Source organism: Dendropsophus ebraccatus, chromosome 1 (assembly GCF_027789765.1).
Source record: "Dendropsophus ebraccatus isolate aDenEbr1 chromosome 1, aDenEbr1.pat, whole genome shotgun sequence".
NCBI classification, from domain to species: Eukaryota; Metazoa; Chordata; class Amphibia; order Anura; family Hylidae; genus Dendropsophus; species Dendropsophus ebraccatus.
The window spans coordinates 75524279-75588551 of NC_091454.1; the positions used below are offsets into that span (position 1 = coordinate 75524279).

Consider the following 64273-nt stretch of genomic DNA (forward strand, 5'->3'; position numbering starts at 1 on the left):
GAAGGAGCTCGAATACATGCACAATTCCTGGACGCAGGAGCCCAACTGATCCAGTGCGCAGCGCAACCTGTGAGTACGGCACACTATTCTCAGCAGAGAACCTGTCCCCAGGACCTCTCTGCCAACAGAGGAATGGTGTTCTCAGTTCATGGCTCCACCACTGTTACTATCCATTAACAAGTCTCCATTAACACATGGCTAGATAAAAGTGAGTGCCCCTTGTTTAGACTAAGGACCCTTTTACACCACCCGATGTGACACAGCAAACAAGCACTTATGAATAAGAGCCTTTACAAGTCTTAATTAATCATATGACTGGGCCTTACAAATGATTGCTGGATTGTTATTGTGCATTGTTATCAGCTGCACATTCCCTATTTAGACAGGGAGACGTGCGGCCAATAACAATAATATATATATATACATGTAGTAACGTAACGAAAAAGCAATGTGAGTGCATTATTTAATTGCAGCAATTGATCACTTCATTGCAAAGCAGCAATAATCATTTCACTGTCAGCTAGCAGTCCTTTATTACATTAGCACAATGAAACTGTAATGTGTGCGAACATACTCTTTACACAGGGCAATTATTTGGAAAATAAGCATTCTGAGGCTATGTTAACACATAGCGTTCAATTAGCGTTAATTAGTGCTATTTTGCTGTGGATTGTGCAATCATGGCAAAATAGTGCTAATTAAATGCTAATTAAACGCTATGTGTAAACATAGCCTAGAACACTAGTAGTGATAATCTGCCTGTGTAAAAGGGCCAGAACAGTTAGGGTGCTATAACACAGGCCAACTACGGCCCGATCATTTTAGTAAACGGCGCCCGTTTACCGTACCTATTGCACGGCCCGATAATTGGGCAGCAAGTTAGTGATGTCTATGCAGCCCTGGCCTAAACATCTGACACCTTTCCTCTCCTGTGTTTCGCAGCTTACTGACGCAGCTTGTGATTGGCTGAGTGGCCTGTCAGCTGACAGGCCACTCAGACCTTTCTTCAACTGGGAATGGAAAGCTGCAGAGCACAGTTAAGAAGAACGGGAGTGTGGAGAAGTAAGGTGTCACATGTTTGGGCAATCGTTAGCCTTGCTATTACATGTAGTGATGCGCAATTTGTGCCAGACAATTTTAGGTCCAAAACTATATCAATGATCGGCTGATGATAGTTTTCATCAGTTGATTGTTGTCTCTATTACACGGACTGATAAACGGCTGAATCAGCCGATTATCTCTCCGTGTAATAGGGTCCTTAGTCTGCAAAATGGAATGCACTTTGTAAAGATTGTGACCCAGATTTATAAACGATGAAAACTATAAGCTGGTATAAAATGCCCACAGCAACCAATCACAGCTCAGCTCAGAGTAGGAAGCTGACCTATAATTGGTTGCTGGTGGCAGCTTATACCAGTGTATATTTTACATCCTTTGATAAACCTCCCCCTATATTGCTATAAATGTTTCCAAAATTATAAGCCATTATATTCCAAATGAGGTAACTCAGGATGGGATGCAATCAGTAGCAGTGCCAATTTTCCTAAAAAGCTAAAATTATAAAAAAACAAAACAACAAAAGGTTTTTTTTTCCCTTGAAAAAAGCGAGAGCACTAAGCTGGGTTTACAATCCACACATCTTTTTTCTTTATTTGCCCTAATTTGTCATCATTTTATACCCGTTCTTTTCTTTCCTTTTAACTGTTGCAATGTTTGCAAATGTTTCAGTAGAGTGGACAAAGAGTGAAATTGTATGTACACCTGTGTTCATTTTTAATACCACAACACTAGACTGTATTATTTTTATTAAGTGCATTTATATGTTACTGTTGGCCGGTGGTGCTAGAAAGTGACCTTTATGTGGTATGACACATGATCTTTTCTTAAAAATCTTAATTATTTGCAAATCATGTACCTGACTATTTGTTTAAAAGGATAACTTTGTATACTTGTCTAGGTTCCCATGGTCATATGTTGGACACAATGATTCATCCTTTTTTTAACTATTCTAGAAACAAAATGATCTGTTGAACTAATTGTAAGCTAGTAAGGCCTCAATGTTGGCAGGGATGGATCAAGGTTGTTTCCAGATTGTCACCTCCTATTTCTGAAGTTTAGCATGGTAATTGTAACACTGAGCAAATGGGGCAGAATTCCGCGGCGGAACTTTCAACCGCGGCATTCTGCCTGCTTTAGGGTCAGACCGCATCTCTATGGGAGGGCACGCTCGCCTCCGCTCTCCTCTGCTCTCCGCTTGGCTTCTCATTAAGTGAATGAGTCAATAAATCCAGTCAAGCAACAGATTAATAAATAAATTAATACAAATAAATAAATACAGTCAAACCTTGGATTACAAGCGTAATTCGCTCTGAGAATGTGCTTTCAATCTTAATCACTCATATCAAACCAAAGTTTTTCCAAAAATAAATAAAGTGCAGACGATTTGTTCGAGAACCCAAATAAGGTGAGGTGTTCTGTATCTATAAAAAACACTGCATTGGTAAAGAAGAGGTTAATCAGTTAAATCTCCCCCCACACGCAACTCCCCAGATGGCTGCAAACCTGCGAGTGCTGGTACCTGCTGCTATTAGTGCCAGCTGCCTGGAGAAGCTATCAGCAAAGGGGTTAATTCAGGGATCAAAGGGAAGCAACAGTGAGGCTGCAATCGGCAACAACGGCCATACTTTGTACACATAGCTACTTTGCCGATGCACCCGCATCAGAACTCTACGGCCATAAAGATCATCCGGCCGGTACTGCAGTACCGGCCGGGATGATCTTTGCAAAGACCGGCTGTTCCGTCACGGAACGGCCGGTACAATACGCCATGTGAACATGGCCTTAGGATGGGGACACAGGGGAGCTCATATTAAGATATCTTGTTAATTTACTAAGTTACAATTTTTAAAAATTGTTAGCTTGTCGTTTCTGGGGTATGCCTCCATCTCTGTAACTCACATTTAAAGGTTTATAATAACAAATCTTGTTAGATCATAGAATTTTCCATTGTCCTTAGGGAACCATGAGATAAGACAAACAAACAAACAAAAAAAAAACATTAAACTACCTTAGGCTAATTTTAGCTTTACAAGATGGAAAATTAACTGCAAATCATCAGTTAAACTTTGTGGACTTTCAGGGTGAGTTCACATGCCGCTTATTTGTGACAGAAATGCCAACAAATGAGTCCTTTAAGCCCTGTGGTTGCTGAAATATCTGTAACCAATTTTCTGATGGCTAAATCTAACGAAAAGTATTTTCTATAGATTTTTTTCAGAATCTCTCTGCAGTGTCTGTCACCAACTCTAACGCAATGTACTCCACTCTGATGGGCTCATGGATGTTGCTTTCTCTTGGATTTCTCCCTGTCTTTCTAACTGCTTCTCAATATATATTTTGCTGACAATACTTCTTCTCCTCTTTCACTTGATACAGAAATCAACCCTAGCATCACTTCTTGGCCTTTTGCCTAAGATCAAGTGTATTATCTGTTCTTATCAGTCTAATATCTGATATGCCCCCTATCTGGGGACCGTATATTAAATGGATTTTTAGAACAGGAAAATGGAAAAAGAACTTGCTCTGTCCTCCCCAGGCATTGACCTGATATTGCAGTGCTTCCAGGTTCAGTGCATAAAAATAAAGAAAACAACCCTAGGTCCTTTCCTCTTTTCTTTTTACACAACACCTATAGGATAAAATCCGTTGATTTGACTGTCAGTACAATGGTTTTACTGCTAATACCTAATTCTATACCTCCTTCTGTGACATCACCCCCCCCCCCCCCCCACACACACTACTACATGATACCAGTGATTGTCTGTCTACTTCCTCTAACACGGTGTTTCTCAATTGCAGCCCTCAGGCCTCACCAACAGGTCAGGTTTTGAGGATTTCCTTAGTATTTCACAGGTGATATAATTATACTCAGTGCATCAGGTGTTATCACAGGTGTTCTTTGTATGGGATATTCTTAAAACATGACCTGTTGGTGACAGGGCCGCTTTAACCAGAGGGCACATGGAGCACGGGCCCACTGGTTAAAGGGACCCACCCTGAGCAGGGCCAGCCTTTGCTCTGTGTGACCAGTGTGGTCGAACAGGGCTCTAGCCACCAGCCTGCCAGGGGGGCGCCATCGGGATGGGTAAATTACCCATTCATGGCGCCCCCTGCCGCAGACATGCCGCGCGCAGGCACCTCTTCCAGGCCCCCAGTGGTGACGTCACTTCCCTGGTGCGCCGCTGAGGATCTGGGAAGAGAGAGAGGAGAGAGGCTGCCGTCGCGCTGCAGCAGGGATAAGAAGCTGCAGACTGAAGATCCGGCCCGAGGAAGAGGCTGCTGGGAGCGAGGTGACAGGTGTGAATGTGTTTTTTTTAACCCCTTCCCATGTGGCCACAGAGCGGGGGGGGGGGGGGGCTGTCTGGGGTTCTAGATGGGGATGCACAGGGGGGACAATTCTATATGGGGGGATGCATGGGAGGCTACTCTATATTGGGGGGATGCACAGGGGGGCTATTCTATATGGGGGTGCACAGGGGGGTATTCTATATAGGGGGATGCACAGGGTGGACAATTCTATATAGGGGATGCATGGGGGCTACTCTATATTGGGGGGATGCACAGGGGGGCTATTCAATATGGGGGATGCACAGGGGGGCTATTCTATATTGGGGATGCACAGGGGGGCTATTCTATATGGGAGGATGCACAGGAGGGCTATTCTATATGGGGGGATGCACAGGGGGGACTATTTTATATGGAGGGGGATGCATAGGGGGCTACTCTATATTGGGGGATGCACAGGGGGGCTATTCTATATGGGGGATGCACATGGGGGCTATTCTATATGGGGGATGTACGGGGGCTATTCTATATGGGGGATGCACAGGGGGGCTATTCTATATGGGGGATGCATGGGGGGCTATTCTATATGGAGGGGGATGTACAGGGGGCTATTCTATATGGGGGGATGCAGGGGGGAGCTATTCTATATGGGGATGCAGGGGGGAGCTATTCTATATGGGGGATGCAGGGGGAGCTATTCTATATGGAGGGGGATGTACAGGGGGGGCTATTCTATATGGAGAGGGGTGCACAGGGGGTTTATATAACTGGGAAAGCGTACTGGGGGTGCACAGGGTATATATACTACTGGGGGGGGGGCACAGGGGGACTATATACTACTTGGGGGAGCACAGGGGATATATATACTACTGGGGGTGCACAGGGGGGTATATATACTCCTCAGGGATGCACAGGGGGGGGTGAATATATAACTGTGGAAGCACAGAGGGGGCTATATACTACTGGGGGCAGCACCTAGTGGTCTATATACTTTTGGGGGCAGTGCTCAGGGGGTCTATATACTACTGGGGGCAGCACAGTGGGGTCTATATACTACTAGGGGCAGCACACAGGGGTCTATATACTACTGGGGGCAGCACCTAGTGATCTATAGTACTGGGGGCAGCACACAGGTGTCTATATACTACTGGGGGCAGCACAATGGGGTCTATATACTACTGGGGACAGCATCTAGTGGTCTATAGTACTGGGGGCAGCACACAGGTGTCTATATACTACTGGGGGCAGCACCTAGTGGTCTATAGTACTGGGGGAAGCACACATGGGTCTATATACTACTGGGGGCAGCACACAGCTTTCTTTACTACTGGGGGCAGCACAAAGGGGGTCTATACTACTGGGGGCAGCACACGGGTCTGTACTAACATTGGGGCTGCACAGAGGTGCCTATATTATATAGGGACCTTACTACTATATTGGGGCACAGAGCATACCTAATTATTAGGTGGGAGCACAGAGGGGTGTAATTACTATATTGGGGTACATAGGGTGGTAACTACTGTATAGGGGTTCAAGGGACCTAACTACTGTATGTGTTGGAGCCTAAAATGTTTCTCCGGCAGATTCTGAAGAGAAGATTCCCAGCCGGGGGAAGACTTAAAGGTGGCCCACGCTAGATGGAGTGAAAGAAAAAGTGAAAGACTCTGATCGAGAAGACGCCCCCTGTGAGTAAATGGATGTAACTGCACTCTGTTATAGGGTCTGTAGTGATAGTGGTCATGGTGTGGCGGTATTATGTAATGGTATCATTGGTGATATCTTTACTAGGTTATAAGGTAACTACTGTATGTATTGGGGCTCTTAATACAGTGTGGGGGCATTTTCAGGGCATTATACTGTGGTTACTTATTCTGGGTTGGGGGGGGGGCACTCTTGAGGGCTGTGCACTGGGCTCACCACTGTATTAAAACAGCCCTGGTTGGTGAGGCCTGAGGACTGGAATTGAGAAGCACTGCTCTAACAATATCCCCTCTCTCAATATGAATCTGAAACTGGTGCCCCTGTAATAGTAATTGCACTGGTTACTAATTCACCTTAGAATACAATTTAAGGCTATGTGCACACTGCGTATCAGACCAGCCCTTCCGTGACCCCGGCTGGGGGTCTTAAGTACCGGCCTGATGATTCGTCCAGCCACAGAGCTCTGATGTGGGCGCATCAGCGCATGCCCGCATCAGAGCTTCCCATGGCACACAGTAAAGCGAGCGGCCGGAGCCTCTCACTTCACTGTGTGAACTGACAGGTCTTTCTGCGATTCAATGAATTCCGGCCGCAGAAAACTGACATGTCATAAACTGACATGACATATACGATGTGTATACGCTCCGTCCGGGATCCCATAAAGAAACAGGCATTGTTCTACCACGCCAAAAGTATGGCCGTTGTTGCAACAAAAGCCGTACTATGACAAAGTGTGAACATAGCCTAAAGGGGTACTGTGACGTTTTACTTTTTATGCTTAATTAACACACATTACAAAGTTATATAACTACATAATGGACTGTATGTTAATAAGCTAACTTGAAGCCATGTGATGCGATCCAGCCAATGAAAAGGCTGTTGGTGTGAATGCGCAACAGTAGCCTTTTCTCTTCCATTCACTTCACTGGAACCCGGAAGTAAGGGAAGTCCGAAGATGCTGACCGGAGCTTTCCGATGGGAAATTTAAACGGTGATCATCTAGGGATAGTTTTTTTTTCCCCCCAGAAAACCAAAGTTCTTTAAACTTATTGTGGGAGATTTATCAAACATGGTGTAAAGTGAAACTGGCTGAGCTGCCCCTAGCAACCAATCAGATTCCACCTTTCATTCCTCACAGACTCTTTGGAAAATGAAAGGTGGAATCTGATTGGTTGCTAGGGGCAACTCAGCCAGTTTCACTTTACACCATGTTTGATAAATCTCCCCCATTTTTCTCACAAAACTCTCCACAGTGCTTCACATCTCTACATCTCCTCCTATGCTACCTATGCTTTACATTCTGTCAATGATCTATATTGTTCCATGATCTAAACCCACACTTTTTAATACATTTCTTGTGCTGCACAAGCCCTCATGAGAAGGGTCCTCTCTCTATGTACCAGTCTGTCATTTAGCTTATTCATGTTGTTTTCTTGATTTTATGTTACCTTCTGTATGTTAACCCTTATCGTATGTACAGCACTGCAAAATGAAAGGCACTTAAAAAAATAAAATAAAAATAATAATAATACTAAATATGTTATCCTGTACATTTAGATAAATTCCCAACAGCCCAGTTTCAATTATGCTTAATGGACACGTCTTCCCTATTCTGTGCCCTTTCCTTTTACCTCCCCCTCTTTCATATTATTTCTCTGCACCTCATTCCTTTATTCAAATCTTTTCCCAACATGCCCTGCATCCTAATGCATCTCACATCTGGGTATAGACAAATACAGGCTGGATGACCAGCTAATGCAGATTTATGTGCATTTCACTATTTTAGAAAGAAGGCTGGACATAGTACAAAGCAAGTTTGTATTACTGCTCCCCCCCCCCCTTTCCCATTACCTCATCGACTGTAAGCTCTTGTGAACAAGGGCCTCAGTCCTCTCGATTAAATAGTTATTTTGGTGCTATGTAGTGTCTGATATTTGTCTGTACATGTACCCTCTTAGGCTAGGTTCACACTGCCTTTTTGCAATCCGTTTTTTGCAAAAAAAACAGATGAAAAAAACAGATGCATTTGTGTGCATCCGTTTTGATCCGTTTTTCCATTGACTTACATTGTAAAAAAAACGGATCAAAACGGATCCGTTTTTTTAACAGACGCAAAAAAAACTGATCCGTCCGTCAAAAAAAACTGATCCGTTTTGATCCGTTTTTTTTTTACAATGGAAGTCAATGGAAAAACTGATCAAAACGGATGAACACAAATGCATCCATTTTTTTTCATCCGTTTTTTGCAAAAAAAAACGTATGAAAAAAAACCCCGGATTGCAAAAGCGCAGCGTGAACCCAGCCTTATTTGTAAAGAGTAATATGTTGGTGCTATATAAAGGTTAGTATTCTTATGTTAAAATACCCTATCTTTTCTCAGACTCAATGAATATGTAACATACAGTTAACAGAGAAGCATGCCACTGTCTTAAATTGAAAAAAAAAAAGTCAGATGAAACAAAAGGTTGAATGTTACATATTTACAAAGTATAATCATTACAGACTTCAAATATTTGCTGAAAAGAATCATTACGGGGGCAGTGAACTTTGCATAGGCCAAGGGAATGGTTACAGGTTTCAGTTCCCATGGGATCAATAGTCTTTCCAGAGTTGAACATGATTCTGCACTTCACAGTCAACACCTCGATGTGTGATTTTAACAGACTGATTTGAAACATGTATTCTTTTCATGGATTATATGAACATAATGATTACATGCCCCTGCAATGTACTACAGGTGGAAATTGTAGGCGCCAACCATTGATGACCTGTGGCATCCCGCTTATCTTATGCAAACATGTCATTGAATTGTTGTCTCTCCTGACTTGAAACACAGTTGCAGTGAGGTGTTCTTTGAACTTTCCTCTCAATGCTGTGTGCATTGTGTGCAAGGAACCGGTCCATCTCATAAACGTAACAGAGATTTTATTCCCCTTATATGCAGATACAATACTGATACGATTTATAACAAAGGAGGTTTAAATATAATGGGGGAGATTTATCAAACATGGTGTAAAGTGAAACTGGCTCAGTTGCCCCTAGCAACCAATCCGATTCCACCTTTCATTTTCCAAAGAGTCTGTGAGCAATGAAAGGTGGAATGTGACTGGTTGCTAGGGGCAACTGAGCCAGTTTTACTTTACACCATGTTTGATAACTCTCCCCCAATGTATATCAATAGTAGCACCAGAAAATCACCTGGTGATGCGGTGGGCCAAAGACAACCATGTGTCAAACACTGCAACATCAGAGATCAGCAATGGCCCTGGTCTCAACAGTTTAATCCTGCAAATGCTGTGATCAGTACAGGGTAGCCCGCTGTCAATCCCACAAGTGATTGCAGGGCTCCCACACCTGCCTTGGCAGAGGCCAAATCATGAACTTCATGCCTGCCATGTATGGAAGCCAGCCACAGGCAGGGTTTTACAGGGTATGGCTCTAGACTGCACTACATAAATATAGTGTAGAATACCCGTGGTCAGATGACCACAGCCTCCCCCTTACCGAGCCCGCCTTAGAAAACGAAAAAAGTAAAAAAAAATAAATGTTTCCCTATAAAGCCCTTTATTATTACTACAAAGTAAAAAAAATATAGAAAGGTCAGATTTGAAAAATTAGGCTATGGCTTTAAGAAAGGCATTAATTTGTGTTACTATCAACACATTTTTGTCTAAGGGTGGGTTCACACGCATTGGAACTGCAGCGGATTTCACACAGTGAAATGCAATTCCCGGTACTGTCATTTTGAATAGGTTTACACACTTCCTGCTCACGTCAGGGAGCCAAGAGCCACAGAAGTAGGCCACAGCATGAGCAGATAAAGTATTCACCAGGCCGCGGTAGATTAAGGGGGATGTCGCTTTACATACTCGTAACAGAATGGAAATTCCACTGCAAGTGTGTAAACCTATTCAAAATGACAGTACCGGGAATTGCAGTGGAACCTGCAGTGTGAAATCATGTAAACCCACCCTAAAGGGTACAAACACACACAGCAGATACGCAGCAGATTTGATACTGTGTTCAGTTATTTAGATCTAATCTGCTGCGTATCTGCTGCGTATCGCAGCAGTAAATACGCAGCGTATAAGCCGTGTGTGTTTGTACCCTAAATGAGGAAGGCTGAGAGGCAATACCACACACAACCTGTGTGCAGGTGTGTCCGTTTTTATTGGGAGCCTCAACACTGTATCCAATTGTGTCCAAAATACTTTGTTTAATGTAAGCACTGAGAGAGCCTCATGTGCCTAATTTGTCAAGGTTTATGCCTGGAAACAGGTGTAAACCAGGCAAAAATCTACATGTAGTTTTTTGCGCAATGGCAGATGGCTTTACTGAGAATATATATATATATATATATATATATATATATATATATATATATACATATACAGGACTGGACACAGTATTCTAGATGTGGTTTCACTAAAGCTCTATACAGGGTGATCACAATATCCCTCTTTCTTGTGGTTATACCTTTAGCTATAAAGTCCAGCATTTGATTAACATTTCGGTATTAGTAACTACCAAATGGGTTACTACATAGCATCTGAATGTTAATTTCCAGGAAAAGTCCACATTCGCAAATCTTCCACAACTTTTGCCATGATAATCATCAGTTGATCATTATTTGACATTGGCAGCATGCGTTGCTGTAATACTTGGCAATTGCCAATATTGACTGGACTAATTTGCCTTTTATTTGGGAGTGTGTGCAAGTATTTCTTAGAATATTAGCTGTTCTTATGTAACATACAATATATAAATCTTCAGTCTTTCATCACTATTTCTTCAAGTGTGCTCTTGAGACATCTTCAATCAAAAGTGCTGAAAGGTACAACAATGTAGGTTAAGTATGCGCTATGGCACCTACATGCCTCTCTTTTTTCTCTTTTTGTTGTGTCTTGTATTGTTCTGTATTTGCTGTCCTTTCTGTCACAATGAGTGAGGGTTTCTTAGTTGCCTAGATAGATATCTTCAGTGTTTGATACTACTGAAAACTGTAGGTCATGCCACAAAAAGCAATTTACAATAAAAATCCAAAATATTCTTTTTAATTGTTATTATTTAACATTACAAAAATAAAGTAAAAGGGATCAAAAAGTCCTATGCCAACATTAAACATTGCAGCAGGTCCAGAAAAAACTGAGCCCTCTTACAGCTCAATTGAAGAAACAAATGTCCGAATACTATGGTTATATAAGACACTTTATAGTAAAAATGTACAGTATTAGTCAGTTCACTCAATGGACTTACTGACAAAAATCGTACTCCCCTCCTTCTGGCTGTGCTGCGTCTGTCCATAAGATGGCTGAGCATGGGGGAGCATGTGACCATGGTGTCCTCCATAGGCATAAACAGGCTCAGTGGTGGACCCTAGGGATGTACTGAGGCTCCATATAGTAATAGGCCCCTTTTGTATAGTATTAGACCCCCATCATCCCAAATAGTATTAGGCCCCTCCTGTGCCCTCATATAGTTTTAGGACTACTGTATGCTGCCACATGGCCACATAAAAAAAACTCACCTGATGCTCCTCTTTCAAACAGCTGTCCTCTCTAAGGTTTTGGAGCAAGCAATGTGGTAAAGAAACATGGTGAAGCCTCTGGATTGTGTTGCTACTTCAACTATGTCTTTGTCTTGAAGGCGAGCAAACTGTTTAAATTTGTGCACACTCTGGAATCGGACTCTGGAGCTGTTCAGGATTCCCAGGAGGGCTCTGCAGCACAGCACACTGCACAGATATTGGGTTCACTAGAAGATCCTTCAATAGTCAAGTCCCTTGTTGGTAAAGTGAACCCCTTTCCCACGCCGGGACACTGGAAAGCTAAACTGGCTATATGTCTACTTAATTCGAACTCTAATAAAAAAAAAAATGACGGAATTACGACACCTAGGGTGCTCTTACATGCTCAGGTTTTCAAGTTGTGTGAGCAATGCACAATGGAAGAAAAATGATGAAAAACAGATACTACGATTTTTTTTTAATTGGAGCTAGAGAGGGAGAGACTGTATATCAGGGAGAGTGAGCTTTTAGGTGAAGTTAGGTAGAAAGGGACCCCCAAAAGCCCTTGTTAGTACTTAAAGTATAGAAAGCAGAGATTTAGAAGGTTTTTTTGAGACAGTGGGGGACATTTACTAACGAGTCTAATGTATTCAACTATTCTAATGAGGATTAGTGTGTATTTTGGTCCAATATTTTGTGACTGATTTATTAACATGTAGCACTGCCATAGTAAATGTATCTAAGTAAAAAGTTGCAAAAAAAAGGCGCAAAAAAGGTGCAAAAAAGGTGCAGAAAAAGGCGCAAAAATTGCACAAGCATATTTACATGGCACTGACCAGACGTAGGCCAGCACCTGTTTGGGCACTAATCCCGAATTATCCGAACATTTGGGTGAATACTCAAAACAGGCAGATTAAATAAAAGGTACATCTAAAAAATATTCGCCCGTCGAATACTGCTTCATAAATAGGACCAAAAATGGGTGAAAAATCCAGTTATTCACTTTAAAATTGGCGCAAAGTCCAGACAGGCAGGCAGTGCAGTTTGAGCAATAGGCTGTAGTGTATCTACTGTAGAGATAGGGTATACAGCTATATACTGCTAGTGTGCCATAACAAAAAAACACGTTTGGTACTAATGATTTGCGCACTGTGCGTTCTATAAAGAATTTGAACATCTTTTTTTTGTTTGGCATTCTAAAAAAATGTATATATCCGGTATACTGCTGTATACAGCAAGTGTGCCATAAAAACTATTATCTTTTAAGCTCATGCATGCGAGTAGGGCCCTCATTTCTCATGTACTGTATGGATAATTATATGAATATCTCTGTAATGTCTGATTTTTGTCTATGTATGTACCCCAGATTTGTAAAGTGCTGCAGAATCTGTTGGCGCTATATAAATAAAAATTCTTCTTCTTCTTCTTCTTCTTCTTCTTCTTCTTCTTCTCTTGGTACTACTAATTTGCACACTGTGCATCCTATAAAGGATTTTTGGAGGGCTCACCATATTTCCCACACACATACACATACAATGACAATTACGATCCAGGAGAGAAAGAAGCGCTGCACCTCACACCTATAGCTGACACTGATGCCTCTCGGCTGCATATAAAAAAAATCAGAAGTTTGTGTGTAAATTGATCAAGCCACACTGCCCCATGTACCAAGGTGCGGGTCTCTGATACACATGGGTCCCTACATTAAGTCCACACTGTGTCGGTCAGTGACCACCACCCCCGCCAGGCGCGCACAGGCAGGGAAGTAGGGCCATGGAACGGCCCTGCAACCCCCATGTCACAGGACCAGACCCAAAAAAGCCCCCCCAAAAACACCCAGCCAGCACCACCGGCGGAGGAGGTTGCCCCCAGACAGCACAAGTCTGCATAAGGTATTACACTCACCATAGCTGCTGCAGACAGAATGGGAAAGACAGTAGGGGTGTTTTTGGGGGGGCTTTTTTGGGTCTGGTCCTGTGACTTGGGGGTTGCAGGGCCGTTCCATGGCTATGCACGCCTGGCGGGGGTGGTGGTCACTGACCGACCCACAGTGTGGACTTAGTGTAGGGACCCATGTGTATCAGAGACCTGCACGTTGGTACATGGGGCAGTGTGGCTTGATCAATTTACACACAAACTTCTGATGTTTTTTTATATGCAGCCGAGAGGCATTAGTGTCAGCCATAGGTGTGAGGTGCAGTGCTTCTTTCTCTCCTGGATCATAGAATGACAATTAAGGGTGGGTGCTGTTTAATTCCCCCCTGGCATAGGCATCTGTGGTTGTCATGGGGTGATTAAACCCTGGGCGTACTTGTACGTCCTAGATCGCATGTTGGGGTACAGAGCAGTGCCGTGTGGCGCCGTGGTCCCGGGTGTTGCATGTAGCCCGGGACCATGGCTATTAGCGGGCACGGTCTGATCGCCGTGCTCGCTAATTAAGTATTCATATGCAGCTGTCAAAGTTGATAGCTGCATCTGAATACTAACTGTCACCCTTCCCTGGCCGCATAATCAGCCGCTCAGCCGCGATTGGCTGAGCATAACTGTGCTCAGCCAATCGCGGCTGAGAACAGTTATGACGCAGTGGAGGGTGGACGGCGGCAACGATTCGGCTGTCTGTCCGAAGGTGATGTTTGGCACAAGATGGCGGACGGGCTCGACACGGATCAGGTAATGTATAATGCACCACACACTTCCGGGTACACGGGTAGGGGTGGTGGGACACGGGGAAGGGGGCGATTCACAGACATAACATACATTACAAAGTTGTATAACTTTGTAATGTGTGTTATTCTGTGAATAATTTTTTAGCGCCGCACTACCCCTTTAATAGCCAAACATTTTGGCTTCATGAAATATAAGTCAAACACATCAAAGGAAATTCTTTTACTTGATGGTTTATGTTTTTGTGGACCTAGTAGCGGAAAAATGATTTTTAGTACATTGTCAAGAGCTTTTACATCTTCCATAAGCTTTTATGATAATCTGAATTTCCTATGACATGGACTTCACTAGCGATGAAAAATATTGTACAATAAACTGGTTCCAGCTTGAAGAGTGATTGATTAACAGATCAGCATTGCACAAACTTACTTATGGAACTTTCCTTAAGGGTGCGTTCACACATACAGGATCTGCAGCAGATCTGATGGTGCAGATTCAAAGCAAATCAAATCTGCCGCGGATTCATACTTAAAGGGGTACTCTGGCCCGGGGGTATTTTTCAGCAATGTCCGGGTATGGGGTGGTTATGGACGGCGAAGGTCACTTACCTCCCCGGTTCCAGCGCCGGGTCCCAGATCGCGCCGCACGGTACACCTGTCCCGCAGCCGTTTCCTGGTGTGAGCTGCCGCATGAGACGTGCCGTCTCAAGGCAGCTCAGCCATTTTGCAAGTCCCGCCTCGCCCGCTGAATGGCTGAGCTGCCTTGAGACGTTGCGTCTCATGCGGCAGCTCACACCAGGAAGCAGCGCTTCCGGCGATGGAACGGGGTAGGTAAGTGACCTTCGCCGCCCATAACCACCCCATCCCTGGCCATAACTAAAAAATACCACAGGGCCGGAGTATCCCTTTAAGAAGGACAACTTGAGAGCTAAAATTTTGCATGGGTAAATAAAGGATCTTCATTTGTAGCACTGCCTGGCTCTACATTTTTTTTCCCACACATATGGGAATGCTGGACCCTGGTCCTGTGAGGCATGCACCAATTTAGTTCAACTCTTCCTGTACTGCTGATTTCTGTGTTTAGGATTGGATTTAGGCTGGTGGGGGCTTCCAGCCTTGACATTTTAGTACCAGTACCAAACAATGTGGGGCTAATTAGGCTTCTCCAGAGATTAAAAGACACTTTGGGCCCCTTTACACACACGGGTTATCTGTCAGATGTTTTTAGGCAAAGCCAGGAACAGACTATAACCAGAACAGCAACAACATAAAGGAAAGACTGAGACGTCTCTTCTTTTCAAATCCATTCCTGGCTTTGGCTACAAAAATCTGCCAGATATATGTGCGTCTTAAAGGACCCTTATACAGAGATAGGAGCTCCTTTTCCTTTGTCTACCATCACTCATTTACAGCTGCGGTGAAATGTGTGAAAATAAATATGCAGGCAAATGCAGCATCAGAACTTTCAACAAAATGGGCTCCAGCACCCAAAGAGTTTATCCAATTTCTAAAACCCATTTTCATATGCTTGTAGGGACACTATATGATCAGCATATTGTCTACTTTGTTTTAAAGTTGCTGCAAAGGGTCATACCAGCAAGTGACCACTGTAGCCCACCAATGGCCTTTGCTCGCACTCCTTTATAAGACCCACATGACCAAAATTAGCAGGATATGCCTGTGCTCACATGTCAGTGCCTTATGTCTTCTCCATTCTGTGTGAGCAGCAGTGGTGAGTGTAATACCTTATTCATACTTGTGTTGTTTGGGGGCAGCCTTCCCTGGCGGTGGTGCTGGCCGGGTTCTAGTGGGAAATTTTGGTTTGGTCCTGGGACATTGGGGTTGCAGGGCCATTCCATGGCCTCCCTTCCCTGCATGTGCACGCTTTGTGGGGTTGGCGGTCACTGACCGTCACGGTGTGGAGTTAGCGTAGGGACCCGTGTGAACCAGGGGACCTGCATGTGGTACACGGGGCTATTATGGTTTGATCAAATTATATCCAGACACCCTGGTGTTGAATTTTAAAATAGGCCTAGCGGCATTAGTATCAGCCATAGATGGGATGTGCAGCCGTTCTTTTCTCTCCATGTCGTGCTTTGCAGTTAAATGCTGTACTTACTGCCATCACCAATCAGCAGTTCAGTATTTTTTAACAGCTGGACAACCCCCTTAAAGCCCCTTTCAAACAACCATTTTCTGGGAAACAGTTGAAGGTGCCGATCCTAAGATGGTGGTCATCATTGGGCAATCTTACTGTTTGTTTCTTTTATAATCTGGTATTGCCTTTAACTCTTGATAAATCTGAAACAACGGACCTATTATTGGGCTTATGCAGTCTTACTAGCAGCCTTAATGTTAGCCTTGTATTTACAGCACCACCAAGTGAAAAAAATCACATATTGCATTGTATTGTACTTCATTTTTCCAGACATGAATGCTTTATTTTTTTTAAAGTCATGACAATTCTCATTTCATTCTGTGAAGTAAACATGTAATATTAACAACATGAACATCTGGCTATGCGATAAAGTCACTGAGAAGTTCAATTGCCAAGTGCTAGAGCCAAGATTGTATAATCACATCCACCCTCCTTACTTCAGTAAATATATAAAATAAGCCATAATACTCAAATAAAAAATGAGTGAATCAATCAACACTGCACATAAAAAGATTACTAAATTTGCAAACATATATACTGCATATTATACAAATCACTAAGAAGTTCCAGCATGATAACATGAAAGAAAGGACAGCTTTCTACACTCTAGCTCTTTTTAACTACATCTCCCATAATGCTTAGCAGTAAGCATCAATGGAGCTCCTAGTATATGTATAATAACTCATAACTCAGACGAGCTGTAATTACATGTTAAACAGATTTTCTAAATGTAACAGAGATGGCTTCCAAAATCTACTTTAGGGCATTAAACCGAATCTGGATCAGGGATGGACGTAGCTACACAGGGTCCTGTATGATGACTAAAAGGAACAGTTGATTCTATTACTTCCCAGATTCCATGTACAGGACTACATTAATGATTCCCATAACACATTATTATCCAGTAGAGAACTGCACAGAAGTTAGGAATTTGCCAGACTGTCATGAGGTAGATGCCCTGTGACAAACTACCACCCTGTCCAGAATAATAATGCAATGGTAGATAGGGAGGAGGTGGAGGAGGTGGAGTACATCTAGTACATCCTGTCAAGTACAGAGCATAGACTGCCAAGTTCATCTTTTATCTGACAGAGGGCAGTCCTAACCTTCTGAAAAGAGTCCAAGATTTCAACACTGCAAGTAATAGGATTGTATCGTAGACAGAACGGCTTCTTCATCTTCACAGCATATTGTCTAGGAATAAGTCAAGAATTTTTGTCAGCACACGACACTTCCCATGTAAAGTATAGCTGATATGGTATTAATACAGCTGAACTGTATTTATATATTTATAGTTTGCACATACAACAGGGAAAACAAGTATTTGATACACTGATGATTTTTACAAATTTTCCCACCTAAAAAGAATGGAGAGGTCTGTAATTTTTATCGTACTTCAACTGTGAAAAACGGAATCTAAAAAAAAAAATCCAGAAAATCACATAGCATAATTTTTAAGTAATTCATTTGCACTTAATTTAATGAAATAAGTATTTAATTACCTACCAACTAACAAGAATCCTTATTACCAGTATAATTGCACCTGTTTGAACTTGTTACCAGTATAAAAAACACCTGTCCACACACTCAATTGATCACGCTCCAACCTCTCTACCATGGTCTAAGGACACCAGGGACAAAATTGTAGACCTGCACAAGGCTGGGATGGACTACAGATCAATAGACAAGCAGCTTGGTGAGAAGGCAACTGTTACATCTGCGATGGTGTCCCTTGCTCTGGGCAGCCGATGCACCTGCTCCCCTGTCTCCTCTGATAATGCGGATGCTGGAGCCCACACACCTTCAGGGCAGGGCCATATTTACCACTAGGCACCCGTGGTCCGGTGCCTAGGGCAGCACCTTGCAGGGGGGCAGCACCATGGAGCAGGGGGACAGAAAAAACTAATTCTTTAGTTTTTATTTTTTTAGTTTCCCTCCTCCCATTTAGACTTGCCAGTAAATCTGGTGTCCTTTCCAGGAGGGTGGGGGGTATGGTGGTATTGGTCAGGTCTGGTATCGCCAATAGGTACGTGAAGATGGGGCGTCTTCAGGTTTAGTGCCTAGGGCAGCAGCAGCTGTTAATACAGCCCTGCTTCAGGGTGCCTCATGGCTCCATGCTCCTGCTCGCTCCTTCTGTCGCCAGCAGGCTCAGTGAAATTTAAAGAGGCAGTAAGCACTTAATTGGTTGTAGCACTAATTCACTCCCCTATAAATGACTGTCCCTGCACTGACCTCCCCTGTTGGAGCCTCCGCATGGTAACCCTTAGCTTGTGGTCCCAGCTCTCCTACCCATGATTTTTGCCTGTGACTTCTGGTTCCTGTATGTGAGTCCTGCTTGAAATTCCTGCTGTGTTCCTGCATGCTGTCCTGCCTATGTGTCTCCAGCTGCACCTCGCCCGCCACCGCTAGCAAGCAAAGCCAGGGGTAGCGACCTGGGGGTCGCCTGCCACAACAAATCCACCCCACCTTGCGGCAGGCTCTGTGAAAACCAGAAGCCCCTTAGATTTTGCTCCCTGGTGCGGCTTACACCATTGCTAGTTCAGTTCATCCACAACACCAGTTGTTACAGTAACAACTGTTGGTGCACTTATTAGTAAGTGAAAGAAACAAATGATGACTGTCAATCTTCATTGATCTGGGGCTCAATGCAAGACCTCACCAAGCAGCACGGTGGCTTAGTGGTTAGCACTGGGGTCCTGGGTTCAAATCCCACCAAGGGCAACATCTGCAAAGAGTTTGTATGTTCTCTCCGTGTTTGCGTGGGTTTCCTCAGGGTACTCTGGTTTCCTCCCACACCCAAAAAAACCCATACAGATAGGTGAAGCGTTGCGGAATCTGTGTGCGCTATACAAACAGGGGCGGTCTTAGCATTTCTGGGGCCCCAAGCAAAGTTATGTCTGGGGCCCCCCCTCGACACGCGTTCCAAAACAATAGACCGCTGTGTGTTGCCCCCAGATATACATACTGTAACTCTTGTGCGCTACCGCCAGTAATATATACTCCTTGCATGCTGCCCCCAATAGTATATACCCCTTGTGTCCTGCCCCCAGTAGTATATACCCCTTGTTTGCATCCCCCAGTAGTATATAGACCCCTGTGTGTTCCCCCAGTTATATATAGCCCCCCCGTGTGCTCCCCCAGAAGTATATAGACCTCCTGTGTGCTGCCCCAGTTGTATATAGACCCCCTGTTTACTGCTCCCAGTTGTATATACCCCCTGTGTGCTCCCCCACTAGTATATAGCCCCCTGTGTGCTGCCCCCAGTTGTATATACCCCTGTGTGCTCCCCCACTAGTATATAGCCCCCTGTGTGCTCCCTCAGGGGTATTTAGCCCCCCTGTGTGCTCCCCACTTGGATATAGACCTCCTGTGTGCTCATAGTTACAGTTCAGATGGCAGCAGCGAGTGGGGCAGCGGCCCTGTCCAGCGGTCTTGAGCACAAGAGCGGAGTGTGGGGGCCCCCCTGGATGTTGGGGGCCCCAAGCGATCGCTTGGGGTGCTTGGTGCCAAAGACCGCCACTGTATACAAATAAACAATTATTATTATATTATTATTGTTGTAGGGTAAGGGTGATTCTAAAAATGGTCCAGAATCAGCTCAGAACTACTATGGAGGACCCGTTCAATGACTTGAAGAAAGCTGGAACCAGAGACTCAAGGATTACTGCTATTAACACTACCCCATCATGGGCTAAAATCCTGAAGGGCACTCAAGTTCCACTTGGTCACACCAGCACAAGTCCAGGCCCATTTGAAGTTCACCAATGACCATCTGGATGACCCAGAGGAGGGATGGGAAAAGGTCATATGGTCAGATGAGACCATAATAGAACTTTATGGTATCAACTTCACTCGCCCTGTTTGGAGGAAGAAGAAGGATAAATACAACCCTAAGAACACAGTCCCAACCATGAAGCATGGAAGGAAGGAGCAAGGGAGCACAGGGGAAAGGAAGACTGCACTGTATTGAAGGGAGAATGGATGGGGCCATGTATTATCAAGATTCTTCCCTCAGTAAGAGCATCAAAGATGGGTCTTGGCTGGGTCTCCCAGCATAACAATGACCAGAAAACACAGCCATGGAAACTAAGGAGTGGCATTTCAAGATCCTGGAGTGGCCTAGCCATTCTCCAGACCTGAACACAATAGAAAATCTTTGGAGGGAGCTGAAACTCAATATTGTCCAGCAACAGCCCCGAAACAGCCCTGAAGCCCCTGAAAGATCTGGAGAAGATCTGTAAGAAGGAGTGGGATAAAACTGCAGGAAACATCTGAATTTGAAAATAAAGGTTTATGTACCAAATATTAAGTTCTGTTTCTTTATTCTATCAAATAATTATTTTGTGCAAATAATTATTTAAAAATCAAACAATGTGAATTTTTGGATTTTTGGGATTCTGTCTCCCACAGTTATAGTGTACCTATGATAGAAATTACAGACCTCACCATTCTTTGTAGGTGAGAAAACCTGCAAAATCAGCAGTTAATCAAATTCTTATTTCCCCCTCTCTATATAAGCCCCAGATTTGACAACCAATATGTAAAAAAAAAGATGCTGGACAATAAAGAGAACGATCACTATTATGAAAAATGCATACTTTATTTCATACATAATGGAATATGAATAAAATGAAATGGTATGGAGGAAAGGGCAGTACAAACTAACCAATAGGTGAGCGGATCCACAAATAAAAAAAGCATTAAATTACAAAAATACCACAAATATACTGGGCAACAAATAAGCAATCCTAGATAAAAGTATCAGTAGGAAGACATTCTATACAAATGTTAGTTGTTATTATTACGTGCCAGGGCAGAGTCTCACTCCTGGAGCCGCTCCCGCCGGTAAACTATCACCGTCTGAAGCCCGCCACGCGTGCGTCAAAGATGAGTCCGACGCTCATAGAGAATGACGGCTCCCTGACTTTCTTCAGGGAAATGATGGAATGGCTTGGCCATTTCATCATTTCCCAGGATTTGATCAGATCCCTGACTCTATCATTTCACTGCAACAAATACATAATTTAATACAATGTCTTACGTACCTGAGTTTGGCTTTGGAGTCTTCAAAACTCTCTGATACAAAGTATACAGGCTGAAAGGAATTGTCTTGATATGGCTGGATTGCTGTGACTTCTGGATCAAAGGGTTTAAGTTCAGGCTTCTTTGATAAAGCATACTAAAAGATTGTGAAACAGTCATTGTACCTTTTATCGCCAATATATAAAAGTAAAAAAGCAGACTAGTCATTTGCTGCCTGTGATTCACATCCAGTGGCTTAAAATGGTCAGTGCTGCAACCAAACCAGCCAAATATATTCTTAAATTTAAAGGGAATCTGTTAGTTCCCAGGCCCTACCTAATTTTGGTAATGTAGTTCAGTGACTCTCTCTACGGGAGAAATGGAGTATTTTCTATGTTATGGAAGCACATAAAAGGTGCCATGCGTCTCCTTGTCCTAACAGCTATCTAACAGTGTCAAAAGTTTGGATCCTAAATTGCAGCTGATTCCTTTTAAGAATTGGTTTTATTGCCATAGAATGTTTTATGTTTTTCTCAATTATTAAATGTTTGCTAATAAAAGTCAAAGGAAGCACAGGTGACACAGTGTAAGCTCAGTGGGAGACACAGCAATGCCGAGCTGATTCAGCACAGTACCACTGTATCACTTACTTGCTCCCTCTGTAAAACTTTCTGACAGCAGTTGATTTAAAAACTATTTTTTTTTTCTCTCTGGAGTGCCCCTTGAAGGCACTATTCTGACATAATCATAGAAATACTACTAACAAATATTATAAATTCTTAACTTAATAAGAGGAAAATATAACCACTGCATATGGTTGGAAAGTTTGAAAGAATAGTCCAGGGTTCCGCCTCTTTGCATCTGTAGTCTAAGAAACTTTAAAGCTTTAGAATATCAAACTAAAGAGGGTCTTTAGGAAATTAAAAAAGCTTGATAAATAAGTCCTAAAGCAATCTTTATGTTTTGTTCTATAGAATTCCTATTGTTAGGTGTTTGAAAATCTAATCCAAATAGGACCATACTCTCTCGAAGGCCCAGCGCATTCATACTGTAGATTACACAGTCAGACCATTCTTTTCACACTGCTTTCTTGACAATTTTCTGACAATCACTATAGAAGTAGAAAAAATTGTTTTGGAATAGAACAGTTAGGCCAGATCCATAAAGGCCTGTTATAAAAAAAATCATGCCATATAAAATGTTGAAAAGTTTTTAAAGCGACTGTGTACCCACAATATGACACTCCCAAACCGCTTGTACCTTTGGATAGCTAATTTTAATCTAAGATCTGTCCTGGGATCTGTTCGGCAGGTGATGCAGTTATTGTCATAAAAAACAACTTTTAAACTTGCAGCCTTGTGTCAAATTGGCGTGGCCTCTCCGTCCCTCCTCCCCGCCCTCCTCATCACTAGGAATTCCCCCGGGCAGGATTTTTCCTATTCATCACCTGAACACTGCACAGGTGCCTTAACGATCCAGCCCATATGCAGTGTTCACACAGGTGATGAATAGTAGAAATTGTTCTAGGGGCTTTTCTAATGATGAAGAGGGTGGGGAGGAGGGAAGGAGAGGCGGTGCAAAGTTAGGGCATAGATTCACTAGGCCACGCCAATTTGACACAGGGTTGCAAGTTTAAAAGTAGTTTTTTTAAGACAATAACTGCATCACCTGCCGAGTGGACCCCAGGACAGATCTTGGATTAAAAGCAGCTATTTTAAGGTACAAGCAGTATTGGGGGGGGGGGGGGGGTCAGATTGTGTGTACAGAGTCGCTTGAAGTTTAAAGTGGTATATGGATCTCCTTTGTAGAAGACACAAAATTTATTTTAAAACAAAAAAAAACAACTAAAAAAAAACTAAAACTGCTCTTTAAAATATAAACAATGCTTACCAAGAGTTCCCCATAAGATGATAGCAGGCCAGCTCCATAGGCTTTAATAGATCCATTCTGCTTGCAGAGGCCAAACTCAATGGTGAACCAGTATAGCTGGAATAATTTTCACAATATAATTCATTTTCTCACCTGAATCTTGTATTATTGCCTATGCCTATTTTTTTCTTTAACCCCTTAAGGGTGCGCTCACACGTACAGGATCTGCAGCAGATTTGATGGTGCAGATTTGAAGCTGCAGATTCAAGGCAAATCAATTCTGGACCATCAAATCTGCTGCAGATCCTGTACGTGTGAACGCACCCTCAAGGGGTATTCCTATCAGAGTTTGTTATACCCTATCAGGTAACATATATTTTAAATTACTAAGTGTTAAAACTGAATTCTCTGAAGCAAAGTCATCCTGTGTAATTGTTCTAGTTATTTACAATGTCTACCCGTTAACTTTGCTTAAAATAGGTACAATATTTCAGCAATTTTATTTCATTGAATTTTAACATGTCTAAACCTTTGTTCCCTGAGTGATACGCAGCCTTGAGTATTTTGCAGCTACTTGTTGCCCTCAGTATTTGGCAATAAAAATACATTGTTAGATAACCAGCTGCTGACTGACCTGAAATGCATGGCCATGTTAGGACTAGTACAACTCATTCCCATTCATGGAACAAATTCATTTCCACCGTGGTGCTTGTCTCCATTTTCTAATATTTCTCTATTATCTAATATAAATAGTGATGAACAAACTTGCCAAACGCTTGCCATTTTACTCCTGGGGCCTTGAGAGGTTGGATGCAGCCCTAGGGCTGCCAGGAAAACATAGACATGGGCTGGGCCACTTCTGCCATGAGGCGAAATGAGTATTCTGCCTCAGGCGGCAGATTCTGCGATCCCGGCGGGGGTGGCATAGTCTTCCCTGATGCTGTCATTTTTGTTATGTTTAACTTAACAAAAATGACAGCAGCCACAGCCCTGCTCAGAAGTCGCACACCTCTATCCATGATGTCCCGCCGCCCACGTTCACTGACGTGGGGGGGACAGGATTTCTGGCATGGATGATGGATGAGGGGGTAATCCGGAGTGCTAGGGGGGAAAGTTAGGGGGCGGACGGGTATCTGAGGTTCTGTGATGGGGCGGCAGCCTAAGGAATCGGAATCGGCCCTGGCCATGGGCTTTTACCCATTTTCTCTAGGACTTCCTAGAGCTGCACCCAACTCCCCCAGGCCCCAGAAGTCTTAACATTTAGCAAGTTCACTCATCACTAAATATAAGCAAACATGGAAATAAAGTGATTTAGTTAAACTTTTAATATTAGAAAATATTAAAATTTAAATTTGTGTAATTCCTAAACTATTCAAGTGAATGTTTAATATACCTCAATACTTTGGGACTTACAGTTGAAAGTTTTTCAATATCTTCATCAGAGGCTCCTAGTGATGCCAGACCAATATCCTGCAGAAAGACACACTTCTGTTTTGAAGTTTTATATACAGTATACCATGTTTTCATTGACGTTACAATGCTTTAGTATACACAGGCAAGTGATACATTTATCCCAGGCAAATATTTTACCTGTGAAAACTGTGCAAACTCTTTATCAGCAAGCATAGGGATGTGGCCCAGGAGTTCATGGCAGCAATCCCTTAATAAAATATAAATTAATTGTGTACAAATGGTTTGTAATAAATACACGCTACACAGATCTACAATAGAAAGCAGAGATACATTTCTACACTTTTATATTGCATTGTACTATAGAAAGGGCACCGAGCGGAGCTGTGGCCTTAGTGCAGGCCAAGCATGACTGAGTCAGCTGGGAAAGGACACAAATGTAGGGGTTAAAAAAGGCAGTATGTGACGTGGAAGACAGATGAGGGGCATTAAAGTGGTATTTCACAGAAACATAACATGTGATATGTTGCTGTCCAGGGTGAGACTAACAATTCATTCAATATTTGTTATTAACTATTCTTCCAGTTCTGAGTTGCTGTTTTTTTCCGAAAACACAAAAAACTGTAAGTGAGTTTTTCTCCTTTCTTTTTAGCAACTTCTTTTAAGAAACTTTGTAATGCTTGAAGGGTAAATCACAGTGAGTTTATAAGCAATCTGACCTCAAATTGACCCTCCCGGCATTAAAAAGAAGCTACAAAGTTGCAGATAAAGCCTGCCAGGGACTTGGAAGGGAGGAAGGCGGAGGGGGGAAACAGGGAGAAAAGCTCACACATATTTCAGCAGAAATTAGCAACTCAGAACTAGGGGAAAGAGACTGATAACAAGTATGAAAGTATAAGACCAAGTATCAAAACAAGTATGGGAGGAATTGTAGGCTCACCATGGGCAGCAACATTTGTTTGAGTGGAATATCCCTTTAGGGTGTTAAAGACAGGTCAGTAAGAGAGGGGCGGAGTTGGGAAGGAAGGGGCGTTGGTTTTAGATCACTTACCTGGGTAGAGCCAAAAGGCCTATAATAACAGGTGGCGTGTCAGTTTTCTACCGAACCAGCTTCAGCCTGCCCAATGTTGCAGCTTTTTGAATGTACCGGTGTCCGGGTGTGGGCTTTTTGTATTGTTTGACTTACTATCATGACAGCCTGCAGTAGGGAGGTCTAGTGAAGATGTAGTAGTTCAGGGGAGTGCCCATCAGATGGATGGTACTTCCCCAATTCTTATGGTGGTGTAAAGATTTGGGGATATGATGGAGTTCCTACTGGTGTGGAACTTCAGTGCCATTTGACAGACTTTGAGCTCTGAGTCGGCTCGGTGTGGCTAGGGGAAAAGTGTCAGTTCTGGTACTTCTGGATGGAGCCTTTCAGACCTCCTTTGATTTTTTGATCTTTGACATGTTTTATGTTAATTATGCGGTATTTATTCAGGGTATGTTGCTATATGTATGGCACTTATTTCAACAAAACAATTATATCATGACCCTTTTATGGTATTTTTTTATTCTCTGATTGCAGGTAAAGATATAGTATAGAAAGTAGACGACAAAATCAATTTTGTTTTATGAACATATACATTGCATGGAGCTGGTGCAGTAGGGAGAGCCTACAATGCTGAGCTGTTATTCAGAAGGCTCAAACATGAAAGTATGTATATATCATTTCTGAGACATATGCTCCACAATAACACGCACCCAATCTGTAAGCTAAATTTGGCTCATTTTCCTAATAGTGACCAGTACCACGTACTGCATAGGATGCATTAATTCACAAGCTTTTACTTACGGTTCTGGTGAATGCATCACCGCTGACGGATGTCTCAGGTACTGGGTACTTGGAAAAACACGGAAAGCGAGACATGCCAGGAAATCCCGCGCAGAAAGTAAACCAGCAGCTGGTCTTAGTTTGAACCCTGTTCTTTCTACGCAAAACACAACACTCACAAAGTTATACTCAATAGGGTAGGGACAAATCTGTAATCACAGACCAAATAATAGCCAACTATGCTCCAATACCAAGTAAGTCAAATATTGACAGTAGGTATACCATGTTTATTGAGAATTGTCTATTAATTGGGCAGAAAGCAGATTCGTAGCAGAAAATTCTGCTTGAAAATTCTGCCATGTGAACAACAGAGCGGAAATTCTATTGAACACAATGGGACATTGCTCTTTTCATATTTTACGGGTGAAATTTAAAGTGGAATCCGCCGGTAATTAACTTCAGATTACACTTTAAATTCTTCGCCTATTCCTCAGTAAGCACATACCCTTAGGGCCCTTGCACACTGAGTAAAAGAGGAGGAATTTACTAGCGGAGTCTGTGCGGCAGATTTAGCTTTTCATTCTGTCTATCCTATTGCTTCAATTGGATTTCTCGTGCCCCTCTGCTCTCCGCTGAAAGAATGAACATGTAAAGTCTGAGTAATATATAAAAAATTGGTGGTTTGGTGTTTCCCCACTGGGAGGCACCAATTGGCAACAGGCTTCCTTCTCTGGAGAGAGGGATATCTGGCTATTTTCGTGTTTTGAGACTCGCAACTGAGGCTCCACGGACCCCTTCTTTGCATATTCACATTTTTCAGGGAGCAATCAGTGGAGACTCTTAAATGAGTACTCCATTGTTTTTTTCCCACTGATCTCCCCAAGCTCAGTGATTGTTGTGTTTTGTTGGTCTATTTTTTATTGCCCCTGGTAGCCAGGATCCTGCTCCACACTGACAAGGGTCAAATACACCAAAACAGCTGTCTGTCGATGGATGCCTGACCTCGGTAACCCTTGTCTTATGTTGTTACACTCGCAACCTAGACTTTGACTTAAAGGGAACCAATCAGCCCGTTTGGCATTCAGCATTGTATAAAGCACCTGGAGCGGCCCCGACACGTACCGGCCGCGGCCGCAGCAGGTGCTTTATAACGGAGAAAATTACTTTTATTCCCCGGCTCGTGACTAGATACGAGCGGGGAAGTAGTCATGGTGGGCGGCTCCCCGCTCGTAACTAGTCACTGCGCTCTGCCTGTAAGCGCGCTCGGCGGGATGATTGACAGGCAAAGAGGCCAGTAACGGACCTCTCTGCCTGTCAATCATCCCCTCTGAGCACGCTGACAGGCAGAGTGCAGTGACTAGATACGAGCGGGGAGCCGCCCACCATGACTACTTCCCCGCTTGTATCTAGTTACGAGCCGGGGAATAAAAGTCATTTTCTCCGTTATAAAGCACCTGCTGCGGCCGGTACGTGCCGGGGCCGCTCCAGGTGCTTTATACAATGCTCAAGGGAACCATATCAGCCCAAACGGGCTGATTGGTTCCCTTTAAAGGGGCCACCCTGGTGTTTCCCTATTTAGGTCACAATGCTCGCAACAGAGTGAGGATCTGAGGGGCTACGTATCAGGGTGGTTTGTTGTTCTCCTACTGGGAGACACTCCTTGGCAACTTGCTTCCTTCTCTGGAGAGAGGGATATCTGGCTATCTGGTGTTTTGCGACTTGCAACTGAAGCTCCACGGACCCCTTCTTTGCATATTCACATTAGGTAGAACATGTTTATTGAGAATTGTCTATTAATTGGGCGGAAAGCAGATTTGTGGCAGGAAATTCTGCTTGAAATTTCTGCCATGTGAACAACAGAGGAGAAGTTCCATTGAACACAATGGGACATTGCTCTGTTTATATTTTACAGGTGGAATTTAAAGCGTAATTAAGGTCAGATTCCGCTTCAAATTTCTCGCCTATTCCTCAGTCTGCACATACCCTTACGGCCCTTGCACACTGAGTAAAAGAGGCAGAATTTACTAGCGGAGTCTGTGCGGAATTCTTGTCATTTTGCCTGTCCTATTGCTTCAATGGGATTTCTTGTGCCCCCTGCTCTCCGTTTAAAGAATGAATATGTAAAGTCTGAGTAATATATAAAAAAATACCTACAACTCTTTGAATATCTGAACAAGAAGAAACTTTATAGTTTTTAATTCCACATGGATTAAAAAACAAATATGTATCTGTCGGGGGGGGGGGGGGGGGGGGGGGGAGGGTAACTAGACTGTAGAAGAGGTTAAAAAGCATTGCTGCTAATGTGGTCAGAAAATACTGATAGCATATAAATATTTTCACTGACGCAAAAGCTTTTTAGATAAAACAGACTAAAGTATTTAGAAAATTTGCCACATGCAGTAAATATTGCATTGTGCGTATTAGTTCCTGAATGTCTGCCAAAAGAAAGGATTATATTCCACTACATACTGTTTGTAAATGTCTGCATACTATATCACAGTCTTCTCTGCTATGTTCTCATTTTCTTAGAACAGGAGGTCCTGTTTCTAGAAGCCAGAAGATAGCAATTCCCCGTGGGTTTTAGCAGGGGCATAACTAGAAATGATTGTGCCCTCTAGTAAATAGTTGAATGGGGCCACTTCCCTGATTATTAGGCCACCAAATATTTTTCTGTCTATGGAGCTGTATGAGGACTTGTTTTTTTCTGCTGTGATCTGTAGTTTTTATTGGAACCATTGTAAAGATAGATTACAGATTTTGATAACTTTTTATTCCACTTTTTCTAGGATGCAAAGTGAACAGAAAAATAAGGCCATATTGGCATTTGGTATTTTACTTTATAGCACTTACTGTGCAAGATCAATAATATTATCTACTATTAGTTTAGATACTTCTACATACTGTGCTACCTTTTTTTGTAATATCGATTTAATCAGAAAGATTTAAAAAGATTAGATTTTTATTTTATAAGAATTTAAAAAAATATACATAATGGGGGAGATTTATCAAACATGGTGTAAAATGAAACTGGTTCAGTTGCCCCTAGCAACCTATCAGATTCCACCTTTCATTTTCCAAAAAGTCTTTGAGGAATGAAAGGTGGAATGTGATTGGTTTACTAGGGTTTGCCAATGAGCAGTCGAGGTGGGCCACCACTGTGGCTGCTGATTGGCTGAGTGAGCAGGAGCCTTGTGGAATGAGCCCAAAGGGGGAAGGTAAGTATAATTGTTATGTACCAGACTGTGCACATTTTTGGAATAATAATACAACCCATAATATTCTTTTTATGTACAGTAATACCTCAGTTCCCGCATGCCTCTATGTTTGAACAAATCAGTATTTAAAAAAGACTTTACCCTAACATTTTGTTCTGTACACAAACAATGATCGGTATTCAACCAAAGGTGGGGCAATAACTGTGAGTCAACAGTTATTGAAGTGTATGGACATCACTGTTTACAGGAGTGGGGCAGGAAACAGCAGGCTTTTGTCTATACTAACGCTGAACCAAAGGCATACATTGTATGCCTCCTGCTTAATTTGCCAGGAAGGGATTAAGGGGAGATGCTGTGCATTTCTGCTTAACCCATTTCTCACTGGGCCCAGCACAATGCACTAAGCCCAGTGAAAAAGGGATTAAGAGGGCATGCACAACAACTCCACCTAACCCCTAGGAGGCGCAGAACAGCTATTAAAATGATGCTTCTCTTTGGGGAGATTGCACTTACCTCTCTGGGTCCTGGCTTTGACTTCATCTGTACTGCAGCCTCTAGTAATGGTCACATTATGGTCACAGCCAGGAGCAGTAAGTGTCTTCCCAAAGAGGAGCTGAACCCTCATGGTTTTTAACAGGTGTTCTGCTTCTCATAGGGATTAAGTGGGGTTGCTGTTTATGCCTCCATCTCTGTACGATGTACGATATACGCCCGCACAGTGCACACTACGTATGAGCTTACGGCCGGATCGTATGCGGCGCCGTGAAAAATGAACAAGACCATTGTTTGAGGACGGAAATGTTCGAACTCACGGCTGTGGATTTCCATGCGGTCCTGTACGGAGTACTTATTTCAGCCAAATTGAACTTGATTTTTCGATCCAAAAGGTTCTGTGAGTTTAATTGGGCTGGGTGAAGATTTCCAAGTAAATAACCTGTTTCAGATCGCTTTGAAACAAGCTAGGGAAGCATAACTGTACTACAGGCGTATGTTCGCGGTTCGTACGCATCTGGCCGCATGTCGATTTTTCCCACGCCCGTAGTTTCAGCAGCACATGTACGGCGGCGTACGAAATGCGGCCGGACTCATACGCAGTGTGAACATAGCCTTAAGTGGGAAACCCTGTTCAGAGCACCGATTCCTGACATTTTGATGGAATTCCCTGCTTCTGTACAATAAGAAGCAGTGCGTTATGCACTGCCACTTATTGCAGGTCCAGAGGAGGTAAGTAGCAGCGTTGATTTAAGGTTTTCTACTGCCTGAGCCAAAACCTGAAATCCCCATACCGCCCCATTACCCCCCCCCCCCCCAGCCTATTGATAAACATCATAAGTAAGGGGGCGTGTGTGCAGAAAACCTGTAGCTTATAATAAGTGCGCACACAATCAAGCTTCACCATAAATCACTACTACCTTCCATCCTTGGTGAGGACAAGACAGAAAAAGTTTAAAGTTTCCAATTCCACCAGTGTGTAACCAATTTTTCCATCTTGATTGCATTTCCAACAAGAAAAGCACCTGATATATACAAGAGTCAATTCATTGTGACCACTTCATGCTCATACTACCATAACACCTTGTGCTCCATTTAAAGGGGTAGTGATGACTGGTAGTGTAGGGATGGCTGAAGCATATAACAATACCTGCAAAGTGTTTTCAGTCCTGCCTTCCTTGTATTCTATGTGCACACTTAGTATGAGACCGACCGTTCCGTGACTCGGCCGGGTCTAGGAACCGACGGTCTCAGAAAAGATCTTCCTGGCCGGAACTGCAGTGCAGGAAGGATGATCTTTAGCGCCGCAGAGTTCTGATGCGGGCGCATCCGTGCACGCCCGCGTCAGAACTCCCCACTGCACACTATAGAGCATGCGGCCGGAGCCACCTCCTCCATTGTGTGCACTGACAGGGTTTTCTGCGGCCGCTATTCAATAAATAGCGGCCGCAGAAAACTGACATGTCAGATTTCTACGGCGCCGTTTGGGATCCTGGTCGGAGTGTACCATGTGTATACACTCCGGCCGGGATTCCCTCGGCCTGAAGCACAACGTAACTTCCGTACCAATCACGGCCGTGATTGGTAGGGAACTTATGTTGTGTGAACATGGCCTATGTCTGTGTCCAGCTATCATTTGCAGGTCATGGGGTCAATGAAGTCAGAGGTGTATAGCAGACATTATAGTTTATGGCCACTCCATAAAGTCAGCTGCTCCTCAGAGGCTCTACTAAGGTGCCACTCTGAGCAATAAACTTATTTGTCCTTGAGGCAGAACTGTCTCTGGTAAGTAGTGATGCTCTTGCTATTACACTTTACATTCTGTGGGCTGGGGTGCTCTGCATCTGACCCATGGAGTGTAAAAAACAGTTAAACAGATTTACATTATTTTCTATGGGAAAACACAGCTTGGTTCTTGAACTGCTCGGCTCTGGTCAATTCAGAATTTAAGTGGTTTCTCATTTTCCAGATAATCAGTTAAAAATAAAATAGTTTTTATGGACAATACCCCCAAAACCGTGAAAAACTGAACTTGAAATTGAATTGTATGAAGAGGACAACTCTTCTCTTATTTACAAAATTATCATGTGCAAACTAACCAATGATCAGCACTACTAAGTGGACAATGTGTGGGAGCACATTTTTTTTTTTTTTAAGACAAATCATCAAATTTTTCTGGACATTTCTCAGACCAATCACTAAAGTATGTTAAATCTACTTGAGCTCTGTATCTTCTTTACATACAGATACGTCAACTGCCAATTTTTCTTTACATGGCCAAGGCTTTGTGTTGCATTGTAATGCAGTGCCATCTACTGGACAAACTAAAAAGCAATGTTTTGCAAACAGAACATTTTTGGCTAGCAATGAGTGAATTTCACTAATTCATTTTAGGTCCGATCCATGTTAATTGTCTGAATCCGTCCCAAAAAAATTTGGTCTTAATCAAAGGTGCAATGATTGCCCCGAAAAATCGTGTATGACACCTTGAGGTTCCTTACGTTTTTGGTTGTGTATATTTGTCCTGTGTAGGATAGGTTTCCCAGCAGAAGTGGTACAATATGGAGCATGAAGGACAAGGTAGGAGATTTGTGGCTTAGTAGGGTGGCTACCATTCTTAAAAAAAAATGCAAATCTCAGAAGTTTAATTTTGAGGAATCACCAAATTTTTGGGAAAGTTGGAATGGATTTGTCTCATATCAAACAGACCTAGGGCCCTATTCCACCGGACGATTATCGTTCAGATTATCGTTAAATCATTCAAATCTAAATGATAATCGTTCGGTTGAAATGCAGTTAACAATTAACAACCGAACGAGAAATCGTTGATCGCTTTATAAGACCTGGACCTATTTTTATCGTTGCTCGTTCGCAAAACGTTCGCAAATCGTTTGCATTGAATAAGGGCCCTATTCCACCGGATGATTATCGTTCAGATTATCGGTAAATCGTTCGAATCTAAACGATAATCGTTCGGTTGAAATGCAGTTAACGATTAACGACCGAACGAGAAATGGTTGATCGCTTTATAAGACCTGGACCTATTTTTATCGTTGCTCTTTCTCAAAACGTTCGCAAATCGTTCGCATTGAATAAGACATCGTTCAGCCGTTCGCAATAGAACGCAATAGCGAATAAATAGTGAAGAAAAAACGATCGCAATTATGATCATAAGTAACGATTATCGTTCCATGGAAATGAGTGAACGTTTTCAGGTCTTTCGCAATAGCGGTCGTTTGAGATCGTTAATCGTTAACGATTATGCAAACGATAATCGTCCGGTGGAATAGGGCCCTTAGTTATCTCTAACTGTATATCATTAAATATTAATATTAAATACACTAAAAAACATGATATTTAAGCTACATTCAAGCAGGTTAAATAAATGGGTGAGGTTTTTAGAATTGTACTCCATGTGACATTTATTTTCCTGCCAATTTTCAGATTACAGGCGTAATGTCAAAGAATGAGAGCAGGTTTGACATGAAACCTGGGTTATTTAGATTTAATTCATAGACCCTTTTACCTTTTAGGAAATTGGATACATCTTGGAGTTGAGGTATAGAATTTTCTGTATAGCCGCAATATTCTTCCAACTGATGAAACGTATCTAAGTATTGCTTGCAAGCATATTTTGGGTAGAGAGTGCTGAGGGATCTGTACACTTGTCTCCTAAAATTGTAAAGTAATCAGATGACATACTTTTCTTATATGGCCAATTATGCAAAAACTGTTTTTTTATTTAGTTAAAAAGCTTTACACCATTTCCAAACTACTTGGCAGGCCACTTAACAGAACACCATATTTTGTCATAGGTAGAAGCAATCATCTGAACTGCCTCCTAATCTACTGACGCCTAATCCTCAATATTAGCACTGTCTCCTCCTTCATTGACTTGTATGCAGGGCAGCCATCAGACATCTCAGGGCCACATACTACCGCTCTGGTCACCAGCCAGTCTCTGTTTACAGGCTATGAGCCATAATAAATTGCATCACCGGTGATAAGCTGTTCTTCCTGGCAATCCCTTTCTTGCAGCACCAGTTCTTTGAAATGCAATACCCCGAACCATCAGATTTATACCTAACACAGTTTTAAGCATGCCCTAAAACACAGGGAATTAGTAAGGTGATTTTAGATTTAGATTTTTCAAACCTGTAAGTAGGCTTGCTAATTTTGTTGTGATAGTCACTCATTACCATCCTTAGGGTAGATGGTGCCCTGTGCGCAATTTGATTTGCTTTTGACGCCACCCTCACTTAAGAATTTGGGACAGGTGTCCTGGATTTTCGGGATGCCCCAGCAGCTGTCAAGGGCCCACAGCAGGATCTTGCGGTTCTCAGGTGGGTCAGTCAGTTAGGAATTTGTCTGCAGTGAAATCCTCTAAAAATTTCTTGCTCTTTCTGCAGCAGACTATTATAAGCTACTGTATTCTGCTGTAGGTTTTGCTAGGTAAATTTAGACAGAAAATATGCAGCAAATCAACCACATCTATACATCTAAGGGTATATTTACACTCAGCGGTTAGCTGCAGAAATTTCTGGCAATAAAGAAAAAAGCCCATTCAGATCTATGGAATTTCTGCAGCGAATCTGCCACAAGGGAACGTTCCCTAATACCGGTTTGATGAACCCACAGGGATCCTACACATATTAAGCAGTTGTGAAATTACTTACCAAGTGGCAGTTTCTTCAGTGGTATATTCGATTCTTGGGATAACATTTCCACTAAAATAAAACAAATGACATTCAAAGTATTAAAGCATTCAGTTGACAGGGCTGTCAGGAAGTAGAGATGAAAAAGGCAAATGTGGTTTAGCAAGATTCACTGCAAATCACGCTTACAATTTGCTCTGTACTGTCACTTGGCTGGAACAAGGGATTATCCATAATCCCTTGCGGACTTCCTATCACCTGCAATCCCCACTGCAATGTCAACAATCCCCCACCCTCTATATAGGCTGGTTCGCTTTGTGGAGGCAGTCGGTCAGCTGTGTGTAGTGGAGAGCAGGATCGCAGCAATAATATAGGGACAGAGGAGAGGAGGGTGGATTGTGGGTGATTTTCTGTGTGAGCTGTGAAGCCAGTGTCCAGTATACCAAGCAACTGGATGCTGGTTGTGCATTATACCATGTCACTGGGCGCTGAATGTGCATTAAACAAATACACTGGGAGCAGTAAACACAGTGTCCATTCTAACAGGAGAAACAGATCACTAATCTTAGGGAGAGCAGACAAAGATAACACTGCTGGCTGCTGGTTAAAGTGCTCAATGCAGTGAAATCCTAGGTGCATTGCCCCCTGGAAAATACGAATATGAAAAAAAAGAGCCCGTGGAGCCTCATTTAAGAGTCTCGAAACACAGGACTATCCAGGTATCCCTCTGTGAAAGACCCAGCAAAGGGGTGGCTTCTGTAGCGAAACCACCAAAACTACCATATTAAAGGAGAACTCCGGCCAAAATAAATTTTTGATATGTTATTACTTACGGAAAGTTATACAAATTTCTAATGTACATTAATTATGGAAAATGCACATATAGGGCTATTTCCCTTAATTTAGTAGATCAGGAAGTGTTAGAATTCTCTCAGATACAGTGACGTCACGACGAAAGGTGTAATTCCTATGGAGTGTCCAGCAGGGGGCGCTCTATATGTAGAAGTCTATGGGACTTTATTGTTTCTATTGATGTCTATGTAAAGTAATGTAATGTAGTGTACAGTATGCTTTGTTGAATGAATACATCTATGGAATACTTTGGGGAGCAAGTGTCCTTGTTCCCCAAGGTATTGCATAAATGTATTCAATCAGTACATTAGGATATCACAGTAAGCAAGCCGAGCCGACAATCCGCCGCCCGCCGATCCAGACTATATACACTGAACTACTGCTCCCATCATCTGCTCATAGTATGAGCAAGTGATGGGAGTAGTAGCTGGGTTATGGCTATCACTTGCGCAGGGGGGAGCCGCTCATTACACAGGAGAGCTCCCCCCTCATCCTCCTTCCTGGATCCGGGGAACCTCCCCCCTATCTTATGGCTGACTCCCCGCCTGGCCACCGATCTCCCCCGACACATACCAGCTCCCGATGCTTCCTGGCCAGCACGTGTGGGAGGACACCAGGATGCATCGGGAGCCGGTATGTGTGGAGGGAGAGCGGCGGCCAGGCGGGGAGTCAGCCATAACATAGGGGGGAGGTTCCCCGGATCCCGGAAGGAGGAGGAGGGGGGAGCCGCTCATCACACAGGAGCGCTCCCCCCTCCTCCTCCTTCCTGCGCCAGGCGGCAGGCAAGTGATAGCCATAACCCAGCTACTACTCCCATCACCTACTCATACTATGAGCAGATGATGGGAGCAGTAGTTCAGTGTATATAGTCTGGATTGGCGGGAGTGCGGCGGATCGGTGGGCGGCAGGAGTGTGACAGATCGGCGGGCTTACTGGGATATCCTAATGTACCTATTGAATACATTTATGCAATACCTTGGGGAGCAAGGACACTTGCTCCCCAAAGCATTCCATAGATATATTCATTCAATAAAGCATACTGTACACTACATTACATTACTTTACATAGACATCAATAGAAACAATAAAGTCTCATAGACTTCTACACATAGAGCGCCCCCTGCTGGACACTCCATAGGAATTACACCTTTCGTCGTGACGTCACTGTATCTGAGAGAATTCTAACACTTCCTGATCTACTAAATTAAGGGAAATAGCCCTATATGTGCATTTCCCATAATTAATGTACATTAGAAATTTGTGTAACTTTCCGTAAGAAATAACATATCAAAAATTTATTTTGGCTGGACTTCTCCTTTAAGTGGCCCTATAAGTCAATGTAATGACAAGGGAAAAACCAAGGCCAGGTATCCATCCACAGACAGCTGTTTTGCCCCTCATCAGTGTGGATTGATATCTGGCTATTCCCCTGATATCTGGCTATCTGGCCCCTGTATCTTCTCTACACAAACCTCAACACTACTTCTAGTCTCTATTCCTCTGGCCACTACCTCACACAATACTGTCAACTGCACATGTCAAGTTTTGAGTTTATTTAATTGTATTGTACTGAAGTTTAACAGTAAAAGTCATCTCTGGTTAAGTGCTGGATTCTTTGTTATTGAACCTGCACCCTCCCAGCTGTGCTACCCTTACAAGTAGCAGTACCTGTGTGCCTGGGGGTGGGTACCACCACTCCTGGCTACCATGACAAGTGTTCCGGCACAAACAGCAAGCCCAAATTCTGCATAATACCCCGGGCCACGGCATACATTCTAACAAGTCAGTAGGAGCAGTGAAGACAGTTTCCATTCTTATAAGTCACTGGGAGCAGTGAACACAGTGTACCTTCTAACAAGAGAAACAGATTGCTGATCTCAGGGAGACCAGCCAAACGACAACACTGCCGGCTGCTAGTGAAAGCGCTCAATGCAGTGAAGTCCTAGGTGAATTGCCACCGGGAAACATGAATATGCAAAAAAAGAGCCTAAACATAGGACTAGCCAGATATCCCTCCGGGAAGGACCCAGCCAAGGGGTGGCTCCTGTAAGTAAAAGGGGTGGCTAGTCCTGTGTTTCGAGACTATTTGATGAGGCTCCACAGGCTCTTCTTTTACCTTCTAACAAGTCACTGGGAGCAGCGAATATAGTGTACATTCTAACAATTCACTGGAACCAGGGAAGCTAATGTCCATTCTAACAACTCACTGGGAGTAGTGAACCCAGTGGGGGAGATTTATGAGACATGGTGTAAAGTGAAACTGGCTCAATTGCCCCTAGCAACCAATCAGAGTCCACTTTTCATTTTCCAAAGAGTCTGTGAGGAATAAATAGTGGAATCTGATTGGTTGCTCGGGGCAACTGAGCCAGTTTCACTTTGCACCATGTCTGATAAATCTCCCCCAGTGTGCATAAAACAAACTCACTGGGAGCAGTGAAGACAATGTCCATTCTAACAAGTAACTGGGAGCAGTGAACACAGTGTGCAATAAACAAATTCACTGGAAGCACTGAAGACAGTGTACAGTCTAACACGTCACTGGAAGCAGTGAAAACAGGGTCCATTCTAATAGAGTAAGGCACTGGGAGCAGTGAAGAGAGTATATATTCTAACAAGTCACTAGGAGCAGTGAAGACAGTGTATAATACTGTGTGTGAACAGTTTTTTTTTGGGAGTGACCAAAGCAAGGGTGGGAGGGTCACTCCCATATCCCATCAGGAGTATCCCTCTTCCCTGACCATTAAAGCTGGAGACAACTTAAACACTTCATGAGATGCATGCATGGAATGCTTCTTGCACTTTGTCAAATCAATAACCCGGTGTTGATATGTGCTGTATGTACTGTATGCTCGTCTTGGGAAAAAGCCTGAGGCCCAGATTCAGCAAGGTTTTTGAACACAATATTTCCACTATAATGTTTTGTTTAAAGAAAATACAATACAGTAGAAAAATCTTCTTCAACTTAAGGTTGTTGGAAATTTTGATGCTCTTTTATTTAATATAATCAGTGTAAAGCCTTCTTGAAGCTGGACTTTTCACTATTCCATTCTCCATCACATGGTACATGCTTTTGCAGGTGGTGTTTTTCAGTCTCTTTCAGTGTATCCCCATTGACTAGGTGTTCATTTCCATTTTTTTTGCAGTTGGATGGCCCATTCAGCTCAATTGTCAGATTACAGTAATTTTACTTGACATGTTGGAATATATATATATATTTTCCTCATATATTTCAAAGAAAAAATTAAGCTCCTGCTACAGTTACTACCATCAACTGTCAGTGCTAGGCCCCTCAGGATTGAAGAGCGTCTGAATGCTGCTTCTGCCACCTCCTGGTGTCTGTTCTAGGTCTCCTCGGGTGGTAAAGAGCCCAAAGGCTGCCACTGCCACCTCCCAGTGTCTGTTTTAGGCTCCTCATGGTGGAAGAGAGTGCTGCCGCTGACACCTCCCGTTGTCTGTTCTAGAGCCTTCTAGGGCTAAAGCATTTCCCCTTATGTCGCTGCCACTTTACAATTTCTACTGCTGCCCTGGTAGAAAGTGTCATTTAATGCTGCTGATCTTCTGGCCCCCAATGATGTCCATGGAAAAAGGTACATATACACCACTGACACAACGTCCATTGCTGTCCTAGGAGAAAACTTCACTTGATGCCGCTGGTAATCCAATGTCTACTGCTCTCTTGGGAGAAAGTGCCATTTTACACCGCTCATTTACCAATATCCACTGCTGTCCTGGGCGAAAATTTATATTATGCTGCGGATTCACCAATGTCCACTGCTGTCCATGGCGGAAATTGAATGATTAACTGGCTGACTGACATTTTTTAAATTGCTGTTCCAATTTTTGACACTGTTACTAGAGATGATAGAACAGCGGGATTTTTCAGGTTCGTTCGAACTCAAACCATCGGGTTTTGATTCTCGCTACCTTCACGTTCCATGGGAAAGGTGGAGACAGCACGAGTACCACCTGGAAAACAGGTATACAGTCTAGGTAATAGGCTGTATCCCTGTTTTCCAGCCGGTACTCAGGCTGTCTCCACCTTTTCCACGGAACGGGAAGGCAGCGGGAATAAAAACCCGATGGTTCGAGTTGGAACAAACCTGAAAATCCCGCTGTTTGATCATCTCTAACTGTTACAACAACATCTGTTGAAAAAAACGTTACACTGTAAAAGTCCCACTATTGTACCTACTTTAGATGATGAAATTTAAAACACCTAAAATATCCAGGACCAAAATATATGTAACCCTAGTTATAAGGTCCACGAATACCCGCAAACAATCTATACACCAATAATGGTATTCAGTGCCATAAAAAATCATAAGTAAATATATGACCAAATATAGAACAATAACAAATCTTTATTAAATTTATCAAAAGACAAAAACAGAATTAAAAACAAGACCTGGGAGGTGGGAGACCATATTGTCGGGATGTGGTATATGTTACTAAAGAGTGCAGGTGCAAATGATCATGTAAACAATTTGCAATACCAATACAGCATAGTTGCATAAAACATATATAAAATGCTAGTGCCGAGGTCAGCATTGTTGTTTCACTACCCGCTTCCTTAGGTAACCCGCATCCTCAGGTAGGAAGCGGGTAGCGAAATGACATTGGCGTGTGAGGCGGGAGGCCTGAGGTACTGGGACTGATACACTATACTGGTAACATTGTTCAGTGCATTTGCATGAATCAGTCATTTGTGTTTACTATTGTCAGCATATTGTGGCATACTGACCTCGGCACCAGCACTTTATAAATGTTTCATGCAACTATGCTGTATTGGTATTGCAAATTGTTTATATGATCATTTGCACCTGCACTTTTTAGTAACATATACCATGTCCCGACAATATGGTCTCCCATCTCCCAGGTCTTGTTTTTAATTCTGTTTTTGTCTTGTGATAAATTTAGGGTGCCTTCACACACACCGGATCTGCAGCAGATCCGCAGCAGATTTGATACTGTGTTCAGTTATTTAGATCAAATCAACTGTGGATCTGCGGATCCGCAGCAAAAAATCCGCTGTGATATGGTGTGTGAGAAGCTACCCTTAAGGGTAGCTTCACACACATCGTATTGCAGTGGATTTTCTGCTGCAGATCTGTTGTGTGTGAAGGCACCCTAATAAAGATTTGTTATTCTTCTATATTTGGTAGTATATTTATTTATGATTTTTTATGTTTTAATGAAATTTGTTCACATATGATTTGCAAATATTCACGATTCTGACTTAATATTTGCGAACCTCGCGAAACTAATTTTCGACTGCTTCAGTCATTTCTATTGGCAAGCATATGAAAATGACATTAATAGCCACAAAGGACAGATAGAAATAAGATGTTAGCTCTGTATGCTCTTGATAATATGCTATGCAAGAGCTTAAATATCATATCATACAGTCAATATATGTGGCTGCTGTATGGCCCCAGATGTCAATGTATGATAAGAACCAGCACAGGACTTTCTATTCTAATACCTTTGCCAAAGTAGTAGGTAGTGGTGCTTAGTACACAACAGGCCCAAGAATCAATAAAAGTATTTGGGGACCAACAAGCAACAGGCCCTCCTGCAACAGTAGCATTAAACAGGTCCTAAAGAGGGGTTGATTTTGGTCATCTCTATCTTCATAAAACTAGTAACATCATGAAAACAGACATGTTTAGAGATGAGCAAGCATGCTCGTTCAAGCTTGGTACTCGTTCGAGTATTAGGGTACTCAATGGTACTCGTTACTCGGACAAGCATCTTGCGATACTCGAGAAAATCTCATCATCTGTTTCCTGTAACTTTCGGTGCTTTTTCTCAGCCAATAAACATGCAGGACACTCTTTGGTACATCCTCCGATCACATGGACCCATACATGTGGATAGCAGCCATTGGTTGGCCAGATCAGATGACCCTGCCATATAAAAATCTCGGCCGCCGAGGCTCGGCGCACATGCATGCTGGAAGAGATTAGGGACAGAGCTGTTGCTGGTCAGGGAGAGCTTTAGGGAGGGAAAAAGGGTTCCAGTAGACAGGGAATACTAGCGAAACAACCAAACAGCCCTTGTAAGGGCTTCAAATCTTTTTAAATTGTATTACTACAGACTGCTGGCTGGGACTTGCAGTGCAGCTACCACGATTTCAGCAGCACACTGTGGTAATCGGCTGCTGGCAGAAAGGGGACATTAGGTGTTGCATACAGACCCCTAAGAAGTGCTCAGTACTATTTTATTGGGACCTCTACTATATTTTCTGATTTCTGTATTTCTTACACAAGGCATATCTAAGTTCACTACTGCTTCCACAGTGTAAAGGGGGTGTCACAGAGCGTATATAGGTGCAGCCACCAACAGATTGTATCCCACAGCCTCCTAAAAAATAGTGGGCCCTCTACTATATTTCCTGATTTCTGTATTTTTTACGCAAGGCATATCTAAGTTCATTACTGCTTGTTCAGTGTAAAGGGGGTGTCAGAGAGTGTGTGTATAGGTGCAGCCACCAACAGATTGTATCCCACAGCCTCCTAAAAACTAGTGGGCCCTCTACTATATTTCCTGATTTCTGTATTTCTTACGCAAGGCATATCTAAACTCCATACTGTGCAGTGTCCATAAAATGGTGAACCCCAGGGGTAAGGGTCGAGGATGTGGGTGTGGGGTTCAGTGCAGGGTGACGCAGCAGCACCTAGTGAGGAGGGAGCAGTGGCACACCGCAGACGTTCACTCCCTGGAACCCTTGCTCCAGCAGCTCAGCCTCCTTCCCCACAGCCTGGCCCCTCCAGGGAAAGAAGGGATTCAGATCCACCACCACCACCACCATGCTCCCAGGAACTCTTTTCTGGACCCTTCCCTGAGTCTGGGCACATTTATTACAAATTTATTACAAAATCGTAACAAAGACTGCACAGTGTTTTGCTCATTCTGGAAAGATGAGGCTCAGTGATACACAACTCTGGAAATTGTCCAAAGGTTGCAGCAATATCTTTCTCTTTAAGAGTGCATTATTTTTTGTTTTGTCTGCCCATTCCCTGCCACAGGGGCCTGCAGATCCTTGCACTGCAAGGAGATACATACTGCTCTTGCTGTGAATGGGGCAGAACATGTCAGAAAATTGCCTGACCTTGCCGATCTTTCCACATGAAATACGAGAAGGATCTTCACATAAAAATGCACAAACGTGTTTCTTTAATTACCAAATAGTGCTACAATGAACAATGCAAACTTTGCTGTCTAATTCTGTGTTTGTCTCTCTCTCACTCTTTTTTTTTGTACAATTTGGAAACCGAGTGGTAAACTTTGTCAGTATTCTGTTCTTAAGTGTGTGTCTGTATACAGACCTGTGTTTGTCTGCTGGCATAAAATGATAACAAAACCAAAGAGGAAAAAGGAAAAAAAAATCAGACCCTGCTCAAACTAAAGAAACAAATGACAATTCTAGTTGTTGGGCAGCACATAATTAGTAAGGCAGGACCTCAAGTGATGATCCCTTTGCATGAGACAATTGCCAGATCCTCAAGGCATTAAAACCAGGATGCCTAAGCCACATCAGTTCTACAGTTGTGTTGAGTATTGTGCTGAGAAAGCCATACCCCATGAACATCACATGATGCAGGGAATGTTACTCCAACTGCTACAGTCAAAGTCAAATTCAAACTCAAAACAGCGGTGGGGGGGAGAAGTGGTGAGTCATATAATGCAGGGAATGTTACCCCAACTGCTACAGTCAAATTCAAACTCAAAATAGCGGTGGGGGGAGAGGTGGTGAGTAACATGATGCAGGGAATGTTACCCCAACTGCTACAGTCAACTTCAAACTCAAACTCAAAACAGCGGTTAAGGGGAGAAGTGGTGAGTCACATGATGCATGGAATGTTACCTCAACTGCTACAGTCAAATTCAAAGTCAAATCTAATTTAGCATCCTTGTCTTGTCCATTTCAAACCATATTATCTCTGAATGTCATCTTACGGGTGTCCTCTGCCGTCCTTTCACCAGTACTTTCTACCTTCTTTGGTTGTTGCTATGTTGTGTCAGGCAAAGTTTTTGGGTGGTTCATCATATGCTTCCTCTGTTTTAATGGTTCCCTGTGTTCTCACTGCCATGCTGTGTCAGGCTAAATTTTGGGATGGTTCATATGCTACCTCTGTTTTAATCCTTCACTATGTGATCACTGCCATACTATTGCCCATAATTTGGCGAATTAGTGCGATTAGGCAGCCTCAGAGGCATCCATACATGCTGCCCCTGCTGTTTCCTGTCCATTTCCGTGGTGTTTCCATCATTTTCTGAGGTTGACAGGTTTTCACACGACCTCACCTCTACGCAACTTGGGTCCCCTGCAAAAATGCTAGAGTTTCCCATTGACTTCAATGGGGTTCATTACTCGAGACGAGCACTCGAGTATCGGGAGATATTCGTCTCGAGTAACGAGCACCCGAGTATTTTAGTACTCGCTCATAACTATTAGAGATCTTTAGATTGATGGCTCCCCAACCCCTTCAGCCTGTTTATGGCTGCAGGAGGTGGTTAGGAAGTCGAAAACAGCTGAAACAATTTGCAGAACTCCATTTGACCTTAATGGGAGTTGTGCATACGATGAAGCCCTGCAAGCTGTTTGCATTTGCATAACTTCTGTTCGCTCATGGGACTATGCCATTTGCACAACTCCCATTAATGTCAATGTGAGGTACAAAAATATAGCATAACTCATTGGCTTTGGCTGTTTTCTGCTTCCTGCCCATCTCTGGCATTCACCTCTGGCAGCCACAACCAGCCAGAGGGGGACAGGGAGGGGAATCCTTCTTCTGAAGATCATTGTGGCTCCCAAAGGTGGGACCCACAACGAGGGGACATATTTGCCATACCTTGTAAATATGCCATATTTCCCAGATGGATATACCCCTTTAATCTTAACTTACTCTTTATACTTGAAGGCCAGTTCTGCAAAATATGCTCTTCTTTTCTTGTATTCCTGGTCACCAAATCCCTATAAACAGAGGAGACAAAAGGTGAAACATTTTCACAAGTGCGCAATCTTAAGGGGTAGTGCAGCGCTGACGAAGTTACATACCTTGTGTTATGTGGTGCTATTATCTTTCCACGGATGCCAGCAACAGAGGAAATAGCACCACATGACAAAGTTACATAACTTTATCATTTGGTGCTAGATTTTTTTTAAAAAGGAAAATTGATGAGAGTAAATTCTTACCGGTCGTGTTTGTTGTGCCTGGTGCCTTGGTTAGAGCAAAAAATAATCTTTTAATCTGCAGCACTGTGTCATGCTAGCCTGGCCTAGAGTAACTGTGCCCCAGGTCTGCTACACGTTTTTCTTCTTCCTCCCCACCCTCCTCATCATTAGGAACACCCCCGGGCAGGATAAAGATTATTTTTTGCTCTACCCAAGGCATCGGGCACTTTTTAAAAAACAACACCGGAAAATTTCATTAAACAGATGGTACTAGGGGTTTGGTGGGTTGGGTTGGTGGATACAGAGTTACTTTAAAAGGAATCTATGAGGTCCGTACTAGACACAGGCACATACATGCAAGTGATAGAGAGATAAAGCAGATGATGCCTTTGTCTGATGCAAAGGCATAATTTGTTTTATCTCTCTATCACCTATCTGCCTGTGTCTGCAGCTCTGTATCTGGTAGGCACATGACAGATTGCCTTTAAAAATAACAAACAAGTAAATTCACCCCTTCTAGTGCCGCTACGGAGTTTCGGTCACAGCAGCCGGGTCTTGCAGCTCTGCTAGCTGCAACGTCACGTAACCAGCTGAGTGAATTCCGGGCGAACGCTCAGCCCAACCGTGATGTTGCTGCTGGAAGAGCCATTGGAAGAGCTGTTGGCAGAGCCACGTCACCCACCTGGTTTCCAGCAGAAGATGACAGTCGGCTGCTGTGAACGAGACACAGGAGCGGCACAACGGAGGCACTGGAGTTCACTTGCTCATTATTTTCTCTCCCCCCCCCCCCCCGCCTGCCTGCCAATGTTAGTGTTTGTGGGACTTCTTCTTTAAATCTTCCCTGAACTGCTCCTCCACAGTGGGATGATGCAGTAAATCATATGTGACAATGCTACAGGTTTTACTAATATTGGTGGAATAAGCAAAAAAAAAAAAAAAATTATATATAGATAAAAAATTATATAAAGTATATAGATGTGATTGTTTTATAATTTGGAGGTAATCTGCACAATAATTGTTTAAGGTATAAAGTATTGAAGGCATGAAACGCTATCATAAGTGTTGACGTTATAGCAATAAAACACGCTTAACCTTTGCTACAAAGAAGAAGCCTCTCAGCTCCCAGCTGTATAGAGCCGTCTGTGCATACATGGGAACAGGCTGTGTTTCCTGCCATATGGTATTAGTTACTCAGCACATACCCACCCAGGGAAATAACCTCTCAGAGCTCCTCTAGATGACATTTTCTTGGTTTTAGATCTGACAGCAATGGATGTAAAACATCCTAATTTCTATGTAAATGATCTGTCTGGGAAAATTATATAATACTTGATTCTCATAGTAATTATATTTGAGCCAAGGGTCTTAGCCTGTGTGGGTCCCCGGCAAATCTGGTTATGATGAGCAAAATGTCTTAATTTTACATTTAAGTAAAACTACGGTTGTCAAGTGCTGTGGCCGAGCTGAAAATCATTTTGGCACATAAATCATTTCCAAACAGAACATAAACCTATTGCGCATATAGATGAAAAATGATGTACATTGAGGATTTTTTTTTGTTTTGTTTAAAAACTCAAGTCTTTAATAAAGTTAACAACTGCTGACAAGTGAGGTGGGTGAGACATTAAACCTAAATGCTATTGAATGCAATGTTTTCCTTGTAAGCAGACATTTCAGGCTACAGAAAGGTTGTTTAGTTTTCTTCAATAAGATTACCAGAAATCCCCTAAAATCTTGCTGCTGTTATCACATATGTGACATATCTCCATAGTAATTCTCTATACACATGACCCTTTCCTCTTAAAAGTTTTGGACTTTAGGTTTGCCCCTGTTCAGTGGTCAAGCAGATGACTTGTACTAATACTAAGACACCCTACTCTTGGGCTATATTAACAGTGGTCGGCTGATCGCACCTTTTGTGCAGGCGTTTCAATCATTGTTAACTGAGATGAAGTTAATAGGCAGCACAAACTCTACAGTGATGGCTATTGTGTTCCGGCTGCACGTCAGAGCCTTGTAAAGTGTAGTGACTCAGTACGGGTCCCTACACCTTTATTGCACTTGGGTAATGTAACTCCCTCAGTTTCACACAAGTAGGATGAAGTATCTACGTCATTTAGTGTTTTTCCCACTAGGTGTCACTAGAGTGTCTGTTGTTCATTGTGCATAGCTTAGGAAGTACCAAGGGGAGAAAAGCCATACAGGGATCACCTTGTCCACACCAGAAACCTCTATAAACGTGCAGGGCAGTAAACTCAGCAGTCTCAGGAACTGACCCCAGTGGAACAAAGGTACAGAAAGTCTATGTATTCCACTGCACAGTGCAGGATGACTGGGAAGTCTTGGGAGTCTGGTTAGCTCAGAAAACAAGGCTTGGGGCTCGTACTACCCACCTAGGACGGATAGCCGGCAACTAGGTGGCAGAAGGCGGTCAGACTAGAGTCTATACATGAGTACGAGTGATATATATATATATATATATATGTATATATATATATTGGACAAGGCTTCTGAGGCACTGACTCGCCTCTCCTCTCCTCTCTCTACTGCAAAGCTCTCTTCTTCAAAGCCCTTTGTTTCTACCTCAACTACAAGCACCTAAGTAACTCGCAAGATTGTATTTTTTATTGCACTGAACTGTATTTCTACCAATGTATTTTTGTATTGCACTACATTCTCCCAAGTAAACCATTCTATTTTTAATTCTAAGCATTGGACTCTGGCCTGTCCTTACACACCCGCAGCCACACACACCTGTACACTTGGCCATATCGGGGTTGCATGAGAATAACTAGGCATCCTGAATAACATATTTATATTTTAATACTTACTGGATGATCTTTGTCAAAATTCGGTTCAAATTTTACATTGACATTCTGGCACACATCTAGGTCTTGAACCTTTTTTGGAAAAGAAGGTGCTGTTTAAATAATAAAAAAAACATACATGTGAGACACACTAAGGAGCTCAAATATATAATGATCTTTATATTTTCACTTAAATCACAGAAGCATAGACATGAAAATATGTTTTCAAAATTTAATTATTTATCATCATCATTGACAAAATGACTGGCACAGTGTTGTTTATATAGTATGATTCTGAAGTTGTTGCTCCAGTCTATTTTTCCTCTACTACCTGTACATTATGGTTGTAAAAAGGGGGCAAATAGAAAAATAGTACACATAGCCTTTGAGCAGGCAATGACACTTGAAAAGACTTTTTACATGTCCTAGGGACATATAAAATGTTTTATCAGTCGGGGTTTGGCTATTAGGACCCCTGCCAATCCTTAGGTAGAGCTAGGTGAAACACTTGGCAAAGTGCTCTATATGCCGGCTCATCGCCTGGTTTCCATTGTAGTTTTATGTAGCCTATCTCCTGCAGTAAGACAGAGATTGCAGAGAGCAAGAAAGTGAAGGGATCAGACTGATCAAAATTTTTGATATATCTCTAAGACACGCCAAAAGTTTTCTTTAAAGTGACAGGGACACTTTGACTTTCCCAATTTTTTGCTACCTCATGAATCCTATTCTATTAAGTGGAGCTCAGGTGTAAGCTGTATGATAAAAGGAGAAAACGATCAGTGGCGTAGCCACCACGGTCACAGCGGTCACCACTGCGACCGGGCCGCTACCAAGGGGGGGCCCTCGAGGCCCCCCCTTGCCACTGTACTGCTCCCCTCCCACTCCCTCTTGTGACTGCAAACAATGTTTTGCTTGCGATCACAAGAGGGAAGCTGGGACGGCCCCTGGCTGACTTGCGGCTCCCAGCTCCCCTGCTCTGTCCCCCATCCCCGGCAGGCTGCAGTACACACACCAGTGAGCTCTGTGTGCGTCCTGTCACAGTCCCGGCGCACACAGAGCTCACTGGTGTGTATGTGTGCTGCATAATTACAAACAGTTTTGCCGGGGCTGTCCCGATTCTGAGGAGACAGCCCCGGCAAAACCATGTCCCGTGAAGCTCCGCCCCCCACCGCGAGAAGCCCCCCCCCCCACCAGCGCGTGTGACTGGGAAGCTACAGAAACCATACAGGTGAGGATGATGAGGGGTGTAGTGGTATGATGATGGAAGGGCAGGAGGATGGTGAGGGGTGTAGTGGTATGATGATGGAAGGGCAGGAGGATGATGAGGGGTGTTTTGATATGGTGATGAAGGAACAAGAGGATGTTGAGGGTTGTAGTAGTATGATGATGAAGAAACAAGCGGATGATGAGGGGTGTACTGGTATGATGATAAAGGAACAAGAGGATGATGAGGGGTGTAGTGGTTTGATGATGAAGGAACAAAAGGATGATGAGGGGTGTAGTGGTATGATGATGGAAAGGCAGGAGGATGATGAGGGGTGTAGTGGTATTATGATGAAGGAACAAGAGGATGATGAAGGATGTAGTGGTGTGATGATAAAGGAACAGGAGGATGATGAGGGGTGTAGTGGTATGATGATGAAAGAACAAGAGGATGATGAGGGGTGTAGTGGTATGATGATGGAAGGGAAGGAGGATGATGAGAGGTGTAGTGGTATGATGATGAAGGAACAAGAGGATGATGAGGGGTGTAGTGGTATCATGATGAAGGAACAAGAGGATGATGAGGGGTGTAGTGGTATGATGATGAAGGAACAAGAGGATGATGAGGGGTGTAGTGGTATGATGATGGAAGGGCAGGAGGATGATGAGGGGTGTAGTGGTATGATGATGGAAGGGCAGTAGGATGATGAGAGGTGTAGTGGTATGATGATGAAGGAACAAGAGGATGATGAGGGGTGTAGTGTTGTGATGATAAAGGAACAGGAGGATAATAAGGGGTGTAGTGGTATGATGATGAAAGAACAAGAGGATGATGAGGGGTGTAGTGGTATGATGATGAAGAAACAAGAGGATGATGAGGGGTGTAGTAATATGATGAAGGAACAAGAGAATGATGAGGGGTGTAGTGATATTATGATAAAGGAAAAAAAGGATGATGAGGGGTGTAGTGGTTTGATGATGAAGGAACAAGAGGATAATGAGGGGTGTAGTGGTATGATGATAAAGGAACAAGAGGATGATGAGGGGTGTAGTGGTATGATGATAAAGGAACAAGAGGATGATGAGGGGTGTAGTGGTATGACGAATGAACAAGAGGATGATGAAGGGTGTAGTGGTATGATGAAGGAGTAAGGATGATGAAGGGTGTAGTGGTATGATGAAGGAATAAGAGGATGATGAAGGGTGTAGTGGTATGATGATGAAGGAATAAGAGGATGATGAAGGGTGTAGTGGTATGATGATGAAGGAATAAGAGGATGATGAGGGGTGTAGTGGTATGATGATGATGATGAAGGAATAAGAGGATGATGAAGGGTGTAGTGGTATGATGATGAAGGAATAAGAGGATGATGAAGGGCGTAGTGGTATGATGATGAAAGGGCAGGAGGATGATGAAGGGGTATTAGTATGATGATGGACAGGGATGAAGGGAGTAGTAATATAAAGATGGAGAAGCAGGAGGATGAAAGGAGGTTGTAGTATGGTGATGGAGGGGCAGGAGGAGGGGACAATATGGGGGGCATTTGTAAGGGAGATAAAATGGGCGGCCATCTATATGAGGGATAACATGGGGGTATCTATAAGCTAATAACATGGAGGGCATCTTTAAGGTGATAACATGGAGGGCATCTATAAGGGGGATAACACGGGGGCCATCTATAAGGTGGAGTACATGAGGGGTGCATGCACAGAGGGGGCATATACTATAAGGGGGATCACATAGTGTCAGGGCTACCTACTAAATGAAGGTGTAAAGGAGCCAATACAGATGTACAGTGTGTATAGAGATGAGGATGGTGACAGAGTGAGGAGCCTAATATGTTTGTCTGGCAGATTCTGTGGATTTGTGGCTCGGAGAAGTTCTCATAACGGCCCAGGACAGATGGAGAAGAAAATGAAAAGGGAAAACTCTGATCAGAGAAGACGTCCCCTGTGAGTCACCTGGTGTAACTGCACTGTAATGTATATGGTGTACTGAGCCTGTGTAGAGCTGGGTACCTCTATATGACTGGATGAGGTGATAGTGATCTGTGTACAGAGGATTTTATTCAGTAGCAGCCGTAGTGTTAGTCAGTATTTGGTGGTATTAGTCAGTAGCAACGATGGTGTTAGTCAGTATGTGGTGGTATTAGTCAGTAGCAGCAGTGGTGTTAGTCAGTATGTGGTGGTATTGGTCAGTAGCAGCGGTGGTGTTAGTCAGTATGCGGTGGTGTTATTTCTTACTTGAAATCTGGTACTGTGTTTTATTGGATTTAATATACTGGATTTGGTCAGTAACAATATGGTGGTGATGGTGATATATATACACACCAATAGTATCGAGGAAGGGGGGGCCCAAGTTGACCTCTTGCACCAGGGCCCAAGAGACATTAGCTACGCCCCTGGAAAACGTTAAGTATTGATGGTACTCTGCATCTGCATGTGGTGCATATACATGAGGTGCAGAACTTTTTTTCTCTATCAATTAACAGAAAGACTGATTCACTGTCACTGGTTAATAACTTTTCTAACCAATCTGCAATAGCAAAACTGATTTAGATGTGTTATTTTGAAATTCATATTTTATGAATATTTATTATTTTATCACATGATATGAACAGCTTGATCAAGGAAGGCTTGGTAGTGTCTTTTTTTAGTAAAATAATGGCTGGTATTTGACACGTCAGTGTTCCATTGAAGTCTATGTAAACAACGTCAGTTTGCTCACACAATGCACAGAATAACAGCCATTTACAGTATCACAGCGGGCGTCAAAAAAATGTTCAGGTGATTCATTGGTGGCCTTATGTAGCAAACAACGTCTGTTATTTCAAGTCCTTCTCACAGATTTCTTTTTTGCCATTAATTTGCTGACTTTTTAGCAAAATTATATGGACCTTTAAAAATAGCATCACCCAAAAGGATGTTGAACGCAACCATCATTCAACTTAAACTTACATAAAGTACCAATGGCTGGCCACCAAAGTATATTAAATAACGGCCATTATTTGATACTTAAAATGACGTCTATTATTTTGAGTATCAAATAATAGCCTTTAAAAGTTGTGTGAACCTTAAAGTGTCACTGTTGTATTTTTTTTTTTTTTTTTGCAGAAATCAATAGTACAGGCGATTTTAAGAAAGGAGGAGAGGGGGGAGGAGGGAGATTAGTTGGCAGCAGAGAGCAAAGAACAAAGGAGTACACAGTGGGACCTGTGTGAAAGCCCTTATTCAGAGGTCAGAGAGGTCAGTGCTGACTTCAGAGGAGATAGCCCGGTGATGTAGCTGTAAATTAACTGTTTGTTGTCTTGTTTTGCTGCCTCATCTCCCTCCACCCCTCTCCTCTTCATAATAGAACCATGAAAACAGGGGGGGTGTCAGGGCCCCAGGGAAAAAAGACACAGGACAAGTGGGCCCTATGGCTAGCACCCCTCAGCTGACCCTACTTACTTGCCACAAACAGTACTAAAGATTACTGGGGACAACTGGTCGACAATCCTTACACTAAAATAAGTGCAACACAAAACAAGACAGGACAAACAGGGGCCAGCAACACACGGGCAGCGAAGGTACAAAATCAGAATCTCTGAAGCAAAGTTAGGGTATGAAATCAAAAGGTCGAAGTCACAAAAACAAACAGTAAGAAGAACGCTAGGCCAAGGCACAAGGCGCTAGGAGCAATAACAGACAATAGACAAGGTAAATGGTGAAACAGAAGCCAGAGACAGTAACAAAGAAACTTGAGGACAAGGCAAGGCACACTGAGGACTAAGCGAGCAAAACTGAACCAAAAGACAAGAAAAGGCAAGAAACAAGCAAAGGAATAAGGAAACCAGGAATACAGACAACATGACAAAGGCTGGATCTAGCTGACAGACAAGCTGCACAAAACTATCAAGACTGAGACCGGAGAGACCAAGCTATAAGAGAACAGAAATCCTAAACTCCAAGCTGATTTAAAGCAGGAGAAACACACAAGAAATCACAGAAAGCCAGAGGTGAAGAGACCTGTCAATCAGAACACAGCAGAGAAAATTAGTGAATAGACCACAGCAAGGAAAGTGCAGGGAGAACTGAGAAAACATGGATCGGATTACAAAAGACATAGGCAAAGAACATAATAAAACCAGGAACGGACTAATGCCAAAAGCGCAGTCTTTGGCGCAGAGGTCGGATCTTCAACGCAGAGGGTGGCACTGATGCCTTTTCAGGCACGATCATGACAGGGAGAGCTTCAAACTCCAGAGCTTCATGATAAAAATGCATTTTTCTGCTAATACACCCAATTACAAAGTTTCTTACAATCGCCTGTACTTAAACGACAGGCTCTATTACACTAAGCGATTATTAGCCGTATTCAGCCAATATCAACCGTTATGGCCAATAATCGCTTAGTGCAATAGAAGACAACGATCAGCTGACATGCACATGTTAAACCGTGAACAATCTCAATAGCAGCGAGCAAAATATTGTGACCTCAGTTGTAGTAACTATTATAGACTGTAAAGGCCCTTTTACATGCTCCAATTATCTGCAAGGAGTATTCCTAGAAATGTCCTTTGGCTGATAATTGCCGTGTGTGAAAGTGTCAGCCATCAGCCAAAGAGCCAGAAATCGCCGGAACCTAAGCTGATCACAGATTTTGTGCTGGCGGTAAAATGTATTGCTATCGGCCTACACATCACATAGTGTACAAAATTCAGACGTTCAGTGATTTCACTGATCCATAATCCGTGCTGTTAAAAAAAAGCACATGTCATTACTTGGAACGGATGCACAGAAAGGATTCCCCATAAAAATCAATGAGATCTGTCTTTTTCACGGATGTACATGGATGTGATGTAATCGATGTTATCGAGGTAGCTAGCAGACCACAATCCCGGACCAGGAAAAACACTGAACGTGTGAATGCAGCCTAATCCTTCCATAATAAGCAGAGCAGTAACCTTACTTACATGTTAGCTCTTTGACTACTTTCACATCACCTGCTATTTTCTTTAATGCGGATAGTAGAGAACAGATGGAAGAGTTATGGATGAAACATTTCACAAAGCAGTCCAGCTCTTCTCCTTTCTTTTTGCAATTTCCAGCAGGTCTGGTTTCTATATGGTAAAGTATAGTGCCATGTTTCTGAAGAAGAAGAATAAATACCTGTCATATGCATATAAAATCAATTAAAAGGACCAGGTATTTCAGAAGAAACATTCTGATAAAATACTGTATCAATGCTATCTGGTCATGTAAAGCTAGGTTCCCATACTCTATGTCTGGAGCATCATGTACAAGTCTTTATTCATAAACTGACTATTCCTGGTTCTACAACTGATGCAAAAGACATAAGTTATCATCCAACCTTTATAGTATAAGTTCAGAGCCAGACAGCAAAAGCTGCAACCTGCATTCTCCTATCTGACCGCTGGACTGGTCTGATGTTACAAGTGATACAATGGATGCCAGGAATGACCCCAATGAAAGCAATGAGCTCGGATCTGGCATCACTTGCCCTCTGACATGCTAGTAAAGAGGCTGGATGGAAACTGATGCAAGATTAAATACACATGGGAACAAGCCCTAAAAGAAAGTCCAGTTTGTAAAATTCACTGTAAAACCATTACTGTTCATTGTATTGCAGACATACTACTACTGTACAGTATGTCAGGCATCTCCATGGAAAGCCAATGCTCACTTCTTCATCTGTTTTACTTACCAGGCCTTTATTATAATTACTAAGAGGCTGCTTCAACAACATCCCGACTTAAGATGTGTCTGACATCTAGTGGTGAAATATGATATTAAGCCACAGTCATATACAGCTATGAATTAGGGAGACTATTTCCTTACATCCTTTCTAATATCTTTTACAATCTGTGAGTTAACTGAGAAAATATACAGTACTGCAGTGTACTGTGTTAGAAGGACAAGGCAGGGTTTCAAAGGGATCTGATTAGAAAAAACACTGTCCCTATGATATTATGGCAAAAGAAAGCCCTGTCCTCTATCGGTAAGAGAATAGTCCTGTTGCAAAGATTTTCTCTTTGTCAGTCAAATGCAGCCTAACATGGTATTTCACAGTCTACCATTCATTTGCAGTGGAACTCTGCAATATAATATTACTATACAGAACCAACAACTAAACTTTGCTGGCTATATATATATATATATATATACAGCAACACATACTATTGTAACAAGTAAGTCAGAAAAATTGTGTAGTGACACTGTCAGCACCTGCCCCGTACAGCCTCAGCCCACCCCGCTCTCCAGCTACTGCTATATCTAAATGCCTTTGCCCTGCCACCACCAGAATGACTGACAGTGGGGGCCGGCCTGAAGATATAGCAGCAGCTGAAGTACTTTAGTGTACAAAAGGATCAAAGTAAGTTAAGATTTTTATTTGCAACCCCTATAGACAATCCCTGTATATGATTCAATGCATTTAGTTAGTTAACGAGGTAGGTTAAATACACAAAATTTTGTGACAAACTGTATGTGGCCCCATCCTTCATCAGCCAGTAATGGAGCTCTCTGTCTGTCACTCATCCCTTCCGAGCATGCTGACAGGTAGAGAGCGGCGGCTAGTGATGGGCGGGGAGCTGCCCAGATGACTACCTCCATGCCTCTGCCTGTCGCGAGCTCAAGTGATTAAACTCCTTTTTCTCCGGTATAAAGCTCCTGCAATTGGGCTGATTGGTTCCCTTTAAATTTGCAAAGCAAAAATATATTCACCCAGCTATATATATTCTGGGAGCCTCTGCCCTAAATCCCATGAAACATGGCGTATGAGCAATAATTAAATAGAAATAATATCATGTCTATCATGCAAAGCTGTTTCTGTATCAGAATTGTTCCTACTTCATTAATTAGCATCTAGCTATCCCAAAACTTGATTTTAATATTCCCTTCCCTGATGGGGCTGTTAGATGTGGTTCCTACACTGTGGATCTGCTGAGATGGAGCAAACGATCACTGCCTGCCTTATCTATGAGCAGGGCCAATTCTAGGTTTTCTGCTGCCTGAGGCAAAACCTGAAATGGTGCCCCCCCCCCCCCCTCCCCACACAGTGCCCACACTTCCCCCACTGCCCCATCACCACTCCAAGCCTACTAAAAATCATAAAAGTAAGATGTGTATGTGCAGAAAACCTGCAGATTATTTTGTAAACCATTCTTCAGTCTATGCACTGTGATCTTATTCATGGTCATACTACTATTACACCTTGTGCTCCATCTAAAGGAGTAGTGATCACCTGTAGTGACGTCAGAAGCATATAACAAAACCTGTAAAGTGTTTGAAGTCCTGACTTCCTTGCATTCTCTGTCTGTGTCCAGCTATCATTTCCAGGTTATGGGGTCATTGGTGTGTAGCAAACACTGCATAAAACATGCTGCCCGAGCAATAAATTTCACCTTGTGGCAGAAACGGCCCTATCTACGAGATGGACAGAACCCCCACTGATTGCCAGAATGAGCTGTGCTTGGCTGAGCACTTCTCTCCACTGCTCACTGTTCTCCCCGCCTTGTTGCAGTATACTGGCTCTATAGACTTGTTATACAACCCATCTCCTGCAATGAAAGCACCAAGCCAGCGAAAGAAGTGCTCAACTTCTCAATGCACATTCTAGTGACGAGTGGGGGTCTAAGCAAACAGATCTGATTGATCAAAACCTTTGACAGTGTCAATGACATATTAAAAGATTTGTAAAAGTCTGGTAAAATATTTTATTAAAGTATTGTATTGCCCTCCAAAAGTTATACGAATCATCAATATACACTTATTACAGGAAATGGACATAAAGTGTTTTTTTCCTACATTTACTACTGCATCAAGGTATCACTTCCTGGATAACATGGTGATGTCACAACCTGACTCCCAGAGCTGTGCGGGCTGTGGCTGCTGGAGAGGATGATGGCAGGGGGATGCTCAGTGTCCCTCCAGTGCCCTGTGTCCCTCAGTGTCCCCCTGCCATCATCCTCTCCAGCAGCCACAGCCCGCACAGCTCTGCGTGTCGGTTCGTGACATCACCATGTTATCCAGGAGGTAAAGCCTTGATGCAGTAGTAAGTCCAGGAAAAAAAGGCACTTTATGTGCATTTCCCGTAATAAGTGTATATTGGTAATTTGTATAACTTTCGTGGGGGTAATACAATACTTTAAAAAAAAATTTCAACTGTCTTCTCCTTTAAATGATAAAATGTCACTTTTGAATAATATTTTGATAATATTCTATATGAAAATATACTTGAAAAATGTATGTGTACTGCTACATTATACGTCAATACAAATATATGTATGTTGTAGGACATTACATGGAGCTCTTGAGTTCCTTAAAGGTCAGACTAATATGGTGTTAAGAGTGATGTTTACCTCTAAAATCTTGAGGCTGGTAGAAAAAGGAGATGTGCTCATGTTCCTGATTGTAAAAATTAAATTCAAGGTGCTGCTGCTGTCATCAGGATGATTGTAAGTTACTGACGTAGGATCAGTCTCACTTAACTCCGATACTTCCTTCTCCTTGCGAGCATCTTCTATAAGACTTTGCTTCCTGCACAGAGAGGTTCCTACTTCAGACTTCATAGTCAGTCTGTAGTAAAAACAAAGTTATAAAATTGAAAATACAAATAAAGCAGAGCTGAGTCTGTCATGTGGCGAAACTACCATAATGTGTTATCTGTACTTTTTATATAATAAAAACAGGTAAATCATCCCCATTGTCTAAATTGAGGACACTCAAAATTAAGTCTAATATCTAACATACCTGAATTATTAATCATTCAGCACACGAACCCTTCTGCTGTGGATTACAGCAAGGGCTTCTGAATTATATAGCCTTCGGAGCAGCATTCATGAATATTCATTGATATGCCTACACTAATTTTACATTCATTTTGGATGCTCTGTAGAATCTAATTGTCATCAGAGGTTGCTCTGAAGCTTTGCATGTGTAGATAATGATAATATGATTTACTTCTCTTCATCAACAAGAAATTGATAATATGCAACTGCTTGGGTGCATCTTTAGTTGAATTCGCTGCTGTTATTAAAAGAGCTATCCAGCTTTAGAAAAACATGAAGACTTTCACAGGAGCATTGTATATGTGGTGTCCCACCACAGGTGTTATTAGTATTTTACACCCCTCGCAAAAGTTTGTACTTCAAGTAAAAGTGGTAATGAAGTAGTACCTAAGTTTTGCCACAAGATGTCACTGTTACTTATATATGCACTTGTATGTTGCACAGCTATAGTAAATAAAATAAGGGGTTATTTTTTTTTATAATCTGTGCACCAATGAGAGCCATCTTTTCTCTTTACCTCTCTTTATCTGTGTTACTTTTTCTTTCCACTTTCTTCTCCCCCACTAACAGGGGACATTACACCTCCTGTAGGAAGTTGTCACATGGGAAGAGGAAGTACACACCCACACTTAGTAAGTCTTACCTAACTCTTAGTGGAGAGAGGACGCAAGATAGGACCATCCCTGCTGTAGTTTAGCTGGGCCCTGGCTTTGCCCGGTCCCCTCTCCATTTAGTATCCAGTGTAGTCTACAGACGTCTACAGACGCACTTGGGAGACACAGAGACTTTTTCTTCAAAAGCAGCACTTCTACTCACTCACTACGCAGTGTTAAGCTACTAAAGGAGAGGACAAGTCAGAGAACACCCCAATGCACGCTGTGAACATTTCTAAAAGTGCAGGCCAGAATCCTGATAACAAGAGGAACTGATCCGGATAGAGCAAAGTTGCTGGAAGACTACGTACTCTATCTCGCAATGCGGGTGTACCAGGTAAACTTGGCCACTCTGCTCAACTCAGATAACAAGGTCTGGGGCTTGTGTCACCCTAATAGGACGGGTCACCCGTCACTGTAGGACAACAGGTGGTACAACGACAGGTAAGGTTGAAACACGGGAAGAAGTATACTTCTACTTTCAAATCTTTAGTATTCTACTTCATCACATATATGTACCTTTTGTGATGCCGTGTGATTCAGCATTTTCAGTAAAATAACATCTTTATTCTGGGTTGACAGTGTCACAGAGGTGTGTCTGTGACACTGTCAGCACCCGCCCTATGCAGCCTTAGCCCGCCCCGCTTTCCAGCCACTGCTGTATAATTACAACTCTGCCCCGCCTTTACCAGGATGATTGATAGTGGGGGCCGGCCTTAAGATACAGAAGTAGCTGAAGTGTGTGGTGGGCTGAGGCTGTGCAGGGCGAGTGCTAATAGTGTCACAAACACACCTCTGTGACACTGTCAGTTCAGAATAAAGATGTTTTTTTTTTATTGAAGATGCTGGATCACAGAGCATCACAAAAGGTAAGCATACAATGCTTCTGTGACAACCATTAGGAAGCTGGCAGCATAAATATATGCAAATGTGTGCTGTCAGTTTCCCTTTTTGGGGGGTTCACACGTACCAGAATCACAGCGGGTTTCACAGCGAGATTAGCTGCAATTCCAAACACTGTCAGCTTGAAAAGATTTACATACTCTCAGTGCGGTGGGACAGGGCACTGATTAACTAAAGTTATAACTAAATGTTCTTTGGAGTTCATTCACACGTACAGGATCCGCAGCAGATATGCAGCAGATTTGATGGTGCAGATTTGATGCTGTGTTCAGTTATTTAAATGAAATCTGCTGCAGATACACAGAAGAAAATCCGCTGCAATACTGTGTGTGTGAAGCTACCCTTAATATAGACAATATAAAAAGGGGTACTCCGGCCACGTCATTTTGAAGTCAAATAATGGCTGAGATTATTCAGATGATGGCCGCCTTTGTGAAATAATAAGAAAAAATGTGAACATCTGGATCTTTAAATTATCCACCCTAACCCACAAGGATTAAATGAGACCATTGAAAACACCAGATAGGCAATATATTTTTTATATATATATTTTTTAGCAATAATAATATATTATAATAATTAAAAAAAATTAAATTTTTTTTTATATATACATTATGATTTGTTTATATACATATATTTTTGTTACACATTTTTTATATTGTTATTTTTGAGATTGTGATTGTTTCTGTTGTCCTATTTGTATATTTGTATATATGGTAAACGCAACCGAGCTGATTTGTGCAATGGTCCACCCTTGATGGGCGTTCCATTCTGAACTTTGTATGTATGCAATTAGATACCATCTGTGCTAATGCTCGTTCTGAGCATGTGCACTTCTTTTTATGGACCTTAGAATGCACTTTGTATTAGAGTGTTAGAGTATTAGTATTAGAGTATTAGAGTCAGCACAACTTCGAAACGCGTTGTGTTGTTCATTTTTATAAATTTTAAAGGATATTCACATTAATATTGCCTATCTTGGACCTGCGCCCGAATACCCAGGGTTTGGAGTGGAGGATCTGACTATTTGTGATATAATGGCTGTCCTAAAAGATGGTCGTCAAGCGGACGAAAGAGGACAGCATAGGAACATAGTCTTTTAGCGTCAAATGATGGCTGTCCAAAAAGCCGTCCGTTAATTTGACGCTGTGCAAACATAGGGTGCACGGTTTTAAATCAAATATGGATTATTAAAAAAGCATCAAGAACATGAATATTGACTTAAAAATGTTTTTGCAAAAGTGGAATCATTGAAAAAGTTATTAGACTTAAAAAACCAACAGGATAAGTTTGTTGGTATAAAAATATTTATGATATGTCTATGTCTATATGGATTGTCCAGCCCCTCTTAATTAAAAATCCTTTTAACATTTTGGATAAGTGGTGTGGTTATTAGTTTCAAGTGTAACTATCATTCCTTGCTGGCAGCAGCTAAACTATTAAATGGAAAACACAATAGAGCAATTCCAGCACTCACTAATACTTGATAGCAGACTTCCCTTTATTCGATGCTTGGGGGGAGTCAGGGTACAGACATGCCACCTAAGCGACGGACGTTTCAGGCGTGCATCCTATCTTCACGGCAAGGAGTATGCGCACTCCTTGCTGAGAAGTTAGACTTCTCGCCTGAAACAGATAAAGTGAAGTCTCCAATCGAGTATCGGTGAGTGCTGGAATTGCTCTATTGTGTTTTCCATGTTGCCCTGCTCTCTTTGATCCAAGCACTGCTGATCTAGCAGTGTTGATTTACACAGTGCATATCCTGCTGATGGTCCTGGTCTCTAGATTATAGCGCTGATTGGGTGGCGCTGGTATCTCTATAATACAGTCATCGGCGCTGCCAGGTGAATTTTGCCTTTGGCACGCACCTAAACAGGAATAGACATCAGGAAACGGACATCAGCGGAAACACAGGTGCAGTTAGGATTTTTTGAAAGGAAATAAAATGATGTTTTTTCCATTACCATTACCATTTCTGTTACCATTAGTCAAAAAAAAAACAACAACTCTGAAATCTTGCAATTTTCCTTCTAACCACATGCAGAAAACTAAAGTGAGATGGTGAAAAGTCTGTGGTGATATGGTGGAGACTGCTTAAAAGTGGTATGCATTGCATTACAGCGTGACACAGAAGATAACAAAGACAATACATGAAGCTCACAGCTCAGGCTCCCTATCCCTATGCAATGACCTCTGCAAAGGTTTAGAATCTGGCTCTTTTCATTTTCATCTATAATATAATTCATTTGCATCTAATATCTATACTACCTATTCTCAATGTCTGCCATTCTTCTCGGATATAATTGACAGCTGTTTAGAGGACCTTGCATGTGTCATGTGCTGACTGGATCCAAAGATGTAATATCCATGTTGTGAGAAAGAAGTAGGAAGATGTCATTCTAGCTCCGGATAAGAAAGGCCTTTGAAATGTGTTGCATTTGCATTTCCAATAATGCAGTATTCTGTTCACTCATTGCATGGTCAGTAACTTGTGTTCTGTTTATGGGTCAGAGAGAAGGAGTCCCAACCCACAGCTTCTATGTTATTGTGTCAAATAATCAACAGAGAATAAATGCAATAAACAACAACTGTCTTTATGTTTACCCAGAAAAAAAGAGAGAAACTCACATTGGATTGTATAGAGCTTTATTATCAATATAAACATATAAACAAACACATACGATATAGAAGAAATTGGATTTGACAAATCTTTTTGGGTTACTTGAATATATAGGGTATATGTTACATTAATGTAAATTATATTTTTCATGCAATAATGTATGTCTTATAAATAAAAAAAACACCCAACTATGCTAAATTCTTGCCCCTGACATTAATAATAGTGATACATATGAGCAGAGAAATAAAATAGATAAAGACATCTTGGGCCAGATTGATCAAAGGGTGTCAAATTTAGACTGGTGCAAACTGCCCACAGCAACCAATCACAGCTCAACTTTCACTGTACCAGAGCTGAAAGCTGAGCTGTGATTGGTTGCTGTGGTCAGTTTGCACTAGTCAAAATTTTACACCCTTTGATAAATCTGTCCCAAGCTTGTCTTTTTACCAGTTCCGATGGTGGTGAAGAAGCCAGCACTCCCATATCATGCACAATCACACTTATAAAGAGAAGTGGTTATCAGGTGACAGATTGCCTATTATTTTACACACAAATAAACACAAGTAACTCCCATATCACATCCTTGTACAAAACAGAACCTCTCATTGATGAATCAGTTGTGAAACCAGTCACATATCATGCTCTCATAATTGTATGGTGATATACTGTCTTGTGGGACAGATCGCTCACATTACTATTTATTCATAAGGTAATGTTCTCTCTTTTTTTGTCAGAAGATAAGCTCTATATAAATTACATGTTAAATAATCAGTATAGCTGCTAAATAGTAATAATGATACAAAATGTTATATGATGCTTACATATGTATTGCAATATTGCAAAATCACTTTGTGTTTTTTACATGAACAGAGCAGCGCTGTGCCGGGACCCGGGTAGCGGTTCAAAAAAAAGGACCATGGCACTGGCATTCCTGTGGCGGTGCCAGTCTGTTCCCGAGTACCGGCTTGGCATGAAACACCAGGGGCAGGTCCAGGTGTGATGAAAGCCCCTCTCCTCTTTGATGCGGCTCCATTAGACACAATGGAGCCGTGTCACAGAGGGGAGAGGGCTTCATCCCACTGGGGGCGGGCTCTCCTCCAGTGCTTTATGCCAGGCTGGTGCTCGAGAATAGACCGGTTCCAGGCTAAGGGACGGCAGGTCAAAAAAAAAAACATCCCTGGGCCGGTCTGTTCATGTAAGAAGCACAAAGTGATATACCTAGTGGTCCATTTGCTTTAAGTGAATTATTGCTATAATTCCATACCCAACTTCTACACTTACTGCAAGTATGAGCACAAGTAAGCACTGAAGAGACTGTGGTCACCTTATATAGCTGATCTCATATCGATGGTTTGTCCTTTGGACAGGTTATCAATTTTTACAAGATGGATAGCAGCAAGTTCTGAATTATGAATGTGTGCAATATTAATAGTTATATGACAAAAGTATTCCCAATCCTTAAACTACATTCTAAATCTAAAGCTTTACATAGATCAGGCATGGATATTAAAGGGACAAAGTGGTAATTAACTCCCCCAACCCCTAAAAAAAAAAAAAGTAAGAAATATTAGTCATGCTAACACTGTACGTTTCAAAATCAGCAGTAGAGATGAGCGAACCGGGTTCAGGTTCGAGTCCATCCAAACCCGAACGTTCGGCATTTGATTAGCTGGGGCTGCTGAACTTGGATAAAGCTCTAAGGTTGTCTGGAAAACATTGATACAGCCAATGACTATATCCATGTTTTCCACATAGCCTTAGGGCTTTATCCAAGTTCAGCAGCCACCGCTAATCAAATGCAGAACGATCGGGTCCGGATGGACTCGAGCATGCTCGAGATTCGCTCATCTCTAATCAGCAGTAAGAGGCTATGTTCACACAACATCAAAAAAGAGATAAGGTGTCTTCCTTTTATATTTAAAAAGACGTGAATTATAGCCACAGCGTATATGACTTCAATGCAATGCATTAAAGTCAATGGAATGATGGGCGTCCAATGCACAGTGTATAAAATGACAGACCATGTCTATGTGGAAGTCAAAATAATGATCATGATAATTATTTTTGGACGTCTTTTACAAACACCAGACATTATTTTTTAGTTTTTTAAACAAAGTTTCTCTTTTTTCACCGTTCTTTCACTGTTTTCACTATTTAATTTAATGGACTTTTCAATTAAAGACACAACCAATTAGTCCACCTGAACTAGAGTAATGTATCAACAGCCGTTATTGCGGGTGGCCAAACAGAAAAATGACGGATGTCATTTTTTCTTTTCAAAAACAGAAAGGAAAAAACCTTGTGTGAACATAGACATAGCAGTTATATTTTAAATACTATAAAGTTCATAAATGGGAGTCTAGCACCACGCTTGACTCTACACTACGCCACAAACTACTAAGGTGAATAAGTAAGGC

The 64273-nt window shown here is 42.4% G+C and overlaps 1 protein-coding gene and 1 non-coding gene across 2 annotated transcripts; one reads left to right on the forward strand and one right to left on the reverse strand.

Annotated features, from left to right (window-relative positions):
* Positions 1-3449: 3449 nt before the first annotated feature.
* On the forward strand, positions 3450-3640 carry LOC138781859 (U2 spliceosomal RNA). Its single transcript, XR_011361576.1, has one exon. It is a non-coding gene; the product is annotated as a U2 spliceosomal RNA (small nuclear RNA).
* A 13038-nt stretch (positions 3641-16678) lies between these two features.
* LOC138774558 (tyrosine 3-monooxygenase-like) lies at positions 16679-57461 on the reverse strand. Its single transcript, XM_069955553.1, has 12 exons — positions 57252-57461; positions 53844-54018; positions 47710-47798; positions 44610-44677; positions 34870-34920; positions 33720-33865; positions 26508-26643; positions 24854-24923; positions 24677-24733; positions 23285-23380; positions 21418-21551; positions 16679-17566 (listed from the first exon to the last, which is right to left on the reverse strand). Exons 1-12 carry the CDS (start codon positions 57459-57461, stop codon positions 17407-17409), a joined length of 1392 nt encoding a protein of 463 aa, XP_069811654.1. The 3' UTR covers positions 16679-17406.
* Positions 57462-64273: the final 6812 nt, after the last annotated feature.

Bases quoted from the DNA above. Each gene is read 5' to 3' on its own strand.
- LOC138774558 (XM_069955553.1), bottom strand. From the start codon at position 57,461: ATGAAGTCTGAAGTAGGAACCTCTCTGTGCAGGAAGCAAAGTCTTATA. The intron at 44,678-47,709 runs GTAAGTATTAAA...CTCTGTTTATAG, and splicing joins ATTTTGACAAAGATCATCCA to GGATTTGGTGACCAGGAATA. The intron at 17,567-21,417 runs GTACGTAAGACA...ACTTATTCCTAG, and splicing joins GACTCCAAAGCCAAACTCAG to ACAATATGCTGTGAAGATGA.